The sequence below is a fragment of the Schistocerca serialis genome, chromosome 1 (assembly GCF_023864345.2).
Source record: "Schistocerca serialis cubense isolate TAMUIC-IGC-003099 chromosome 1, iqSchSeri2.2, whole genome shotgun sequence".
NCBI classification, from domain to species: Eukaryota; Metazoa; Arthropoda; class Insecta; order Orthoptera; family Acrididae; genus Schistocerca; species Schistocerca serialis.
Genome location: NC_064638.1, coordinates 1157736780 through 1157808868, shown reverse-complemented (window position 1 = coordinate 1157808868; position 72089 = coordinate 1157736780). Strand labels below are relative to the sequence as shown.

Below are 72089 nucleotides of genomic sequence, written 5' to 3'. Positions count from 1 at the left end.
ATTCCCCCCCCCCCCATTCTTTTGTCGTCCCTCAACTGCCTCGTGGCGCTACAGTCACCCTGACCTCACGCCATGTGTAGTTGGAAGAAAATAAGATGTTTCCACATTCTCAAAGAAGATAATCTTGTACGCCATGAATACACTTTCTTATCTCATTTAACTAATTTACTTTCTCGTGATTTAGATAGTTTTCTCAACTGCACTTTCTGTGCACAACTAGGAGAACTCTGGCAACATGCTCCCACATTTTTACAATTTACACCAAGTAGTTAATATGTTATGTTACTTTATATAGCTCATCGTTAAGTTTTACAGAACAGTGTATTTTCCATTTATGTCAAAGTCGTGGAAAATTGTGAATGACTGTGACGCCTAATCGAGAGTAACTGAATTTGGGGAAAACGAACATTTCATTGTACTATGTCACAAGTGATAAATTTTGCCTATGTTACAAAGATGTTTCTCAAGGGTACATCCTTAGATCTATACGAGCAGCACAATACATAGAAAAAATTTCCTGGTAGATTCAAACTGTATGCCAGTTCATGACTTGAACCTGGGACCTGTGCCTTTCATGGACGAGTACCCCACCAACTGACGTGCCCAAGCACGACTTAGAGCCTGTCCTCGCAGCTTTACTTCCCCAGTACCTCGCCTCCTACCTCCCAAACTTCACAGAAGTTCCCCTGCAATACTTATGGGACTGCGTGATGACAGGTTCTAAGTCATGCTTGGTTAGCTCAGGTGGTAGAGCACTTGCCCGCGAAAAACAACGGCCCTGAGTTCGAGTCCCGATTTGACACACAGTATTAATGTGTCACGAGGTTTCATATTAGAGTACACTCAACTGCAGAGTAAAAATTTACGCTGGACCTCAATATACAGGGTGACAATTATTGAACTACATAAAAAAACGTAAATTAGTTACAAACTACGGCATGCACACACTTTATTCAACATGTAAACGTCACAACAGATATTCGTATTTAGCTTATGACGTGTTCGATATGGCTGCCGTCATTGGCGATGATGTCGCGCAGACGAACAGCGAAATTCTGCACAACCCGCTGAAGTGTCGGAACATCGATGATGTCGACGACCACCTGAATGGCTATTTTCAGGTCTGGAATGATTTTGGGGTTATTGCTGTACACCTTGTCGTTAATATAACCCCACAAAAAGGAGTCGCATGTGTTCAGATCCGGAGAATATGGCGGCCAATCGATGTCCATGCCAGTGGCCTCTGGGTACCCTAGAACCAGAATGCGGTCCCCAAAGTGCTCCTCCAGGACATCAAACACTCTCTTGCTTCGGTGGGGTCGAGCTCTGTCTTGCATGAACCACATAGTATTGAAATCAGGGTCACTTTGGATAATGGGGATGAAATCATCTTCCAAAACCTTCACATACCGTTCTGTAGTCACTGTGCGATCAAGGAATACCACAGGATTATTCCATGACTGGATTTTTCACACCACTCAGTCACCCATTCAGGGTGAAGGGACTTCTTGATCGCGAAATGCGGATTCTCAGTCCCCTAAACGCGTCAATTTTGTTTATTGACGAACCCATAGAAATGAAAATTGGCTTCGTCACTAAACCAAACCTTATTAGCATCAACGTCCTGTTCGCCATTTCTGTGGACAATAATGTTGGCGAAACACAACCACTGTTCCATGGCCCTGGGGCTTAATGGCTGATGATTTGAATTTTGTATGGGAAGAGATGCAGGTCTTCAACAACAATTTGTCGCAGTGTCCCCTGGTTGATTCCCACCTGTTGTGCAGCTCATCTGATCGACTTCCTGGGGCTGGTGTGAAACACAGAGTGTGTCTTCTCTATGTTTTTAGGCGTTTTCACCCTCTTTGGATGACCAACATTGCCAACACTGTCATCACGAACCCTACATATTCTCTCAAACATGCGAATCAAATTCTTGGTTGTTAGTACACTTGGACTGGTTGTCTTCTACTTGAACTCGATCGCAAGCTTCCTTTGAGCCACAGTTGGGCTGTTATTGCTCACGTAGTAGGACTTCACAAACACTATACCCCCAGGTACGCTATACCATGACATTTTCACGTGCAAATGGCCGACAACAACATGGCATGTCCCCGCAGCCAACTGCGCAGTTTGAACATCCTAATGGAAACCGTTCAAAAGTTTTATTTCATATAGTTCAATAACTGTCACTCTGTAAGCACAATGAAGGTCAACATTATAAAGATGATACTGTCCTGTTGTGACTGGACATTATTTTTTAGTCAAACAATTAAGGCAAAGTGATCATTGAAGCCGCCAGTGCCCCATCATTTTCACTACAGTGCACTAACTTGATCAGTCGATGGCAAATGGCTACTGAAGATATTTGAAGACTTTTTATCAGCACCAGAGTTAGTCTTACACCTGCCAGAGATAGATACTTACATACAGAGACAGAGTTTAAACTAGAACGTTGAATATCTTGTAAATGGATACGTATGTTAAAGACTTCTTGGTTAAACATCCAGTTGCTTTTTATGTGATTGAGACAACAATATTATTTGTAACTACAGTTCTAATTCATTACAGATAAGATGACAGCAGAACTGAGATCATTAATTATGTTTCATCTGACAATGTACAACATAAGATGTAGTTTCTTTATCAAATAGATCTTCACTGGTAACGTAACTAAGTGTGATTTTTTAGGTGAAGTAGTGAATTAGTTAACAATAACAGATGAAAAATAGGAGTCAGGCAAAGACCTCTTGCTAGACAAAGTACAAAAAAGTATGAGTACGAATCACTTCTTATGTTAAAGAAACCTGCTGAGTGAGCCTGTAAAAGATGTGCCTCAAAATTACCTACTTTTTCTTTGCACGGTTAATTTTGGTCATAGCATACTCAACCACATAGAGTATAAGGGCCTAACACTATAATCAAATGCAGCATACATCGACAATTTGAAGAAATGCCCTTGAAACTGAATGATACCGATGTGTATTACTGGCCAGGAACGATCTACAGGAAGAAGATGTCTAATGTTTATTCAAGTCAGTGAGATGTATAGATCTCTTTAGTTACATAATGCTTCACAGTCCCCAAGCACTGACAGAAATCTGGGAAATCAAGAAAGTAGATAGATGTGTTTCTCATAACTTCACCAAACGAAACATAATTCATCACAAATGTAACGGTACTGTCCAAGACAGGAGCCCAATGCCATTTTCAGGGTATGAGCTGCAACCAGCAACGCAGCATTTCGCCATACTGACAGTTTCCTCAACAGCGGCCTAGTGTCTTGGACAATGACAGGCCTTCAGGAAGTTTTGATGGCAGTGAACTATGCAGTAGTACATGCCTTTCGCATTTACAGACCTGCTGTATATATATACCCATGGGCCAACTGAGCAGACCATCAGCATGGCCCGGCTGTAGATTGGTGCCTGCCATGTTGTCACTCTCTGTCATGGGATCGTTGAAACTCTCCTGAAGCAGCTATCATCAATGCAATAGGGTAATGAACTAAGACTGCTACTTGGTGGCCTTCACCGTCTGGCCAACAGCCCATCGCCATTGTCACCATTTGACCACCTGCAGGATCCGAGGTGTGACTGGTGAGCCTTCCTGAGACATTGCCAGCTGGTGTGACCATGCAGTTCTAGACGCTTCAGTCTGGAACTGCGTGACCGCTACAGTCGCGACCTGACATCTACTTCACGGTCCATCATGGCTCACCTGTAAATAAAAGAAAATACTTTTGTACACCAACTTATAGCTAAATGTTCCAAGTATGGTCGCAGGTTCGAATCCTGCGTCGGGCATGGATCTGTGTGATGTCCTTAGCTTAGTTAGGTTTAAGTAGTTCTGAGTTCTAGGGGACTGATGACCACAGATGTTAAGTCTGATAGTGCTCAGAGCCATTTGAACCATTTTGAACCTGAGACTTTGGAACTTGTTGATGCAAATCTCCAGACTCCAGTAACCAATTCAGGATCTGATGCTGGGCAACATCGCGTTTGCACCTCATAAGTTGAACTGCACAAGAATTCTGAGTCAGGAGATGAATGCAGATGTATTTCCATCCTATACAAATTACAAGTATTGTGCAAAAATCCGTTAAAGGCTAACATTTGATCCATTACAGATCCACTTTCAGATACATGCTCCCCAGAATCTCAGACATCCATTACATTAGAGGGAGACCTTCTTTGTGATATTATACAGGGTGTATCAAAAAGGACGGCGCAAACTTACACAGCTGAAAGTACACGTTAACAGAAGCATAAATGTCAAATAAACGTGGGCTCTGAAACGCATACCTTAAGACCTATGAGATATTCTTGATTTTCAATATTGTGAAACAAATCTCTTCTACTGCAAACTCTTTGCTTTCCATATTTTGAGAAGTGGTAGTATGGATCAAAACAAGAAAAAATGTCCAGTAAACATGTGCTCTAAAATGCATACCTTTAAAGTTATGAGAACTTGTTCATTAGAAGAGTTGTATTCCGAAGCACCAAAGATGAAAAGGTGCTCATAGATGTTAAGGTATGCATTTTAGAGCCCATGTTTACTTGACATGTGTGCTTCTATTATCGTGTAATTTCAGCTGTGTAAGTTTGAGCCATCCTTTTTGATACACCCTGTATACACTAAAGATCCAAGATGACGATGTTCCAGTTATGTAATTATGGCATCACTCCCGGTCACATATTGGACATTTGCTTGTAGGACGCAATCCATGGTAAACAGGTAGCCCAATTGCATATCTGGCGACAGTGCATGCTGACCATTGTTAGTGCCACTGGGCCGCAGCCTTAGCCTTCGTAACTCAATGCCTCTACCCCCTAAATCACTGTGAACATCTGCAACATTTGACCGTATACTTCATCTTCTACCTCCTGGTGGCTTTAGCCACCGATATTTCATTATCATAAATTTAATTATAACAAATCATATCAATACTGACGCGTTTTTGAGACATCCTCGATGTGCTGGTGTTCTGAAACAGCTTTTATTCATAGAGCATAAGTTATAATACAAAACCCACCAAATATGAACTTCAACAACGCAATCCAATTTGGTATCGCCAAAATTCTTCAGCCAGTGTACATCTCTGAAAGGAGTAGATTCATAGTACTTCTTGTAACACATACGTAAATGAAAACATGCGATTTTGCGACATCAGTGAAATATCGGTTTCTGATCGTCTTTTGTTCTGCACAAACGGACTCCAGGAATCAGCTGTTTGGGTTTCTGATATATAGTCAATTCACACTAGATGTGAATGAAATGGAACAGACTGTCAGGTGATGTCTCTGTCACTGAGTGTTCAAGCTAGACAGAATATTAAGACCATGTCAGTTCCCTTAGTCTAGTACTGAACAATGAAAGTGAGGTTAAAATATATAATATCTTCTACCATTTTTATTCGTTTCGAATTTATCATTAGTGAATAATTTAAGCAAAGCTACAGCTTTTGCAGTTTATAAACATTCAATGTAGTTCATTTTAAAAAATTAAGACATATGTTACTTAAAATTTCTAAATATGCCACGTCTATAAGACAATGAATATTTGGCTTTTGCGATTATCTGATTGTATTTACACTGATCAGCCAGATCATTATGACCATCTACCTAATAAGCAGTATGTCCAACTTTGGCATGGATAACAGTGGCAATGCGTCATGGCATGGAGGCAATGAGTCCTTGGTAGGTTGCTGGAGGGAGTTGGCACCACAGCTGCCTACATGTCACCTAATTCCCATAAATTCTGGGGAGGGAGCGATGAGATCTGATGCCACATTGAATCACATCCCAGATGTATTTGATTTGGTTCAGATCTGGTGAGTTGGAGGGCCAGCACATTGATTGGAACCCACCACTATGTTCCTCTAATTACTCCATTACACTCCTAGCCTTGTGACATGGCGCATTATCTTGTTGAAAAATGCCACTGCCTTCGAGAAACATTACCATCATCAAGGGGTGTATATGGTCCACAACAATTACATGATACTTCTTGAACATCATGAGCTCCACTGGACAAGTGGATGCCCACGTCAATGTTCCACAGGGCATAATGGAGCCGCCACCAGCTTGTCTCCATCCTGCAGTACAGGTCTCCTGGAAGACAACATATTCACACCCTCCCACAGGCATGATGAAGAAGGTATTGGGATTCATTAGACCATGCAATGCTCTGCCACTGCGCCAACATCCAATGCGGCCAGTCAGGTGCCCATTTTCCGTTTGTACAATAACTAAGTCCCATGAAAAATTACATAAATGATCTGTAGGCTACTATCTCAAATATATGGCCTTTTTGGTAACTCATGTAAACTGGAATATGCAGTTGCGGATGTCCTGGTGTTAACATTAGCAGGTGCATGGGTTGTCACCTGCAGAAGCCCATCATTAGGCGTGTACCGCACACTGTGTATTCAGATACACTTGTTCTGTCACAGTTAGCCATCTGTCCTGTTTTGCCAGTCTGCCCAACCTATGACATCTGTAATGAGAGGTGGCTGCTGAGCCCCGCAGTGTCTGGACATGGTTTCGCCACATGTTGAAGACACTCACCACAGCATCACTCCAACGCCTGACAATTTATGCAGTTTCGAAAATGCATGTGCTGAGCCTCAGGGCCTTCACAATCTCCACTCAGTCCAGTTTGCGCACTTTTCCCATCCTACAACAGACAGCACGCTCACTAATACTACATGTACCGTGCATATGTCTGACTAGCAGTCATTCCTCGCCAGGTGACACTGCTATCGCCTGGACGAGTTTATATCGATAGTAGGTCCGTGGTCATAATGTTCTGGCTGATCAGTGTATGAAGGAGTGGACCTATTATTGATACACTACAATTTTCCATTTACTGAATAAATAAGTTCCATGAAAAATTACATACTTGAACTGCTGCCTATTATCTGAAATACATGGCCTTTTTGGTAACTCATATAAAGCGAAATCTTACCTCAAGATTGATTCACAGAAATATGCACAACTACTATTATGTTGCACTCAAATTTAGGAAGATAGGAAGTTTTAGCGAATGCACCACTGTCTAAGGCAAATATTTGGAAAATGTGAATCACATCATTTGTAGCTGAAAATTCGGTAAAACCTTACTGAAAAGGAAGTGGGACTGCAAATTTTGGTAGTCTCAAGAAGTTGTTGTAAATCTTGGTTCGCTATAAAGATAACAATTGTGACACTAGAAGTCACCGTACAAAATCAGACTTAAGTACTAGCAAAGATAAAGTTAGTTAATAGTCAAAGAAAACTTCATAAGGGATATTCTTGATTAGTTTTATAGCTGCTGAGAAGTGAAGCAACATTTGAAAACGTTGGTATTTACTTGATAGCGAAAATCAATACATGCAGACACCTGAAACAATGAGATCACTCAGGTTTTCTCGACTCGATTAATTATTAATGTACTTCCAGGAACTCTACAAAATTTTTGTTTCTATTTTATGCATAAAATGTATTTTTCTCCACCAACAGAGTTGACTTTTTCGCTTAAAAACGCTTTTTCAATAAAAATAGCCTCAGCAATTTACATTATTTTTGTACAGGATGTAGGCATCAGACCCATTCAGTTACTGTAAAATCATATTGCGCCTTCAGATATCTGGCCCCTCTTGTGGAAGAACACTCAATGTAAAAAATATCGATGTCGTCATGGAACATATGCAATGTTTCACGAAAACAAAGCAAAATAGTAAAATAAAGACTAAATAGACGCTCCGACCATGAGTGAATGTGGCAAAAAAAATAGATGACGTTTTTCGTTAGCAGAAGACGACCGTTCCCCTAACGACGTCAAGTCAAAGTTTTCTTCCTGAGACACCTTGACCCTGACGTCGTGTTGTGCTGTGATCAGTTCCGCTTACAGCTTGTGTGAAAACCGCTATTTGAATGCTATGCTGAATGTTTGGCAAACCTTCCCGGGCTGTTATTTTCAGTCAAGTGTTAATGGACCATAAATCAGTACAATGGCATTTTTACTCAAATAAATATTGGAGGTAGCCGATTTCATGTTCGCTCTAATATTTCTACTTCTCCTTTACGGCACTGCACAGAATGTTACTCCTTTAACCTGTGAACATAAGCGCGTTTCGAAAATGGCTGTGCGTCTAAAAGGGAGTGAAAATCGATTGTGGAAGAAAACATCCAGGGGCCAGAACTGCGTTTTTCAAAATCGATATTGAAGTGTTTACATGGCATCCAGAAGAGGTATTGGAAAATCTATGTACGAAACCCAATTTTGGAAGCCTCATGTAAATGTATTGCTGGAGAAAACATTATTACGTTGAGTGTTTTGGTGTTAATCGATGATCTGGAAAGATTAAGAACGTAGCCAAGTTAAAACAATATTTAAACATTATATAAAATCTCACTTTTCAGGCCTCGTCAAATCGAAGTTGAAACTCGAGCTTTCGAAGATTACTACCATTTTTTTCAGAAGGTTTTAAGGGGGGACGTACATGAAAATGACCAAATTTGTGAAAAAAATTTTATTGGCTCTTCATTTACTACATGGTATTGAAATTTCAATTACCAAATATTACGTTCCAATTCCGCTTCTAAGGGGGAAAAAAATAATAATTTGTAATAGCTTGCACAGGGCGACGCCCCCCCATCTTGGTCTTCATCCTCTCGTATATCTATTTATACTGCGTTTTTTTCCAGTTTTGTGCAGTCACAATGCAGGGAACGTTTGTGTACTACATCAAGAAGGCTGTGGAATAATATCTCTGCCGCTGGTTTTATATTCTTTGATTTATAGCGTTTGTTTACGAGTGTTTGTTTGGAATACATTTTTACGAAAGTTGTAAGTAGACTTGTTATTATATTTTGCAGCATGCCGCGTTCTAGTAAGGTGTTTAAAAAGGTTAGAAAGTGTCAAGCTTCTCGATGTAGTAAAGACAACTTGAAAACCAGCCCCATAATAACAAATGGAAACGATACTTCAACCAAGAAAGCGAGTGCTTCGAGAAGGAAAATTGACAGCTGTCAATCACTTGATGATTGTGGCTCAGACACTCAAGCTACTAGTGGTTTTAGGCTTATTGATTTGAAAATACTATCTGATATTATATCATCTGCTTGTGTATGTGCTGACTGTGGTGCAAAAAGTTTGAGATTATATGACGAAGAAAACAGAATTGGAATAGTGTGTATGTTGCATCTTACTTGTGAAAGCTGTCATTCAGACACTGCTTTTAGAACTTCGGCATCAAGTAACCGGATATATGAAGCAAATATGCGTTTAATATATGGCATGAGATGTTTGGGCATAGGCAGGGAAGGTACCAGACTGTTTTGTGGGATCATGAACATGCCACAACCAAGTGCTAGGTACACCACTGGAAATAAAACACTGCTAAGTGCTCTTCAAGAGGAAGTGGAAGAAAACTTGAAGTCCTCTGCAAAGGAAGCTGTGAAGATGAATAGTGAACTAAAGACAGAAGCAGATAACACGCCAGACACCGATTTGTGTGTGTCATGTGATGGAACGTGGATGAAGCGTGGACATACATCACTGTATGGAGTATCATCTGTCATTAGTGTTGATACTGGAAAAATTCTTGACGTTCAGGTAATGAGCAAATATTGCTATAGCTGTGTACTCGGAAAGAGAGCTGGTGAAGTGGAAGAAAATAAGTGGCAGGTTGAACACAAGAAAGTGTGCTGTAGAAATTATTCTGGTTCTAGTGGTGGAATGGAACCTGCAGCTATGAAACTTATGTTCCATCGAAGTGTGGAAAAGTACGGTGTTAGATACACAAAATACCTTGGTGATGGTGACTCCAGCTCCTTCAAAACTGTTTTGGAAAGTGAACCTTATGGTCCCCATTGTGCTATAGAAAAGTTGGAATGTGTTGGACATGTGCAAAAACGAATGGGAGGCAGACTTTTAAAATTGAAACGTGAATTGAAGGGCAGGAAACTTGAGGATGGAAAACTTTTAGGTGGTCCCAACAGACTCACAGACAAAGAAATTCATTCTTTACAAGTGTACTATGGCAAGGCAATAAGGGACAACAGTGGAAATTTGAATAACATGCAGAAGGCTGTGTGGTCTATTTATTTTCATAAACTATCCACAGATGACAAACCTGTACATAATTTGTGTGACATATCGTGGTGCAAATTCAAGCAGGCTGAGCGTGATGGCATGAACTATTCACACAAGCACAGTTTACCTGTGGCTGTTTTAAGTGCTATAAAACCAACATTTAGGTGTTTAGCAGAGCCAGACCTCCTACGAAAGTGTGTGCATGGAAAGACACAAAACCCTAATGAAAGTTACAACTCACTGATTTGGAAACGTTGCCCAAAAACAACATTTGTTTCAACAATTATTGTTGAAATTGCTGCATATGATGCTTGTTTAGTTTTTAACAATGGTAATCTTGGAAGAATAAAAACTCTACAGAGGCTAGGATTTCATCCAGGAGCTTTCACCTATTCAATATTGAAGGACATCGATGACAAAAGAGTTGCTGCGGCTGATATTACAGCCAATAAAATTGAACAGCAGGTTAACCAAAGAAGACAAGCAAAGAAGAGACTGCTTGCAGATGAAGAGGAGTATGCATATGGCTTGCACTAGTTCACACAGAGACGGTAAGACCTAATACAAACACTATCAAATCATTGATTCAGTTTTCCCGTAACTTACATTTTTATAACTTTATGTACCTTTTTCTCAAAAACCACAAAAGGTAGAGAAGTGAAATTTGGTATATGACTAGTCAGTACTATAGTGAAAAATTCTGTGGAAGGAATTTTCATTTAATAAAATAGTAAGGTATTTATGGTAGAAAATATTCCTTAAATTTGATATATTATTTTTCAGGGAAATTGGGAGACCCGTAAAAACTGAACAAAAGAAGATATAAAAATTCTGCTCCACAGAGTTTTGTAATTATTTGGTATGAAAGTGTGTACAAAAATTCATTAACATTGCTCTCACAGTTTTCTCAAAAAAGGAACATTTGTAATTACATTGTTGAAAAAAAATTAATTGTTAATAATTAAAGATGTAAAAGGTCAATAAAAATGAAAATTTAGGTTCATATGCGCATAACATTTCTTAATAACTGTACCAAATTTGGATTGATTATCTTAAAAAATTAGAGTTTTATAAAATACTTTTAAAATTACTGCAGTTTCGTGTACGTCCCCCCTTAAGGTTTTTCACGAAGAAGCCGCCGCGGAAAAACTTCGATATCGTAACATTTAGTGTTTACGGACAGGGCAAATGGTTGTCACTCGAGTGACACCGGGTTTTAGGTGCTTACACATGCAACCAATTTAAATTTGTAGTTTTTGTAACTAATAACAGTAATACATGCTAACTACAAATATTGTCCTGTTTTTTGGAAGTGCTTTCATAGATATTTTCAGAAACTATCACCTTTCCGCAAAGTTTACACGCAATAAAGCAACTACCCGCTGAAGATGGCGCAATGGGTGTAGGAAAAATAAATGAATGCGTGAAGGCGGGATTGCTATAACAACTTTCCTTTGCGACTCCAAAAATCTAAAGAGGTTAGGTATAATGTGCTAGAAAATGATTGCTACGACTATTCTGAAACTCTGTTTTTCCTCTACAGTCATTAAATTCAAGCACTGTAACACGCTGAGGTGTAATGTCAGCCTATACCTAGGCGAAGACTATACGTGTATCGTACAGACATAGAATTAGAGAGGCGATAGTGACACAAGATGTGACGCTATGGAAGATTCGAACGCATCGTACGAGATGCCGATTCAAGGCAGTCGCCTGTTATTTTGTCGTCTGCTCGCTACGGAGATGGGGAGGGGCGGCTCTGCAGATAAAGGTCAGGCACAATCCAGCGAGAGCTCACTGTGTCGCAGAACTTCTGGAGTGCGTGAGTAGGTCTGTCAAACGAAATGGCATCACCAAAAGTCAAGAATGAGAAAATTGGGATCGTGGGAAGGTAGGTACAATATTTGTACGTAGAATTATACATTATCAACGCCTTCAAAGACGTTGCAGAAAACACAATTCTAATATCTAAGAAGTGTCAAGTCCGCACTGTGGCATAACGTGTAGTCACACACAGTGTGTTAAAAATTACTTTCAGCTCTGAGTTTTAACCTCACCGAAGTTCCCACCAAAGAAAATTGAATGTATATATTAACATAACCCCATGGACATCGGCATTTCTTAATTTACATCTTTCAAAGTAATTTACATTTCAGTTTTTTTTATTTTATGTATATAGCTGTAAATGAAATTAAGCGTATCTGTTTAAGATTTGATAGTGTTTACTGTTTCTGGGCAGTTGTCATTGTGTGCACAAAGCCCTGCTATCAGACGTTCCTTATTTCCTCAAAATTTCTCAACACTGTCACTGAAATATCGTCAGTAATTTTCCCATATTTCGTACTGTGCCATTGCCCATTTGCATTTACTGTGTGTTTATGCTATGTGGAACAAATGATACTTGTGTAGCAAAAGGAAACACTTGAGTTAGTTGCAAATCATATTGTTGTTTTAAAATCCCCCCTCACACTCCTCCCACTTTCCTATGATACGAAACTGAAAGTTCCTTTATGCTTGAGAATACATGCTATCAAGTAAGGTCTTCTTTTAGTCAAGTTGAAATTTTTCTTCCAAGTGTGGTACAGTGCCTTCTCATTAGTTACGCAGTCCATCATCAAATCTGCAGCATTGCATTGTAGCACCACATTTCAAAGGCACCCATACGATAGGCCTAGTTTGTAGGCAGAAAGTGGAGGGTTTATGGAGCATTTTCAATATTTTTGGAGACAAATGGCGACTTGTAAGATAGCCAAAAGTTCCAGTTCCAACCCGGTGAAAACCTGCATAATTCTGACTTCTGAAACTTTTCCTGAAAGAAATGCACCAGACTACACTATTTTTTTTTTTTTTTTTCTGTGTGCTAATTTGGGGGGGGGGGGGGAGGTGTGTGTGAAGAGCTTCTACTTACTTTTCTGAACTGCTTATCATCTACATGTCCCCTCCATACAAGTCTACATTCCAGACAAGTACCTTCAGAAAAAGGCTTGCATTTTATAGTCTCTCTACTTCAACCATCAGTAGGCCTATTTGCTACTGCAGTAGCAAAGCTCATCTACTGCTGTTAGTATCTTGTTTCCACATCACATTGTCAGTGTCACCTGATTTAGTTCAACTATACTCCATTTCCCTCGTTTTGCTTATGTTGATATTCATCTTACATTCTTCTCTCAAGACACTGCCCATTCTGTTCAGTTGCTTTTCCAAGTCCTTTTTTTGTCTCCGACCGAATTAGAATGTCATCAGCAAACTTCTCAGTTCTACTTCCTGAACTTTAATTCACATTCCAAATTTCTGTTTTTGTTTCTTTCACAGCTTGTTCAATGTACAAATTGAATAACATCAGGGATAGACTACAGACAAGGCTTGTGTCTGTATGTGTGGATGGATATGTGCGTGTGTGCGAGTGTATACCTGTCCTTTTTTCCCCCTAAGGTAAGTCTTTCCGCTCCCGGGATTGGAATGACTCCTTACCCTCTCCTTTAAAACCCACTTCCTTTCGTCTTCCCCTCTCCTTCCCTCTTTCCTGATGAGGCAACAGTTTGTTGCGAAAGCTTAAATTTTGTGTGTATGTTTGTGTTTGTTTGTGTGTCTATCGACCTGCCAGCGCTTTTGTTCGGTAAGTCACCTCATCTTTGTTTTTATATATGATAGTACAATAATATTCACATCTTTCAGCATCTGATTTCTTTGGAACTGAAATTATTACACTCTTTGTTGTTGTGTGTATAACAAAACTTGAATAACAATATCTGTTTCATGGACCTGCACTTTAATAAATGGTTGATGTTGCTCTTACGTTTGTAGTGTACTAGTGAAATTCTTTGACTCTTCTTTTACCCTCCATTTACGTAACCCTTATTTGACACAGTTCTGCGGAGTGATGTGCTTGACACACTGGAGTGGATTGCACCCCAGCAACAACAATTGTTATAACAAATAATCTATTGAATAGGCCCTATATGTTGTTGTTGTTGTGGTCTTAAGTCCAGAGACTGGTTTGATGCAGCTCTCCATGCTACTCTATCCTGTGAAAGCCTCTCCACCTCCCAGTAACTAGTGCAACTTGCATCCTTCTGAACCTGCTTAATTTATTCATCTCTTGGTCTCCCTCTACGATTTTTACCCTCTGTGCTTCCCTCCAAAACTAAATTCATGATGCCTTGATGCCTCAAAACATGTCCTACCAACTGATACCTTCTTCTAGTCAAGTTGTGCCACAAATTCCTCTTCTCCCCAATTCTGTTCAGTACTTCCTCATTAGTTATGCCCCATCTAATATTCAGCATTCTTCTGTAGCACCACATTTCAGAAGCTTCTATTCTATCCTTGTCTACACTGTTTATCATCCATGTTTCACTTCCATACATGGCTACACTCCATACAAGAGTTTCTGACACTTAAATCTATACTCGACGTTAACATATTTTTCTTCTTCAGAAATGCTGTTTTTGCCATAGCCACTGTACATTTTATATCCTCTCTACTTCTACCGTCGTCATCAGTTATTTTACTCCCCAAATAGCAAAAATCATTTACTACTTTAAGTGTCTCATTTCCTAATCTAAACCCTCAGCATCCCCTGATTTAATTCAACTACATTCCATTATCCTTAGTTAGCTTTTGTTGATGTTCATCTTACATCCTCCTTTCAAGACATTGTTCATTCCATTCAACTGTTCATACAAGTCCTTTGCTGTCTCTAACAGAATTGCAGTATCCTCGGCAAACGTCAAAGGTTTTATTTATTCTCCATGGATTTTAATTCCTACTTCAAGTTTTCTTTTGTTTACATTACTGCTTGCTTAATATGCAGATTGAATAACATTGGGGATAGGCTACAACTCTGTCTCACTCCCTTCCCAACCATTGCTTCCCTTTAATGCTCCTTGACTCTTATAATTGCCATCTGGTTTCTGTAGAAATTGTAAATAGCCTTTTGCTCCCTGTATTTTACACATGCCACCTTCAGAATTTGAAAGAGTGTGTTCCAGTCAACATTGTCAAAAGCTTTTTCTAAGTTTAGTAATGTAGATTTGCCTTTCCTTAACCTGTCTTCAGAGATAAGTTATAGGGTTAGTATTACCTTGTGTGTTCAACATTTCTAGGGAATCCAAACTGATCTTCCCCGAGGCTGGCTTCTACCAGTTTTTCCATTGAATAAATATAGTTCAAAAATTTTTTGTAACTTCTCAAAATCTCACCCTTTGAAGTTATGTAGGTCATGTAACCAAAAAATAACATTAAAAAATGCAGGCATTGGAGAAACTGAAAAACGTTACTGTTTCTATCTTTTTTAAAATTATATCTTTGTTTTCAAATAAGTAGCCAGAAATTTAACTCTTGTTTCCTCAATATATAGTACTACAAGAAAGATAGTAATGACTCTTCCTGAACTATCTAAAAAAGATATTCATTCTGGAAAATTGGAGGGAGGAACATTATGAAAAAGTGAAAATTCTGTTATCAAAATAAGCAAGTATTTTCAGTATCATTATCTGAACCCTCTTTTTCTCCTGTAATGCATGCAGAACCTTGTTCTTCACTTGGAAAATTCTCATCATCAATTCATTTAACAAATTCATCACGATTTTTGTCCACTTCAAGAAACTCCCCCTGTGTGTTGAGTTAGCAGATTATATGTCCTGCTATTATTTGAATAAAATGTTATCTAGATTACAAAAAATAGACATTATAAAACATAGCATACACACTTTATTTTTTATTCTGATGTTAAAATATACTTCAAAAAGAATGCTAGAGGGAAAAATTGTATCGCATACCATTATGGGTAAATTTGGAGAGGATATGGAGGCCAACAGGAACGGGAAACAACTCTTGGATTTCTGTACCAGTATGGGCTTAGTAATCACAAACTCCTTTTTTAAACATAAGAACATTCACCCGTATACTTGGGAAGGCAGGGGAACCAGATCTGTCATTGACTATATAATAACAGATCAGGAATTCAGGAAGGCTGTGAGGGACACATGTGTATTCAGGGGATTCTTTGATGACACTGATCATTATTTAATCTGCAGTGAAATAGGGATTGTGAGGCCGAAAGTGCAGGAGGTCAGGCCCATATGTAGGAGGATAAGAGTGGAGAAACTTCAGGATAAGGAAATCAGGCACAAGTACATAACAATGATCTCAGAAAGGTACCAGTTAGTTGAATGTAGTCAATTACAGTCATTGGAATAGGAATGGACAAGGTACAGGGACACGGTACTAGAAGTGGCTAAAGAATGTCTTGGAACAGTAGTGTGTAAAGGTAGGATGAAGCAAACAGCTTGGTGGAATGACACAGTCAAGGCAGCCTGTAAAAGGAAAAAGAAGGCGTATCAAAAATGGCTACATAATAGAACTCAGGTAGACAGAGAAAGTTATGTTGAAGAAAGAAACAAAGCCAAACAGATAATTGCAGCATCCAAGAAGAAATCTTGGGAAGACTTTGGAAACAGGTTGGAGACTTTGGGTCAAGCTGCTGGAAAACCATTCTGGAGTGTAATTAGCAGTCTTCGAAAGGGAGGTAAGAAGGAAATGGCAAGTATTTTGGACAGGTCAGGAAAACTGCTGGTGAATCCTGTGGTTTGCTTGGCCAGATGGAGGGAATCTTTTGAAGAGTTGCTCAATATAGGTGACAATACGATCAGTAATGTTTCAGATTTCGAGGTACAATGGGATAGGAATGATGATGGAAATAGGATCACATTTGAGGAAGTGGAGAAAATGGTCAATAGATTGCAGTGCAATAAAGCAGCTGGGGTGGATGAAATTAAGTCGGAACTCATCAAGTACAGTGGAATGTCGGGTCTTAAATGGTTACACAGGATAATTGAAGTGGCCTGGGAGTCGGGACAGGTTCCATCAGACTGGACAAAAGCAGTAATCACACCAATCTTTAAACATGGAAACAGAAAAGATTGTAACAACTACAGAGGTATCTCTTTAATCAGCGTTGTGGGTAAAATCTTTTCAGGTATTGTTGAAAGGAAAGTGCAAGTATTAGTTGAGGACCAATTGGATGAAAATCAGTGTGGGTTTAGGCCTCTTGGAGGTTGTCAGGACCAGATCTTTATCCTACGGCAAATAATGGAGAAGTTCTATGAGTGGAACAGGGAACTGTATCTATGCTTTATAGATCTAGAAAAGGCATATGACCGGGTTCCTAGGAGGAAGTTATTGTCTGTTCTACGAGATTATGGAGTAGGAGGCAAACTTTTGCAAGCAATTAAAGGTCTTTACATGGATAGTCAGGCAGCAGTTAGAGTTGATGGTAAATTGAGTTCATGGTTCAGAGTAGTTTCAGGGGTAAGACAAGGCTGCAACCTATCTCCACTGTTGTTCATATTATTTATGGATCATATGTTGAAAACAAGGGGTGGGTGAGATTAAGATATGTGAACACAAAATAAGTAGTCTTGCATATGCCGATGACTTAGTTGTGAAGGCAGATTCGATTGAAAGTTTGCAAAGTAATATTTCAGAGCTAGATCAGAAATGTAAGGACTATGGTATGAAGATTAGCGTCTCCAAAATGAAAGTAATGTCAGTGGGAAAGAGATATAAATGGATTGAGTGCAAAATAGGAGGAACAAAGCTAGAACATGTGGATGGTTTCAAGTACTTAGGATGCATATTCTCACAGGATGGCAACATAGTGAAAGAACTGGAAGCGAGGTGTAGCAAAGCTAATGCAGTGAGCGCTCAGCTACGATCTACTCTCTTCTGCATGAAGGAAGTCAGTACCGAGACTAAGTTATCTGTGCGCCGTTCAATCTTTCGACCAACTTTGTTGTATGGGAGCGAAAGCTGGGTGGATTCAGGTTACCTTATCAACAAGGTTGAGGTTACGGATATGAAAGTAGCTATGATGATTGCAGGTACTAGTGGATGGGAACAATGGCAGGAGGGTGTCCACAATGAGGAAATCAAAGAAAAACTGGGAATGAACTCTATAGATGCAGCAGTCAGGGCGAACAGGCTTAGATGATGGGGTCATGTTACACGCATGGGAGAAGCAAGGTTACCCAAGAGGCTCATGGGTTCAGCAGTAGATGGTAGGAGGAGTCGGGGCAGACCAAGGAGAAGGTACCTGGATTCGGTTAAGAATGATTTTAAGTAATAGGCTTAACATCAGAAGAGGCACCAATGTTAGCACTGAATAGAGGATCATGGAGGAATTTTATAAAGGGACTATGCTCCAGACTGAACACTGAAAGGCATAATCAGTCTTAAATGATGATGATGATGATGATGATTAATGAGAGCAAAAGAGTCACAGAGATGCTCAGCTGCCTCCAGCAGCAGGCTCTGCAAGAGAGGTGTTCTGCATTATGGAATACTCTGCTGTTAAAATTCCAAGAGCATACATTCCTAAAAGAGTCAACCAGTGTATTGCTTCCTTTTGTGTGTACCTCATGAAGATAAAATTGGAGAGATTTGAGCCTACACAGAGGCTTACAAGCAATCTTTCCTCCTAGAACCAGTTGGAACTGGAACAGGAAAAGCGCGAAGTGACACAAAATACTCTCCAGCACACACCATAAGGTGGTTTGTGAAGTTTATATGTTGAAAATATTTTGTCCAACTCTCAATTTATGACTACGTTTAAGTGCTGTATTTGTTGCTCCTTATGAAATGCCTGACATGTAATGTTGACTGATAAACAAAACCAGTTTTGTTAATTTGCCAGTTTAATCACCTTGTGGTTTTTCTTCCTTCCCCTCAGTGGTTTGATTGGCCGTAGCTGGGCAATGCTGTTCGCTGCTGCTGGGTATGAGGTTCATCTTTATGACATCTTGCCAGAGCAGGTCAGCTCAGCCCTGGACGATATTAAAAAACAACTGAAAACATTGGAAAAGGAAAAACTTCTACGTGGAAAACTGTCTGCAGACCAACAGATGTCTCTTATAAAGGGTGAGTTACTTTTCTTGAAACCCTTTAAGGATACAGGGTACTTTCTCGGCTCAATATTATGTAAAAGTGAGCACCTGTTTCTTTCAGGCACTGTTTATAATGTATATGTGTGAAAAATTTTGTGTTGGTATCAGGTAATGCAGCACACTTTCTAAATAAATTAGAAGTATTTTTAATATTTCTGAACCTGCTTAGGGTTATTAAAAAAAGTTACAAAGAAATAGATGCAATTTTTTTCCAAACTATTTAATTCAATTTTATACATTTGAAGGAGACCAAATTTTTACCAGATATGCATGACATGATGGCTGAGGAACTAGACCTATTTAATTCCACCTATTATGTGTATTACAAGCATATAAAATATCACATCTTACATTTCAATTTTTATAAATTTTTTCTTAATAAAAATGTTACTTTTTCTACAATTTAGTTGATTCTGCAATAAAGCTTAGGTCTACTACAAAAGTATGGACTGTTGCAAGTTACAGAAAAAATAGAGCAATGCTTTATAAACTTTAGGAAATATTTGTACCTGGATTCTGAAAAATACAACTTGGAAATGAATGCGTGAAGGCGGGATTGCTATAACAACTTTCCTTTGCGACTCCAGAAATCTAAAGAGGTTGGATATAATGTGCTAGAAAATGATTGCTACGACTATACTGAAACTCTGTTTTTCCTCTACAATCATTAAATTCAAATACAACTTGTGGGAAATTGGGAATGAAGATATGAGCCCAATTAAACTGTGTCTCAGAACATTCCTGAAGCATAGTCTTCACCCTGCAGCAATTCATCATCTTCAGGCTTCCTCTTGGCATTCCTTTTAGCACTTCTTGCTTCTTTGGCAACTCAAAGAGCGAATCTTTCAGCTTCATGCACCCGTTGTCTGTCACGTGCAAGCAATTGATCTTCCATATTAGAGCCACATTTTATGCCTAAATTTCTCAGGACTTCCAACCTTCCTATCAAGCCATGATTGAAACATATCACTGCACCCAGTACACCAACTTTTAATGTATTTAGTCCTGCATAAAAATTCTTGGGTGTTCTTTCCCATATGCAGAGGTAAAACACAGGGAGCGAAAGGCTATTTACAATTTGTGCAGAAACCAGATGGCAGTTATAAGAGTCGAGGGACATGAAAGGTAAGCAGTGGTTGGGAAGGGAGTAAGACAAGGTTATAGCCTCTCCCCGATGTTGTTCAATCTGTATATTGAGCAAGCAGTAAAGGAAACAAAAGAAAAATTCGGAGTAGGTATTAAAATTCATGGAGAAGAAATAAAAACTTTGAGGTTCGCCGATGACATTGTAATTCTGTCAGAGACAGCAAAGGACTTGGAAGAGCAGTTGAATGGAATGGACAGTGTCTTGAAAGGAGGATATGAGATGAACATCAACAAAAGCAAAACAAGGATAATGGAATGTAGTCGAATTAAGTCGGGTGATGCTGAGGGAATTAGATTGGGAAATGAGACACTTAAAGTAGTAAAGGAGTTTTGCTATTTGGAAAGCAAAATAACTGATGATGGTCGAAGTAGAGAGGATATAAAATGTAGACTGGCAATGGCAAGGAAAGCGTTTCTGAAGAAGAGAAATTTATTAACATTGAGTATAGATTTAAGTGTCAGGAAGTCATTTCTGAAAGTATTTGTATGGAGTGTAGCCATGTATGGAAGTGAAACATGGACGATAAATAGTTTGGACAAGAAGAGAATAGAAGCTTTTGAAATGTGGTGCTACAGAAGAATGCTGAAGATTAGATGGGTAGATCACATAACTAATGAGGAGGTATTGAATAGGATTGGGGAGAAGAGAAGTTTGTGGCACAACTTGACCAGAAGAAGGGATCGGTTGGTAGGACATGTTCTGAGGCATCAAGGGATCACCAATTTAGTATTAGAGGGCAGCGTGGAGTGTAAAAATCGTGGAGGGAGACCAAGAGATGAATGCACTAAGCAGATTCAGAAGGATGTAGGTTGCAGTAGGTACTGGGAGATGAAAAAGCTTGCGCAGGATAGAGTTGCATGGAGAGCTGCATCAAACCAGTCTCAGGACTGAAGACCACAACAACAACAACATGCAGTGGTTGAAACTTTCATTTGTATTCTGAGTGCCCCCAAGAAGACATTTGCTAAGCAAAACAGGGTCACTCAGGTCCCTAAAAAATGGTTTTATTTCATCCATAACAGTCTCAGGAAGAGAATGCTTTTGATGGTGTATTTGACCACTTTCATTTGCCTGTTGGTAACCACACCAAGGATCTGCTCCTTTAGGGTAAAGTCCGTAAACAGGGTGGTCATCTGTGGACAACTTACGAAAGTAGGTGGCCCATACAGCTTTTCTAATTGCTGTAACATCATTCAGTAGTGTGGTTCATCTAATGTCCAGTCCATAATAACTCTGAAGGAGGTCTATTTCAGTTTCTGTCAATCTGCCTCGATCAGACAGAGATTTTCCATCAGATAGCAAGTTTCATTTCTCTTTGTAGCTTCCTCAATCTAGCACCCATCCTCTTTTGCACATGTCCACAACACTCCAGTTTTGTTACTAAGGTATGACCATAAACATTGAACTCATTAATTTCATTGAAAGCTTTAGAGCCCCAATCACCTAGGTACTTTATATATCTAATGTTATAAACAGGCACCGACATCTGAAATATTTTTAGAGCTCCATCACACTCCATACCTCCACTGTAACCATCATAATTCTTAGAAAACTGATGTTCAATATGTCCTTCATTGTTACCATGGCAGGTGTGGCAGTACTTAGATAAGCACTCAACATCAACAACTTTACCATTCTCCAGAGAAGTAGCACTTACAACACCAATCAAGGAACGATGTCGATGCCGTTGCCATATCCCGTCAAGTGCAACAGCAATATCCCTGGTTTCACTAATATTTACAGTTTCTTCTACTGCATGTTTCATAGATGCTTTAGACACAACCGTCAAGGCACCTAAAAGTATTTTTATGTACTTGCTGAACGTACTGGGAGGAGGAGGAGGAGGTAGGTCGATCAAACCACAAAACATTTGAGCAGCCTTTTTTCCTTTCCTTTTTGCATGCATTGCATATAATAACTTCAAATTAACATCATATGAATTATGCACAATGTTTGAAGCCCTTTTCGAGGTCGATTTATTGCAGAATCTACACAGAACAACTAATTTTGATGCTAAACCCTTCCTGCTACTTTGTTGTTCAGTTATTTCTAGAAAGCCATACACCATCACATTGTTTGCATTTTGCCACTTCCTTTATCAAAGAAGATAAGATGCCCACATCAACAATAAATCCACTACAAACAGCATAATTGTGAACACAAAAATTTGAATCTCCTAGAGTTTCTTCCCAGAAAAACTGATACATAGGCTACTTTCAACAGTGTGGCATGCTTTGTTTGTGAACTGGTTACCACGGAATTTCCTTTTATTGAATTTCTTGATGCGTGGCATAGTTTGTATTTATTGCACACTAAAGGATATGTACTTCCACAAATATATATATCACTTGGTTACAAACATTCAGTAACAAGTGAACAAACTGCTTCAGTGAAACAAAAGTAAGTACTAGCAAAGATAATCATTTACAGACACTAGGAACCTGCACAATTACCAACATATACAATATATCATATGTGTTATCACTGGAAACAGGAAGTTCACAGTTCTTTCCGAAATAATACTAGTTTGTGAAACGAGGGTGTGGCAGCATACATGACTGTACCTTTAAAATTTGGTATATATAGGTCATCGTTCATTTGAAACCCTATAATGTATATATCAATGTAATCAGAAAAGCCAATAGAATTTAATAAAGTCATAAAAATTTGGATTTTTTTTCCCACCATTTATAAGTACCCTGTATCCTTAATTATCACATTTGTTATTGTTAATATTTGATCTGCCACGTAAGTTTGTTAATTAGAAGAGCTCTATCACGTACATTTCTCGTATGTAGCATTACAGTAAACAAGAATGTTCTGAGTTTTTTTTTGCTTTCTTTTTGCCAATATGATTTGGAGAAAAAATTCCCTAATGTAGAGAGTGAATGTCTATCTGCTGGCTCTGTCACTGATGGCCTTCTTCATCACCACCACTTATTAGAAAGAACTGTGGCTTCTTTTCTGCAGTGTGCAGACATCCACTTTGGTAATGCTTTAGAGCCTCAGAGACACAGGAGGGAGCAGTTTAATTTTGACAGCATAGAAGAATAGGAAATGAGCAAAAGTGACTTGTGTGGTGCTCCCTAGGAAGAGAAGGAAAAATAATAGGAGAACATGACCTAAGGGAGGAACGAATTAGAAGATGAATTTTGCATGTGGCACAGATTAATAATTGCAATCTCTTGGTTAAAGAGCCAAGAAAGAAGGCTGGTTGTATACATCAAAGATACCTGGAGACACTGGAATGTTTCAGATAGCTTATATAATGGCAAGACAGATCTTTAGAAACCATATTTTAAACTACGAAACACTTCCAGCAGCAAATGTGTATAGTGCTCCCAATTTACTGATTATGATTAAATATTAAGGAGATGGGCTCTAAATAACTTGAGTGAACCAAAGCTTGTTAGATTGACTGAATCAGGCGAAAGGAATGTAGTAGAAGTGGGCAAGCGAGAGATGGAGTAGTGAAGGTTGCAGAGGAACAATTAGGCAAAAAAAAAAAGGCAAGGTCCAGTACACATCCTTGAATAACACTAGAGGTAGTCAGTTTAACTGGCCAAATATAAACGAAATCAAGCCGACAATAGGGAGCACAGATGTCAAAAAAATCAGATTGACAGGAGGTGAAAAATGGTGAGGTGGGGGTTGCTAGAGAAGTGTCAAGAATATGAAAATAATGTAGATGCTGAATCGCAGGTAGCCACAACAAAAAGACTGTCACAAATAGTTTTTGGCCAGTAAGGCCTTTGTCAAAGATAGATGATTTTATATATATATATGGTTATAATAGAGGGAAACATTCCACGTAGGAAAAATATATCTAAAAACAAAGATGATGTGACTTACCAAATGAAAGTGCTGGCAGGTCGACAGACACACAAACATACACACAAAATTCAAGCTTTCGCAACAAACTGTTGCCTCATCAGGAAATACAGACGGACCTGCTTGTGTCTGTATATGTGTGGATGGATGTGTGCGCGTGTGCGTGTGGGCGTGTGCGCGCGAGTGTATACCTGTCCTTTTTTCCCCCCTAAGGTAAATCTTTCCGCTCCCGGGATTGGAATGACTCCTTACCCTCACCCTTAAAACCCACATCCTTTCGTCTTTCCCTCTCCTTCCCTCTTTCCTGATGAGGCAACAGTTTGTTGCGAAAGCTTGAATTTTGTGTGTATGTTTGTGTTTGTTTGTGTGTCTATCGACCTGCCAGCGCTTTCGTTTGGTAAATCACATCATCTTTGTTTTTAGATATATGGATGATATATACGCGCGCGCACACACACACACACACACACACACACACACACACACACACAAAAAAATGCAACTCACACACGCGACTGAATGTGCGTGCATGCGTGTCTGTGTGCATGTTGTCGTCTATGTTTGACAAAGGCCTTACTGGCCGAAAACTTTGTTTGTGACGGTCCTTTTGTTGGGCCTATCTGTGACTCAGCATCTCCGCTGTATGGTGAGTAGCAGCTTTCCTTCTCATAATATTGTTACATTTCATCCTGGATTTTCCATTGTTTAATACATATATAAGGGAAATATAAGTTCCATGTAAAGGAAAATTAAAGAAACCTTATAAGAAAAGACTTATTATTTTCGGACCGGTACAGTAATTTTAGTTGGTGTATTTAACTGTTTCTTTGTATAATACTACTGGGCTTTTTTTTATTTTTGTAGGCACATCAAACTTGTCAGAAGCCGTCAAGGGAGCAAAATTGGTACAGGAAAATGTACCAGAAAGACTGGATTTGAAATGTAAGGTGTATCAGGAGTTAGACAAAGTGGTGGATTCTAATACAATCCTCTCAAGTTCTACAAGTACATTCCTGCCTTCACTGTTCAGTAAGGACCTAAAACACAGGAGTCAAATTATTGTCTCACATCCAGTAAGTACAAAAATATTTGTATTTTTTTATATAGTTTTATGGTAGAAATACAAGAGGTGGTCAAGCACAGATAAGGAGAGAGTAACTAATCTTAATGCAGACATGTAAAGTGATACAGGCACTCTGCTGTTCCTAATCTATGAAAACAACTTAGGTGACAATCTGAACAGCCCTTTTATGGATGACACTGTTGTTTACCATGTAGTAAAGGCATTGGAAGATCTAAACAAATTGCAAAATGTTGCCGATGGTGTATCTTCATGGTGCAAAAAGTGGCAATTTACCCTAAACAATAAAAGGTGGCAGGTCCTCCAGATGAGTACTAAAAAAACGTGTGAAATTTCAGTTACACAATAAATCATATAAATTTAAAGGTTGCCAATTCAGTTCAGTACTTAGTGGTTGCAACTATGAATAACTTAAATTGGAAGCATCGCATAGAAAATGTGGAGACTGTGCTTTACTGCAGAACACTTGAACCATACAACAGATGTAATAAAGCAAATGTTTACACTATGCTTGCCTGGGGATCCTTACTGGATGAGATTAACAGAGGACATCAGAAAAGTTCAAAGATGGGCAGTTTGTTTTGTATTACTGTGAAATAGGGGAAAGTGTCTCTTGGATTAGAGGGGCAAGTCGGGGTGGCAATCATTAGAACAAAGGTATTTATTGTTGCTGTGAGCTCTCTTTACAAAATTTCAATCACCAACTTTCTGCACTGAGTGTGGAAATATTTTATTGATTCCCAGCTACATAGGAAGAAATGACTCTTGTAATAAAATAAGAGAAATCAGCTCTCGCATGGAAAGATTTAGATATTCATTTCTCCCAGGTGCTATTTGAGAGAGGAATGGTTGAGAAGTAGTCCAAAAGTTGTTCTCTGAACCATCTGCCCAAGAATTTGAGTGTGAATTTCTGAATAGTCTTGTAGATGTATATAGAAATTGGAAATTTGTGGTAAGGTCTTACGGGACCAAACTGCTGAGGTCATCGTTCCCTAAGCCTACACACTACTTAATCTAACTTAAATTAAACTTATGCTATGGACAAAAAACGTGCAAAACACACACACACTCACTCACACTCACACTCACACTCACACTCTCTCTCTCTCTCTCTCTCTCTCTCTCTCTCTCTCTCTCTCCAGGGAGGACTCGAACCTCCAACGGGAGCAGCCACACGGACGGTGACAAGGCGCCTCAGACTGTGTGGTTAGATGTATATAGAAAATAAGTAGAAATTTGTTCCTCAAAGTGATGTTCCAAGTCTACAAATGTATCGTGCTTATTTTCCTATCAGAACATGTTCAAACATGCATTGCTGCTGAGAGTTGCTGTCGGTGGATGTGACAGTGTTGGCTAGAAGAATAGTAACCAGTTCTGGGGAACAATTGTCCTTGTGGACTGCCACTCGTTTAGTGATTTGAGGAAATGTCTCCACTGCTTAGAGAAGGCTGTTCAGTGCTCTACCATGTGAAGGTACTTCAGAGTTTCTGTATAAAACAGAAAATTTGAGGACACTTCCGTTCAGAGTTGACTTCCTTAACCAACTGTTGGAGAGAATGTAGTCGAAATACATAAAGATTTCTGTGAATCACACTACTACATAACATCAGTCCCACAGCCTTTGTGTGTCTGCGTATTACATCATTCTTAAATATCATATTAAAGACAGAATGGTTTTTATTTCCTGTGTTGTATCACAAGTTTTGTCTGAGAAGCTAACAGTACATAGCTTGTTACAGTGCAAGAAATAGTGCAACAGATTTTGGTTATTGTTTGGATACTGTTATGTGTGATGAAATCTGAGATGTGGTTACAAAATGTGGGAAATTTAAAACAAGAAGTGAGGATGTAAGTTGAGGACATTAGTGTTGCCAAGGGGTTTGGAAGGAAAACTATAAGAACATGCTGTACAATAGGAAAGAAATTATTAAATTTGCTAGGAACAGAGTTAAAGAAAAACTCAGAAGTGCGAGTACTAGAAAGTTCAATGAAGACAGTGGACTGTAAGAGATGAGTCTTAAAAAATGTTAGCAGGGTCTTACGAACTTTTATATTGTATTCCCATGGTTATGGTATTCAGGCATTGGACCAATAAGGAGGAAGCAACAGTCCACATATGTTTCACACAACAATACTTAAAATTCTGAGAGTGATTTTCTGAGTGTATGAAAGTGAAATGAACTTACTGGGTAGCAACATTTCTTATTAATTAGTAGTAAGAAAGCAGAGTTATAAATTTCATAGTTGTAAAATAAGAATTATTGAACATGAAATTAAAAACTGAGCGGGTTTTACAAATGTATAGCACACGAAAAACTACAGTGTGTTCCATGATTAATGTTTAATTAGTTTAAAATCTTATAGTGTCCCTTGTTCATGAAAATTGTCGTAAGATGAGGTGTGCAGTATGTTGGCAACAGTTTCTTTACAAACAGAGGCATTGCTAAGTGTTTTGCCATGCTAGGACAGAACTGAAAAATAACACCCCTTCTTTTTTTACTATGATTGGTCTCCCCGATATCCATCCCCATTTCCACCACCAGCAACATCCAACGGCACAACAATGCAAAACTGTTGTTGTACTTTTAACCATTAAACTAAAGTGACCAGACATCTTAATTTCCTGGGGACAGTCCTCAGTTTTTATGCTCAGTTCATAGTTTCTTTAAAACAGTTTCAGCAATTATGTCCAACTGATAAAAAGTCATGAGTCTCTTCTTTTTATTATTTGCGCACATGTCAAAATTTAAGGAAATGACAGCTAATATGTTTAAGAAAAGACAATGTAGTTCATTTCTCATGCTGCAAGTCTCTGAGACAGATTTAACTGACACCAACTCATTTTTATGTATGATTATGATGAACTGCATTTACCTTTTACTCGTTTTAGATATGTTGAAAGAGAAGTACAAAACCTAGTTTGTGAATATGTGATCAATTATCCACAGAAAATAGTAGAACTAAAAACATCAACAGAACCAATGAATAGAACTGATACTTGACAAATGATCTGCAGAGACAAAAACAAAAAGGACTGAGGGAGTTGTGGTACCAGGTTGCAACTTGATTGCAAGCCAGCGCATGGACCTTGCTGCAATGCTCGACAGAGATGAATTGAGATTATCTTTGTTTCCATTTTGTACTCGGTAGCAGTTGCTTTAGTTTTGGGCTAGGTAGAGGCAATGTGTTTACTTTTGTCAAAGTTAGTAAAGACTTGTTATGTAATTGTTGTGAATGCTTTTGAAAACAGTTTGATGTTTTAGCTTTTCCTCTTTTTCATTTCTTCTCATGGTTTGCTCAATTTTTTCGCTGGCTGATTTGAAATTAATTTTTCCTTACCATGGGCCACCCTTAAAATTTTACCGCCCTATTTGTACCTGATGATAGCAACAGCCCTGTTTATGAAATTGTTGCATATGACCACCATTTATAGAGACTATCACAGGTGGCAGTTAATGGAAATTTTAAAATTGTGACATCTTGTTAAGACACAAAAAGTAATTTAGAAAAAGACACCATAAAAACCAACTACACTAGCGTTCCGAAATGACTAGAGATAGGACATTCATATTCAGAGGCTATATACATTAGTATGTTCTGCAGAAATGAGTAGCATTTGAAGCATGTTGCCCCATGGGTTCAGGGTCAACATGGATATCACAGTGGAATGTCAAGTACTGGGAAAGTGTGCCTGCGGCTCTCGTTGTCACTATAAACCAAACATAATGGATCAATGTGACTTAAGCAGACATACAGGATGCCTCGCAGACTTGCTTGGATGCTACTGTCAAATCAGAGAATTCAAAAGAGGGTGCATTATTGGCATGAGAGAATGTGGTGCATCCATCCAGGAAATTGCTGCTCATGTGGGCCGAAGTGTTTTGGCAGTGCAACGGGTGTCTACAGAATGATTCACAGAAGGCTGTAGAACATGACAACATGGGTCAGACCGCACTGCCCACCTAGAAGATCGACATCTCATCCGAATGGAATTGCAAGACAGATCTGCATCCTCGGCTCTAGCACAACAGCAGAACAGTATAACACATCGTACACTATCAGGGGTGCCAGTTCTTTTCCTTTTATTACGGCATTTGTTACGTTCGTGTCATCCACTTCTCGTACCTTTGGCGAATGTGCAGAAACGTGCTAGATGGCAGTAGTGTATGGAACAATGTCACTGGGGACAGGAGTGGCATCGGATAGTGTTTTCGGACAAATCCAGGATCTTTTTGTTTGAAAATTATGGCTGCACTTTGGTTCACCATACACAGTGTGAGTAGCATCACACTGACTGCATTCGCACAACTCGTGGCATTATGGTGTGGGCTGCTATTGGCTACAACCACAAATCGCAGTTGGTGTGTGACCAGTGTGACCTAAGTGAATGACATACTGCGACCCGTAACCATATCCTTTCTACACAACATCCCAGACGCCGTTTTTCAGCAACACAATGCATGACTACGTGTTGCTGTATGAACACGTGCCTTCTTGGTGTCACAGGATGTCACCCTTTGGCCCTAGCCCGCTAGATCACCAGACCCAGACATGTCACCAATCGAAAATGTGTGGGCTATAGTGAAACAACGGGTGCAGTTCTGTGACCCGATGCCAACCAGCACAAGTGAAATTTGAAATCAGCTGAATGCAGCATGGATGGCCATACTGCAGGACACCATTAGCACCCTATAAGCATCGATGGCATTGTGCACGGAACAAGTTATCATGGCCCATAGCGGATCCTGTGCCTACTAGGCAACAGGGCACCTGGTGAACCAAGATGACTGATATATAATAATTTCTGCAGAACATAATAACGCACAAGACCTGTGAAGATAAACATCCTATCTCTAGTTGTTAAAACTCCTATGTTTTTTCTCAAGATGAATGTATATTTGATTATGGAAATTCAATTAGCAAACAAAATATTACATAGTTAGCTTTATACAGATTAAAAAGAGCCATCATATTTATTGAAGGCAACTATTAATTGTCACAAGAATGTGTTTTATTAATGTTTTCTTTTAACTTTTCATGCAGTGCAAGAAACACAGATAATATTTGCACTTCCAGAAAAAACTATAATGTGATGTAGAAGTGTGATATTTGTTTAGTAGAATTTATTACTTTTTGGAAGCATGCAGAAATTGGTAGATCTTCACTAATTTCTCGGATCCTTTCTCTCTTAAATTATTTCATAATTATGATCAACCAAGTCCATAGATGGAGAAGATCCCCCAATGGATGCAGTACAGACAGGTCAAGGAATGAGGCACTAGTAAAGTAGTTGTAGTGTCTTGAATAAATTAAACATAGGAATTTAAATTGAACTATTTGTCAGTACAAGCAAAATCCTAAAAAACAATAAAAATCCATAAAAAACCATTTTACTCACTTGTTTATTTTTTTTAATACCAGGGCTTTTCTCAACTGTGGTATTTATGCCATAAGTGTTCCTGTTGGTTAGCGTTTCTGAACTGCATTCATGGAGTGTTCAACAAAATATGATGGACTCGTATTAAGATTTCTGATTTTTTATTTATATTTTACCTTAGTGTTAAACCCAGATTTCTGTTGTCAACTGCTTGCCTGTTTTCATACCTTAGTGTTAATGATGATAAAACATTTTTGCAGTTCAAAAAATTTTCCCTTGAACATTGTTCTCAATCTTTTCTCTGTCTCACAGCTATATGGTATTTCATTTTTTAAATTTTGTTCTTCTTACAGGTGAACCCCCCATATTATGTTCCTTTGGTTGAAATAGTACCAGCTCCCTGGACTGATCCAGCAATTATTCCTCGTACAAGGGCTATCATGGAAGAAATTGGCCAAGCTCCAGTTTGCCTTACAAAGGAAATTCCAGGCTTTGCACTGAATAGAATCCAGTAAGTACCCTCCTGCGCGCGCCCACACACACACACACACACACACACACACACACACACACACACACACACACACACAGAGAGAGAGAGAGAGAGAGAGAGAGAGAGAGAGAGCAATTATCAAGACACGTGAAGATTTGGATTAAAGAACCCTACGTACTGTAAACATCTTGTTTCATGTTTAAAGTTTGTTTCCTACCTTTTCCTTCTAATATAAAATTGTTACCGTTGTTGTAAAACCAATTACTTAAAACAAACCTCTCTTACTTCTGTTCTTCTAAGGCTTTTGTCATCAGTTGTACTTGTAAGAAAATTTTAAATTCTTTGATGGATACCTTGTTTTTGTAATGTGACACAACTGTGGAATGTAACTGCTAGGAATGTCTTTAGAAGTAGACAGCCCTTGAGACAAATGTTTTCATATGTCACTTTGTTATGAAGGCATGTGTGTGGTAAATATGAAACAATTAACAGGAAATAAGTCGTAGACAAATAGTAGCTTGCCATTATTCAGGTATTTGGTTTACATTAAGGATCAGTTATCTTTCCCAAAGCCTAAATTAAACCTGTGAACCCTAGACGGTTGGTTGGTTGATTTGGGGAAGGGGACCAAACAGAGAAGTCGTTGGTCTCATCGGATTAGGGAAGGATGGGGAAGGAAGTCAGCTGTACCCTTTCAAAGGAACCATTCTGGCATTTGCCTGAAGCAGTTTAGGAAATCATAGCAAAAACCTAAATCAGGATGGCCAGAAATAGGTTTGAAACAGTCATTCTCCTGAAGGTGAATCCAGTGTGCTAGCCACTGCACAACCTTGCTCAGTGTGAACCGTGAAGCTAGAGCTTTCCCTCTTAAATACAGGGTGATTCACGAAGGTATGCAAATTTTGTAATATGTTATTCTACTAGTAAAACTAAAGAAAAAAGTTCATATAAACATAGGTCTTAGTTACGGAGTTATGGCTAATAAGATTTTTTGCCTGAAATTTAGAAACTTCGCCAATATGAAGCCATTGCATAACTGTAAGAGGTTAAAGTAAAGCACAATTTCCATTTATTTTGTTATTGATCTGGTGAATCTAATAAAACATGTCCCAGACTTTTATCTGCCATAGTTTCCCAGAACATCCAGAGAAGCAAAGAAGTAATTTTATAAAATTTTTATATTATTAAATACTTTGCCCAATTTGTTTTTTAAATTCCATACCAATGCACAAAGTTTTCAACAGAAATGGTAGATGATTGAATTTTGGAAAAATGATGGTAACAACATTATCTGAAACTGTATGAATGTGTCAGATAATCCGCTTTTATTAATACCATTACACATGTTAATTCATGTTAAACCAGAAAAAACAAAGTTCAGTGTTACAGAAGTTTTGTAGTGTACATACAATTTCACAATATATTTACAATAAATGTTCGAAAATGTCTTCACAGAGTTCAATGAATTTAGCTGCACATGTAGGAACAGATGTTTTTGCTTGTTTCGGTTAGGTAGATAACCTGTCTCCCAGAATATTCAGAATCCTCAGAGTTGGATAATGTACACGATATTTGTTAACTGCAGCCATAGCATTACCATCACATTTGGCACAAATAAACACCATATCGACGTATTCCTCTGTTGTAAATTTGAAAGGCATCTCTATTTCATAAATAATCTACATACCACAACAGTTACTATCTGGTTTCACTTAAATTCACTGTTGTTATTATGTTCTTTCACTGAACAATACAGAAAACTAACTCGTTTCAAGGTTAGAAAACGAGTGACAGAACTCGCTAACAATTGCCAACAATTACATAAATGTTTCTACATTCTTAATGGAAAGTAAACAAATTTTCTTGTATAATAATCTTTGCTTCTTGGGATGTTCTGGAAAGCTACTGAGATACATGTCTGGGACATCTTATATTAGATTCACCAGACCAATAACAACAAAATAAATGGAAATCGTGCTTTATTTTAACCTCGTACAGATTTGTGATGGCTTCATATTAGCAAAGTTACTAAATTCCAGGTAAAATCTTTTGTTAGCCGTATCTCCATAACTAAACGTTTGTGGACCTTATTTTATATGAACTTTTTTCTTTAGTTTTACTTGTGGAATAACATATTGAAATACTTGCATATCTTTGTGAGTCACCTTGTATGTAAGAGGTCAGTCAAAAAAGATTGAAATGCAGGCAGTTGATTGGTATATTAACAAAATATACATCTCGACTGTTTCTGTCTGCCACAGGAATCCAAAATGGTTTTCTTAATCTAGATCAGTTATCTGCAAACCACTTGGCAGTGTACTTTCCATTGTACCAGCTATTAGGGCATCTTCCCATTTCACTGTATGGAGTGACCATTTAAAGCTGATTCTAGAAACTTTCTAATTACACTTTCCTGGGATAATTAGCATCTATCTTCAAGCGACTGCCAGTTCAGGTCTTTTAGCAACTCTGAGACACACTTCCATCGATGAAACAAATCTGTGACCATTTGTGCTGCACTTCTCTGCATATTTTCAGGGTGCCCTGGTAGTTCTGTTTGGTACTGGTCCCACGCACTTGAGTAATATTCTAGGGTAGTATTGGTCATGTGAGCATTTTCTAAGCTATCTCATTTGTAGACCGATTGGATATCCATAATACTCTAGCAATAAGGTGCAGCCTGCAACCTGCTTTTCTATGATTGAGCTTATATGAATGTTACATTTTGTATCCCTACAAATTGTTACATACAGGTATCTTCATGACTCGACTGATTACAACTCTCTCTCTCTCTCTCTCTCTCTCTCTCTCTCTCTCTCTCTCTCTCTCTCTCATTGATATTGCAGTCGTTTTTTTTTTTTTTAAGTATACAACTTCACATTTCTTAACATTTAATGTACATTGCCAGTCTTTACACCATTTTGAAACCTTATCAAGATCTGATTGAATATTTGTGCAGTTTTTTTCAGCCTGTATACTTTATTATAAGCAGAGCTGCATTATCTGTGTAAGGTCTGGGGTTAATATAAACATTGTCTGCAAGGTCAATGTACAACACAAGCAGCCATGGTCCCAGCACACTTCCCTGGTACACCCAAAGTTACTTCATCTTTAGATGACTCTCCATCCAAGATAACACACTGTGTCCTGTCTACTATGAAATTGCCAGTTGATTCCCAAATTTTGCTTGATACCTCATACAATCATACTTTTGATAATAAGTGTAAGTGTGTTACTGATAAGTGATAGGCCTCAGACACAGCCAAATGATTTGGCTCATATTTGGCAGGTCACTTGTTTACAACCTAAAATGAAAGACTCCTGGATATTTTTACTCGACACCCCTCTGGCTTTGAGAAACCAATCCTAAACTTCATGAAATGAAATGCTATCAAATCAGAACTGATTGTATCAATAGATAATTGAAAATTGAGCATTTTAATCGTCATATGTGGAGTCCACAGATGCTTATTTTCCTAGGAATTGAGAGAAGAAACTGTTAAGACTGCCACTTATATATGTATGACTTAAACCACTCGTATGCTGTTCCATTTATACCATAGAATTGTAATTTCTGGAACATAATGTTATGGTTCAAACAATCAAATGCTTTGGATAAGTCATAGAAAATTCGTATAGGTGACATTTTACTTTTTAATGTGGGCAGTGAAATTTTATATTGCTGTCTCAGTGGAAAAGCAATTTTGAAATCCGAACTGTGATTTACTAAGTATCCCATTACTGCTGAGATGTCTAACCACACTTGAGTACATTACTTTTTTGACAATTTTTGAAAATGCTGTAAGCAAGGATACTGGTCGATAATTATTGACATCTGTGGTTTCCTGTTCTTTGTAGAGAGCCTTGACAACAGCATGTTTTAACCTGTCCCGGAAAATACCTTGAGTTAATGATGGATTACATATGTGACTCAGAATATCAGCTGTAACTGCTCCACATTGTTTTAATATCTTGTTAGAGATGTCATCTCCTCCAACAAACCATTTATTTTTCAAAGATTTAATGATTTTCCTCATTTCACAAGAGGTTCTAAGGTGAAAATTAATCTGACTAGGATTTCTCAAAACTGACTTTTGCATGTACTGCTTGGCTTTTTCTTTTGAACTATTCTTACCAATTTTTTCACCTACACTAATAATTTAATAGTAATACTACCAACCCTAGTGTTACTATTCCTGTCTCCCTTCTTACAACATTCTGTATTGATTTGATTTTGTTGCCGAGTTGTTAATTTCAACTCTGATGTATATATTTCTTGATTTTCTGACAACTTCTCCCTGTATGTTACAATAATTTTTAAAGTGTAAAATTACTTCCGAGTCTTTACTAATTACTGCTGTCTCGTAGTTTTCTTTTTCTTTCTGAAGAAACTTGTAATACCTGTAGAAACCAAGGTTTCTTTGAAATGTGTTTGGTGTTACTTTTAGTAATTCTTTTGGGCAACAATGTTCACAAGGGATATAAATTTATCAAGAAATATTTTGCATTTATCATTATATACATCTCCACAAGTAACATTTCTTAAACTTTCTCTGAAGTATTCTGTAGATACCGGGTTGAGCAACCTTACACTTTCACTTAATGATTTCTGAACAGTACACCCTGCTAGGTTTAGTAAGTTAATAAATTGTGCATCATGATCTGATTATCCATTTATCACAGGGAAAGCTTACATCCTCTTGCCATGCAAATACATAATCTATTAGTGCTACTGTCTTGAGCTATAAGTTATGTCATTAATAACATTTCTAATTCACTTTTCCTATCAGAATTGCTTAGAAGATTTGCATTGAAATCACCACAGATTAACAACTTCTTCTTTTTGTCTGACAGACAGCATAATAAGGAAAGTGAAAGTAAAGAAATGTAAAACGCAAATTTGCACCTGTCGGCTACATCATGTAAAGTAGTCAGTGTTGTACTTCCACAACCCACTTTTCAGCCAGTGTAGCAACGCAGTACATCGACAAACGAAGAAATAAAGAAAGCAGGGAATGTCGCTATAAGTGTCACTTTACAAATTTTGACATTAGGAAAAGCAGTTGTAACTTTTGTATTTTTATTTATTTATTTATCCTGTGGATCACATATTGTACAAAGTACACATGATATAGGACAAGTCATTTTTCTTAACAAATATGTAGTTTGGAGAAGAAAAAAATAGGCAATGGACTGCCATTTAAAAAAATGTACACAAAATTGTTCATTGATGAATATAGTAACTTCACATACAGAGAATACAAACAATTTACATGGGGAACTAAGAAACATGTAGGCAATGTAGTGCTACTTTAAATTTACACAAATAATCACTGAGATTACAGAATAGTGAAAATGTCAACTGGAAACACAACAGAAGGACAATGCCATTTAAAAACTACATTAAACATGAAATTAACATTGAGATTTCACAGACAATTAAGTTTTAATACTAATAGAATGTGTACTTGTACATTCAAAAAGCGAGTTAAAAAATTTTGGGAAGTGAAACTGAAACATAGTTGTGTATAGTAGAAATTAGGTTATTATTTTGCCTACAGAATGTTTTACTCTAATCACAGTATTTTACAAAGGAACTTTATAATTTTTCATTTCCAGGAATTCTTGTACTGAATGGAGCAGTTTTTATTTGTTCTGGAATTTTATTGTGTAATACGACACCCAGATGAGTTATATATTTTTGGTATGATGATGTCCTTGAAAAAGTTTGATGGATATTAGATTGCCCTCTGGTATAATGAGCGTGTATATCATTGTTTTGGATTAATTTGCCTGTTCTTGAGAGGTATTCCCTGGTGAATAGGATTGTTTCTTGAATGAATAGGGATGGGATGCTTAGAACATTAAGTTTTATAAATTGACATTTACAGGATTCCAGCTTTTTGAGGCCACAGATTATCCTCAGTGCTCTTTTTTTGCAGTTTAAATATATTTGTGCTGTGAGTTGAATTTCCCCAAAAGATGATTCCTTAGCGTAGCAATGAGTGGAACTACGCATGGTATGCTTGCATTAGTGTGGATTTACTTGTAGTAGATTTTAGTATTCTTAGTCCATAGCACAATGATGAGAGTTTCTTTGATAAGTTGTTTATGTGTGTGTCCCATTTTAAATTTTGTTGGACCCATAGACCCGAAAATTTTGTTGCATTTACATTTTCAGTTTTATCATTATTTAACTTTACTTGGATAGTGTTTTGATTGGATGTAGGAATTAGATGGAAGTTGATACATGCAGTTTTCCCACTATTAACAATTAGGCCATTTTTGTTAAACCACTCAGAAAGTTTTTTCATAGAGTTATCAGATATTGTCTGAAGGGATTCAGGGCTAGATCCAGTCGACACTATGCTTGTATCATCAGCAAACAGGATAGTTTTTTGTGGGCTCATACGTTCAACAAGATCATCTATGTAAATGACGAAAAGTAATGGCCATAGAACAGAACCCTGGGGAACACCATATCTTATTGTTCTTTCCTCCGAGAGGAAAACTGTGTTATTTATTTTATTCTGTACATTAATATCGTATTGAAGTGATACCTTCTGTCTGCGGTTTTGTAGGTAAGAGCATAACCAGTTGTGAACCACACCTCTTATTCCTCTTCTTTCCAATTTAGCAAGCAGTATTTTATGATCTAGGACGTCAAAGGCTTTAGAGAGATCTAAGAAGATACCTGCAGCTATATTATGTTGGTCAATTGATTTCAGTATGTGGTCCAACAGTTCAAAAATTGCTGTCTGGGTGGATAAAGATTTACTAAAACCATGTTGTTGAATGCTGATTGGTGCGTGGTTTTTTTATGAAATTAGTAAGCCTGTCATAAAAAAGTTTTTCCAGGATTTTTGAAAAGATGCTTAATATGGATAATGGTCTATAATTGGATACTAAATCAGGGGAACCTTCCTTTAGTAATGGTGAGACTTTAGCTATTTTGAGAGCATCTGGAAAAATGCCAGTTTTTAATGATTGGTTGTAGATGGTTGATAATGGCTTTACTATATGGGGAGCACACACCTTTAATGTGAAGTCAGGTACTTCATCATAGCCACTAGAGATTTTATTGGGTAACAATTTTATTATGTTCCTAATTTCATCAGGGTTTGTTTCATAAACAAACATTAGTGCTGTTTGACGTATTGGTGGAATTGAAGAACGATACCTTGCAGTTTGCCTGAATGAGATCTTCTGCTAGTGAGGTGAAATATTAATTGAACTTGTTTACAACTGTTATGGATCTGTGACCTTAGTCATTAAGTGTTAGAGAAATGTTTCCCTTTTTAGGTGTTGAACTACAAGTTTCTTTTTTAATAACTTTACACATAGCTTTCATTTTGTTTGAAGAGTTTCTTATGAAATTGTCATTCCATAAAAGTTTTGCCTGTCTAATCACTCTAAGATAAGTTTTCTTGTAGGCTTTACAATAGTCAGAAAATTCTTCAGTGACTATGTATTTTTTGGAGCAATATTGGAGAAATCTGTTTCTCACTAGAAATTTTGATTCCTTTTGTTACCCACGACTTTCTATTTTGATTGCTTGAAGTTTTTGTTTCAAAAGGAAATGCTGTATTAAAGTAATAAAGGAAGGTCTTATGGAAGCTTAAGAACATATTATCAACAGTTGTTCGCATGTAAACACTGTCCCAATTTTTCTTAGCTAATAGGAAGTTAAAAATCCTAATATTGCCATCTGAAAAGTTTCTTCTTTGAAATACTTTTTTGGGGCTGATTGTACTATTTTCCATGTCAACGCTCAGTAGCTGAGCATCATGGTCACTGTATGCGATGCTCAGTACTTCTCCAGTGAATTTGTAACCAGTATCAGTTATGAAGATTTGATCAATTATTGAATCAGTATGCTCTGTTGATCTTGTTGGAGAGTGTATTGTGGGGATCATATTAAAGGATTTGGTCATGTTTAACAAATCAAGTTTAGCATTACTGTTTTTTGATAAATCAATGTTAAAATCGCCACAAAGTATTATTCTCATATTTAATGAGCTGACACTATTCAGCAGAACTTCTAATTTGGTCATAAAATTTGGAATATTACTACTTGGTGCTCTGTATACATTTATAATTATATAGTTTAGTTCAGGCAGCTTAACCATAGAAAGCTCAAATTCCTTATCTTCAGATAATGCAATCTGTTCATTTAGGCCTACCTCACTGAATTTTATCTGGTCCTTTACAAATATAGCAGTACCGCCATGTGTGGAGAAATTCCTACAATTAAAGCTTGTTAATGAGTACCTTGGAATAGAGGTTGACTGAATTTCTTCTTTAGACAGCCAGTGTTCGGTAATACATATTACATCTGGATTTATTTGAGACTGAAGTAACACTTCCAGCATTTGAATCTTATTTCTGAATGACTGGACATTATGGTGTAATACAAGAAATGATGGACTTTGTGACTTTTCAGTTAAGGGTTTAATTAATTTCTTTTCTAAAGGTATTTCTGACACAGCACTTGCCCTAAAAAATTGGCCGAGATTTTATTTTTGTGTGTGGCTTCTTGCACGCAATTTTCAGTAGCAGAGATGGTTTTGAGCGGTTGACACAGTTTTGCTTCCATCAAAGCTTCTGTTTTTGGCCTAAACCATTTTGTAATTTGTGGTTGTTTGGCGATCTTGATACTTGGGGCCGATTTCTTCAGGATATGATTTCGGAGTTTTTCTACTATTTGGTCTTTTCCTAACATATTTAAATGTAGTCCATGAGCTGTATGAAATCTTCTTCCTAAATTGTATGTATCAAATATCTCTACGTTATGAAATGTAGAACATATTTCTGATATCAGTTTGTTTGCAATGTAAATTTCTTGGTTGACACGGGACCAGGAAGGCAAATCGTAACGATGAGGAATGTTAACAACAAGTACATTTGTATGTAATAGGTTGTTTAAGCATTCCTTCATTTCTTTTGCAAACCCTTTTGTTTCATTCCTATATATATCGTTTGAACCACCTAGAAGCACGACAAAATCACAATTACTTAAGTGAGCTACATCAGTAGAGTTTGTTAGTTTATTTACCTCACAAAACTGCACTCCTGGCTTCACAAAACCTGTTACCATTAAATTACATTTATCTTTAAATAGTGCTGAAATTCCACGTCCATGACTGTCACCAAGCACACAAATTTTTTTGTTTATCACAGTTTTGGGGCTAGAAGGTTTTGAAACGTGTTTCGCTGTGTATATATATTCTGTTTTTGCACATTCGGTAACCTTTTTTGATAACTATGAACCTGTGTTAACTTTGCGGTCTTGGGAGCAAATTTATTGTAAGCAGCAGAAGTTTGTTTTTCACAATTACCATCATTTTGTAGTAGGATATCGAATTTGTTTTTTTTTGAGCGATTACTGAAGAAGAAACACTATTTACGATATCTGCACACTTTATTTTACACGGACTCTGTTGTGTAGGTTCCACATTTTGCTTAATAACAAGCTTTTCTTTCAGATGGTGCACGATTTGATCTTTTGTAGATAGGCCTACCGTTTTTTGGAGCACGGCAGGAGAATTTATTACTAAAGACGACGAAATGATTGCGCTATGGTTTGCGTTACCGGTACACCCAGAATGTGTTGGAAAACTTGAAATGGCGACGGAATCATCGGTTAATGTGCACACTTTATTTCTGTCAAATTCACTTACGCCCTGCTCGGCGGTTTTTAGTTTTCCATGATCATTTTCAAGACATTTGAGTCTATCAGCTAACACTCTGTTTTCTGCTGAGGATCTGCGCACAATTTCTTGCAACGAATTAATAGTTTCAACTAGTTTTGCTTTGTCAGGATGGACTTCACATGTTACACACTTACATTTTGATTTGGATGATTTTTCACTGCAGGTTTTTTGCGTGGCACTAGACTTGAAACTTTGCGGAGCACTTTTGTTGATCATCTTCTTGCTATTGATGCCGGATAACATTTGAAAATTCGAAATAACTGGAGGCACAAATTCTCTAAACTTCTCAATCGCCGCCATCTTGTTCCATGTCCTGAGAAATAATTGCTCGACGTGAAAAGTTAGATAACACTGATTTCTGTACTGAATAAAATTCAAAACTTGCAGTTTAATGTCGAATCTATCTGTTATGTGGATGTCTTCTTCTTCTCCTTTTTTCCATAAAACTGTATGATACATGTTTAAAATTGTATTACTTTTCTGCAGGTACTGCATATTGAATGAAGTGCTCCGCTTGGTTGCTGATGGAGTTTTAAATGTTAGTGACATTGATAAGGTGATGTCAGAGGGTCTAGGAATGCGTTATGCTTTCTTGGGTCCTCTTGAAACTGCTCATTTAAATGCCGAAGGTATGTATTCAGTTTGTCATTATATGCTTACAACATGCCAGTTAGCAATACACCAGTACACCGCTGATTATTTAAAGATTTGAACTGTTTTGTATAAAATGGCTTCAAATGTCTAATTTCTTTGCAAATGACTTAATATGTTAAGTATTTGCCTTTAAGCATGTAACTGAGAAAAGGTTTAGGAAAGATTTGAAATTATGCTTAATATCTGTTGGAAGCTGCTGAATTATCTCATTAGGAAAGACTGGATGAATACAGTGTGGGTAATTTCCACTCCATTTTAAGGAAGAGCTAGTTTTTCACACATCTAAATGTATGACGTATCTCCTGAAATATGTGGCATCCAATGATATAATTATGCAGGTACCGTTTGCGAAGTGTGTTATGAAGAGAGTTAGTAGTAAAGAAATAACAAAAGGTTATTAAAGAAGTAGAAAATTAAAAGGTCATGCCTGATGCTAAAGTCTGACTGCATGAACAGTGAAAATATAATAAGTATTAAACTTTTTCCTTTAATAATTTTGTTGAAGGTGTCAGTGAGGGAAGTTGTGAAAGGTTGGAAATTATGTCTAAAGCTTACCTGAAGTCGCTAAGTTCTCTCATTCTCAAATACTGAATATATAAAATCCATGTATTTGGATGCCATAAGCTACATTGCCTCAAGACAAACACACAGTTTCTACCTGTAATACTTGTCTTATTTTGCTAAGCTTTTAATATAAGGTTATTCCTCTTAATGTGTAGATTATAACAGCATTTAAAATTTTTAAAGTCAGTCAATTATGGGAAATATGGAAAATTGAAGTTTTGTTGCCCCTACACTGCGACTGGTACCAGATTCTGGGATAACGTTTTAGTAATACAGGTGCTGAGAAAGGCAAGTTTGCTCGTTTGACTGTTAGTAGCCAAATTCTTTTCAGGTGATTCTTTTGTATGCCATCGTACAAATGTTGTTTGTGTCTGAAGTGTCGCTGATAATCTCCTCTCCAGTTATTATTTATTGTCATATTCATTTGAATGAAGATAAGACTCTTGCATCCTTAACAGTTAAGAATGATGTATTTTATCTTTATTTGGATGCTAAGCAATTTATTTGTAGATGAAATTTGCTTTTCATAACTGACTGAACTCAAGTTGATCAGTGATTTTTAAATATTACTGCTTGTTATCATTAGGACTGAAAATAATGAAGATATCATGTAGTTGTCAACAACAACAATAAAAATAATAGTAATAATAATAATAATAACAGTTTGCAAAATAAAGTAAACTGTCCAGGGAACAGCTAGTTCTCAAAATTTTTATAACAGTACCTAAAAGGACATTTATCATGTATAAAACTAAGTATCTGAGCAATAAATGTTTTGAACTTTACCTTTTTTTGTATTGCCTTCTATTCAAAAATGTCTAATGTTTTGATTGATGTAAATGGATATTTGTTTGATCAGATATTTTTGTCATTCAAGACTAAATAATAATTTTTATCTGTATTGTTTGAATAAATTCTGCCCAGCTATGTTTCTTAATATATTCTGAGAGTTATAAGTGAGTAGCAACTATCCTTTACATAGGATTGCTAAGGTAATAACTACATTGGAGATTCTATTTTTGGGCAGTGTTTTGACGAGTGATTCAGCCATCTTTAAGTGCTGTAAGTGAAGGTCTTACATACTGGTATGCTTACTGTTTGCACTCAATAGGCACTGTGAAGAATTGTTGCCAAAGTGTAACTACTTCAAAATAGTTTACTACCTGGCACTCTCTCTGTCTGTTGAGCATTTTGTTTTGCAGTGTTCATTACAGCATATGTTCTGTGTGTGATTTCATCCTTGCCGCTACAGTCTGGAACCGCCTGACCGCTACGGTCGCAGGTTCGAATCCTGCCTCGGGCATGGATGTGTGTGATGTCCTTAGGTTAGTTAGGTTTAAGTAGTTCTACGTTCTAGGGGACTGATGACCACAGTAGTTAGGTCCCGTAGTGCTCAGAGCCATTTCATTTCCATTTCATCCTTGCAAGATCAAATGGTTAGTGAAATAACAGAATGTTGGATCCCAAGCCTTGCCGAAATTGAAATTTCCATTCCTGTTTATTGGGTTTTCCTAACCCCTGTATAAACATTTAACTGAATTATTCAGTCCCAGAAGCTTGGGGACTGCCCCACAATACTAGTCTTGTCTTGTCCCTTCATAATGATATTCCACAAAAGTTAATTTGCTTATCTGCTTCAATAAGGTGTGTGTGGTTGAAGTGCCTGGTAGGTCATTAACTGTCCCCACGTGCAACATACCAAGTTTGCAAGGTTTTGAGTATGTACTAATTTTTTTGGAGACATTAAGTGCCTTTAACAGTACATGGTGACGAGAATGAAATGCAGGGTGTTTCAGAAATAATTTACATATTGCAAAGTATTGTTGTTGTTGTTGTTGTTGTTGTTGTGGTCTTCAGTCCTGAAACTGGTTTGATGCAGCTCTCCATGCTAATCTATCCTGTGCAAGCTCCTTCATCTCCCAGTACCTACTGCAACCTACATCCTTCTGAATCTGCTTAGTGTATTCATTTCTTGGTCTCCCTCTACAATTTTTACCCTCCACTCTGCCCTCCAATACTAAATTGGTGATTCCTTAATGCCTCAGGACATGTCCTACCAACCGATCCCTTCTGCTAGTCAAGTTGTGCCACAAACTTCTCTTCTCCCCAATCCTATTCAATACCTCCTCATTAGTTACGTGATCTACCCACCTAATCTTCAACATTTTTCTGTAGCACCACATTTCGAAAGCTTCTATTCTCTTCTTGTCCAAACTATTTATTGTCCATGTTTAACTTCCATACATGGCTACACTCCCTACAAATACTTTCAGAAACGAATTCCTGACACTTAAATCTATACTCGATGTTAACAAATTTCTCTTCTTCAGAAACGATTTCCTTGCCATTGCCAGTCTACATTTTACATCCTCTCTACTTTGACCATCATCAGTTATTTTGCTCCCCAGATAGCAAAACTCCTTTACTACTTTAAGTGTCTCATTTCCTAATCTAATTCCCTCAGCATCACCCGACTTAATTCAACTACATTCCATTATCCTTGTTTTACTTTTTGTTGATGTTCATCTTATATCCTCCTTTCAAGACACTTTCCATTCCATTCAACTGCTCTTCCAAGTCCTTTGCTCCCTCTGACGGAATTACAATGTCTTCGGCAAACCTCAAAGTTTTTATTTCTTCTCCATGGATTTTAATACCTGCTCCAAATTTTTCTTTTGTTTCCTGTACTGTTTGCTCAATATACAGATTGAATAACATCGGGGAGAGGGTACAACCCTGTCTCACTCCCTTCCCAACCACTGCTTCCCTTTCATGCTCCTTGACTCTTATAACTGCCATCTGGTTTCTGTACAAATTGTAAATAGCCTTTCGATCCCTGGATTTTACCCCTGCCACCTTTAGAATTTGAAAGAGAGTATTCCAGTCAACATTGTAAAAAGCTTTCTCTGAGTCTACAAATGCTAGAAACGTAGGTTTGCCTTTCCTTAATCTTTCTTCTAAGATAAGTTATAGGGTCAGTATTGCCTCACGTGTTCAAACATTTCTACAGAATCCAAACTGATCTTCCCTGAGGTCAGCTTCTACCAGTTTTTCCATTCGTCTGTAAATAATTCGCGTTAGTATTTTGCAGCTGTGACTTATTAAACTGATAGTTCCGTAATTTTCGCATCTGTCAACACCTGCTTTCTTTGGGATTGGAATTATTATATTCTTCTTGAAGTCTGAGGGTATTTCGCCTGCCTCATACAACTTGCTCACCAGATGGTGGAGTTTTGTCAGGACTGGCTCTCCCAAGGCCGTCAGTAGTTCTAATGGAATGTTGTCTACTCCCAGGGCCTTGTTTCGACTCAGGTCTTTCAGTGCTCTGTCAAACTCTTCACGCAGTATCGTATCTCCCATTTCATCTTCATCTACATCCTCTTCCATTTCCATAATATTGTCCTCAAGTACATTGCCCTTGTATAGACCCTCTATATACTCCTTCCACCTTTCTGCTTTCCCTTCTTTGCTTAGAACTGGGTTTCCATCTGAGCTCTTGATATTCATACAAGTGGCTCTCTTTTCTCCAAAGGTCTCTTTAATTTTCCTGTAGGCTGTATCTATCTTACCCCTAGTGAGATAAGCCTCTACATCCTTACATTTGTCCTCTAGCTATGCCTGCTTAGCCATTTTGCACTTCCTGTTGATCTCATTTTTGAGACGTTTGTATTCCTTTTTGCCTGCTTCAGTCACTGCGTTTTTATATGTTCTCCTTTCATCAGTTAAATTGAATATTTCTTCTGTTACCCAAGGATTTGTACTAGCCCTCGTCTTTTTACCTACTTGATCCTCTGCTGCCTTCACTACTTCATCCCTCAGAGCTACCCATTCGTCTTCTACTGTATTTCTTTCCCCCATTCCTGTCAATTGTTCCCTTATGCTGTCCCTGAAACTCTGTACAACCTCTGGTTTAGTCAGTTTATCCAGGTCCCATCTCCTTAAATTCCCACCTTTTCGCAATTTCTTCAGTTTTAATCAACAGTTCATAACCAATTGACTGTGGTCAGAGTCCACATCTGCCTCTGGAAATGTCTTACAATTTAAAACCTGGTTCCTAAATCTCTGTCTTACCATTATGTAATCTATCTGATACCTTTTAGCATCTCCAGGATTCTTCCAGGTATACAATCTTCTTTCATGATTCTTAAACCAAGTGTTAGCTATGATTAAGTTATGCTCTGTGCAAAATTCTACCAGACGGCTTCCTCTTTCATTTCTTAGCCCCAATCCATATTCACCTACTATGTTTTCTTCTCTCCCTTTTCCTACTGTCGAATTCCAGTCACCCATGAGTATTAAATTTTCGTCTCCCTTCACTACCTGAATAATTTCTTTTATCTCGTCATACATTTCATCAATTTCTTCATCATCTGCAGAGCTAGTTGGCATATAAACTTGTACTACTGTAGTAGGCATGGGCTTCGTGTCTATCTTAGCCACTATAATACGTTCACTATGCTGTTTGTAGTAGCTTACCTGCACTCCTATTTTTTTTATTCATTATTAAGCCTACTCCTGCATTACCCCTATTTGATTTTGTATTTATAACCCTGTATTCACCTGACCAGAAGTCTTGTTCCTCCTGCCACTGAAGTTCATTAATTCCCACTATATCTAACTTTAACCTATCCATTTCTCTTTTTAAATTTTCTAACCTACCTGCCCGATGAAGGGATCTGATATTCCATGCTCCGATCCGTAGAATGCCATTTTTCTTTCTCCTGATAACGACGTCCTCTTGAGTAGTCCCCGCCCGGAGATGCGAATGGGGGACTATTTTACCTCACCCAAGAGGACGCCATCATCATTTAACCATACAGTAAAGCTGCATGCCCTCGGGAAAAACTACGGCTGTAGTTTCCCCTTGCTTTCAGCCGTTCGCAGTACCACAACAGCAAGGCCGTTTTGGTTAGTGTTACAAGGCCAGATCAGTCAATCATCCAGACTGTTGCTCCTGCAACTACTGAAAAGGCTGCTGCCCCTCTTCAGGAACCACACGTTTGTCTGGCCTCTCAACAGATGGAGTGTAATTCCGTGATTACAGTGCAAAGATGTTTCAGATTGAGGTATCAAATTGACCCTCCAAATGCATGAAACATTTGCAGATGGTCTCAGTAGTTTGTATCTAAAGAAATGTCACACACACAAATTCAGACCGCTTTCCAACATAGCCCAACAAAATAAACTTATCATGCCAATCGGGGGTTACAGATATGTACAACAAGAATGTAGCCTGTTTTGAGACATTGATTGGTTATGAAGCTGTTACAAGCTATAGCTGTTACAGGCTCTAAGTCATGACGAGAAATGCAAATTTGTGGCACTTTCTGACTAGCTACAGAGTGCTGTTGGCAGTGACAGCACTTTCACACAGTGCATCGTGTTAAGTGATGAAGTGACTTTCCATGTAAAACACAGTGTTAGAATTTGTGTCCTACAGACCCCACATCCACCCAGTTCAGCCGAAGTCAATTATGTTTTGTGTGATATCCCACTGGTCTGTTTAACAATATCTTGCTTTGTTACGAAACTTTTTTTTTTTTTCTTTTAAGGCTGAATTACATTTTTCAGTAAGATGGGGAAACCATAGGCAACCTTACGGCTACATTCTTTATTTGAATCGGATGCAATGTCATTTATTCTAAGTATAATGTATATATACTTTGAAAGCAAGGAGCATAAATTCTTAAGCTAAATGAACAACAAAGTTTAAAATCTTGTTCCTGTTTCAGGTATGGAAAATTACTGTGATAGGTATGGTCAGACAATATATGATGTGTCCATGACAATGGGACCCACACCAAAATTTGAAGGTCCAGTGGTGAAAGAACTTCATAAACAACTGTGTGAGATGACTCCTCTAGAGAAACTTCCAGAACGAAGGGCATGGCGTGACTTGTGCCTCACACATCTCTCTACTCTGAAGAAGAAAATGTCTAATACTGAATGAAACAACAATGTGCAATAATATGTAAATAATTAACTATATGAACTATATTTTGCCAGTTCCAAAACATTTTTCCTTCTGTTCATTGTATGCCTCTGCCACCCCACCACACACACACACACACACACACACACACACACACACACACACACACACACACACGCGCACGCACGCACACAGAGAGAGAGAGAGAGAGAGAGAGAGAGAGAGAGAGAGAGAACGAACCATTACAACACTAATGGTTGGTACATATGTCTTTCTCCAGTAGGAAAATGAGTAAAGACCAATGCAGAAATTGGGCAGGTCGTACACCTGCCCATTGGGAGTCTCTCTCTGAGTGTGTGTGTGTGTGTGTGTGTGTGTGTGTGTGTGTGTGTTTTATACAAGTGGAGCAGTCAGGAAGTGATTGCCTTGGAGCTGGCTCAGGGCCTATATCTCCTCCTTCCCCCCCCCCCCCCCCTTCCCCCCTCCCTTTGGCCCAGTACTCTGTATGCAGTCTCCGCCGAGGTGGTGGCAAGCATGCCTCATCTCCTCCCCTCCTCCTCCACTCCCCTCCTCCTCCTCCTCCTCCTCCTCCTCCCACTGACACATTGCTCTGTCAGAGGTTCACACCCCTTCTGGTGGCATATCCACTGTTGCTGCTCCACCTGTCCCTGAAGCGAGTTCATTGTGGGATATCTCCTTCCTCTTCTTAATAAAACTAAGTGCAGGTTCCCAGGTGTTTGTAAGGAGGTAACCTCTGTCATATGGCCACTTGGAAGAATGAAGCAGAATGATTTCCTCGTACATCTCAGTTCGATACCCCAGAAATCAATATTGCCATGGAAGTCCATGTGAACATGGAGTGCACCCTTTTCTGCATGTCATGTTAAAATAAGAGAAGGCAGCACATTGGACCACAGTGTATACTGTAAGAACACACACACAGTTATACTTGCACATTGACTGCTATCACCACCTAGCACAGAGGAACAGGGAGCTCAAAACATTTTTACATAGGACTTGCACCTCCTGTCCAACAGTGAGGTCTCAACCAAGAAGATGAACACATGAGGATGGTTTTCAGAAGAATGGCTACACAGTGGCAAATTCAGAGGCCCCGATGTCCTCCACTGACTGTGCAACTGGCAGAAACAGACGAGGACCTCAGGAGGATGAAGCCATTGTGTTTATTCCATTTTGTCACATTATCTGGAAAGATGAGACAAATTCTTTGGAAACACCAAGGGAAGGCTGATGTTAAGTGTTTTCTTCACCCCCCCCCCCCCCCCCCCCGCCCTATCACTGCACCATTGTAGTGATTGGGTTCTGGTACATAGTTACCTAATTAATTAGTACAATTTACAAGCACTAAGTCCATTACCGATGTCGGAGCCATAGTGCAGAGTGTATACTCCCTGGGAATTTTTGTATCCGGGCGAAAACCGGGAATTTTTCGGGATCTGGGAATTTTGCCTGGTTTTAATTTTCAGTTAAATTTGACTGATAAAAACTGACACTCTAATAAAAAACATTGTATCTCTCAACTGCAAAACAATACTGCAGCAATAAAACATAAATGAGAGAAAAAAAACAATATAAAACTTTAATTGCAAAGGAAATGTGCCCTTTACAACAACAACAACAACAAAGCACCGTGCACACACAAGTGTCTGCCAATAGCAAAATACGTCAAAGGCCTTAGGGCAAAGACTATGCAATACTTCGTCACAACGAACTGCTTCCGATGGGCATGACGTCAATCTGTTAACATTAGGTTCGTTTGAGCAGATGCCAGCGGGCTCATGTGCATGCGCACTTCAGTCCCACGTGAGCGGTACCTTCTTCCGCTTCTGGCTACTTGAAGCCAGGTGCTAACTGGAAAAAATTTTCTGGAGCTAAAAAGTTAAGTAAAATACATTCACATAGTTACAGAAGGCTGAAATATATTGTCAGTTTGTTTCCTGATTTTATTTCCACATTTTTGGCAGTCAAGCAATAATGACCTTACAGAACAACAAAGTTATTTTTGTTGTTTACTAAAGAAATTTGGCTTTTGTTAGTATTTTCCACTGAGGCAATCAATTTATTTGAAAGGAAGTGTTTCATTCCACAATATAGGCTAGTTCCAGATGTTCGCTGAATTTCCGCGTTTTCATCTTCTAGCGTGTTCAGCATTTTGCCATAATAAAGAACCAAACATGAGATAGTACAGTTCTGGTGCTCCAAGAAATTTACATCCCAAAAAGCTTAATATGAGGTTGGGACCTACTCCATTCTGAATGTGGACACGCGAATGTGCACTTCAAGCCGAATTAACTATTTTAGTATGGTTTACGAAATTCCGAAGCTCTTGGAATATCCTCTGATGTTCTGTTTCTTTTATGACGTAATGTAATATCCTCTTAATGCTTTATATGTTTGAACATACGGGTTTCCTATGCTGTTGTAGCTGTGCACACGCAGTAATGCTTGTTCTCTGGCTCTTTCTGGCAACAACCTAAACAAACCTATTTCTGACAGGTGTTGGGAAAATATAGCAAATGGTGATTTGAATAGCGTTACTTTCAAAGTAAATTTCCTTATACGCAAGATGAATTATGTTAAGTGTACGAACGTGTAATGAATTTTTTAAATTACAGATTGTTTGTCTCTCGTTTGAAACTTAAGACTTTGAAGACCAGCCACTTCAAACAATATCAAGCCTAGAAGCCTTAGACATTTAAATTTTACTGGCACATTTGTGTGTAACATGTGCAAAAAAAGACCAATATCACATGTTAAATAGCTTCTGTTGTAGCTTATTAATCCTAGAGATCAATATTATATGTGAAAGCTTAGCTGTTCTTGTAGCCACAGTAAGTGAATTAATTTAAGCCATTCACTTTTCTCATTTGTGTGTCAGCTCTACTTAAGTCATGATCCTGTAGTGGCTGCGGTAGCTGACATCGTCATGAACTGTTCGCTATAGATTTCTGAGTCCAGACTGGCAGCTGCTTACTCTCTTCAGACATCTACTAGCACTTGCATGTTACCTTTCCATAAAATAAAATAATTATCCTTTTCAGATCGAGCTGCATATGAAAGTCTCATCTTTTCCTAGAGTGTGTTCCAGGTAGCTGTTAAATAAATAAATAAAAAAAAAAAAAAAACAACCAAATCCCAATATGATGATCATTCATTGCTGTAATAATCGTGATGCATGTTTGAACTTCATCACTAATGGTGCAGGTTCAGCTGTACAATGAAAATGGAATTTTAAACAAGTTGGCAAATCGGGTGCCACATCAGTCCTCCGTGTCTTCTCGACAATTGATCTAAAAAGTAATCTGAAACTGACAATTTAATACTACAAAATTAGGGACAGAATGATTGGATCGGCACTGTAATGAGCAGTAAAAATTATCTTCAAATATTATTTTTAATCATGAAGTCACAACAGTACAAGAAAGAAATGCTTACAAGTGGTTGGTCTGATGCAGAAGAGGACGGATAACAAGCACGTCTTGCTGCCTCCCTAAGCATGTGAAGACGGCACCTTCTTGTATTTTTTAAGATACAAATTAAATCTTTGACATTCATTTTACAAATGTTTTAAATTATAAAAAAAAGTTTTTTTAAAGGAGGTCTCTCACACTGACTCCACACGAAACACTCAGATGCTGTATACGAATTGCCGCTAACTTGCTGCGTTAAGAGTTAAACTGCGACGCAGGTTAATACTGGGAATCTGCACCATTGGCTGTGGCTGCCAGATGATAACATGCGTCCTGTTTGTTGGCTTCCAAGGCAGTGAGATATCGTCCTATGCCTGGGTGGTGAATGTAATGAGGCTTGCAGAAGTAGTACAGTGTCTGTGAAGACCACTGAAGTGCTTGCTGCGCTGGCTTCCTGATACATACTGGGCCCAAATGCCATCTTGACAGAAGGGTGTACTACCCACAAGGGGTAGTGGCATGGGAAACAACAAAGATGGTCTGCCTGCCAGCTAAAACACTGGCACTGCTTGAAAGAGTCAAGGATGATCTCGGACTACAGAAGTCCGGGATCTATCAGATTCCCTGCCAGTGTGGCATGACGTGCATAGGTCAGTGCGTACTGTTGAAGATCGTTGTTGTCAAGAACACCAATGGCACGCCGTCTGGAGCAGCCTAACAAGACTTGAGTCATGGAGCATTGTCTATTGGAATTACATGGATTGGATTATGATCAAATGAAGGTTCTAACATAGATTCTTTAATGGCACAGTCTCAGAAGTTAGATGTCTATCAGGATTTAAGTAAAAGAACCACTGATCAATTGTGATAGGGGCTGTATACTTAGTAAAGTCTGATTACAAGGGGGAAGGAAACATCCCACAATGAACTGACTCGAGGGCAGGTGGACCACCGACAGCAGCAGAGACATGGCCAGTGCATGTCCATGGGTGTCAACCTTGGACAAAGCAACATTTTGGGGGAGGAGATTCTGTTTATGTACCCATGCCTAAGAGCAGACAGTGTGCGGAGTGCCAGGTTGAAAGGAAGGGGAGAGGAGATAAAACCGTTCATCAGTTCCTAGACAATCACTTAATTGGTGCACCTTCTGATGGCAATGTAGTCGCTTGCCAAAATATTATGCCTGTTGAATACTGACCTATTTTGTGATGTCAACTTCATTCAAGAGTCATCTGCATTGTTTACAACTTAAGATTTGACAAATTACATGTATTTAAATGTGCGGCTAATACAGTACCTAATTTAGTGATTTCTGCTGCATCTCATATTATTCTTTTGCTCGGCAGCTGAAAGCAGACTCAATTTTCTGATCAGCCTGTCACTGTCTATATCACATGACATTTTTGAAATTATGTAGTCGAATCATAATGCTTGTTTTTACTTATTTTTAAATAGTTCACCTTGTTCTCAATAAATCTGGAACACATGGTGTGATAGACTCCTTGGGGCACAGAATCAAAATTTTTCTTTTGCTTTCTAGTCAGTGGCACTTTGTGGCTGCTGTATTGTAGCTGGGCAAGACATGAAGTATGAAGATGTTTAACCCATACACAGTGACAGTTGGAGTTGTACATCCAGTCTAGAGATCACAGTTTGAAACTCTTTGAGTACAGAATAGCTTCTGTTGCATAATGAAGCACTGTGAAAGGAAAGATGTAATTACAATATTCTCCATTTACTTTCCTTGTCAGTTTTCTGATGTGATATTTGTGTAGGGATCCAAGATGTTGACTTGTATTGAGGGCTAAGGCAAAAATGATCTAGTCCTATATATCACTTGACATCTATGTTTTACAATTAATCACAGGTTATGGCATGATGGTGACAAAGTAAAAAATCTGACGATATGGACTGTGATACATAGGCTGTCATATTTCCACTTCTGGCACAGTTGTGCAAAGATAAGATTCAAAGAAAACAATTTGTTTAATGACTAAAATTAATATATGTAGGGTCTTGGCCATAGGAATAATCTATGCATTTACAGTAAGTCAACTAACAGGCCATACCTTTGTCACAGTCTCCATTCGAAGGTTTCTTTAGGGAGTCACTAGCGATACACCTTTGCCCCGACTTACTTGAAAGTTCTAAAGCAATATAAATACTTTGTCTTGATTACATCAGAGGAATGAAAAATTCAATGGACTTCCATCCATTCATAGCCTATCCCTTCAAAACAAGCTGGGTGCTTCCCTTGCTGGATATGCTTGTGGGTAACAACATTCAACCTTCAAACATGAAGCAAATTGTCAACTATTAATTAATATTTGAGTAAGACTCCTCTAGCTACTTTAAACTGTCAATCTTGTGCAATACAGAGCTTCCTTTGACCACCAATTTAAAAAGTCTGATCTGTGAAGATGGCAAGTGAAATTAAAATATCTAAAACAAGCATTCAAAAATCAAACAATGGAAATTTGTGACAGTCTTTTTGTTATGGCTACCTGTGACTCACTATCTCTGCTATATTGCAACAAGTATTCAAAAATAATTTGGAAGTACTGGTAATATTAACAATACTGATATAAAAAAACCTGGATGGTTGATATGATTGACTGTGTTTTGTTGTTTACCACTTTCAACCATTCTTCCCACTCATGCATGGTCTTTATGTCCAAATGAGACGGTAGTGTGCAGGATGTAATATTACAAGATGTGGGAGGAAATTGACCATGCTGTTTCAATGGAACCATCCCAGCATTTACCTAGAGCAATTCAGTGAAATCACGGAAAATCGGAACATGAATGGCAGGACAAGGATTTGAACTGTTGACCTCCTGAATCCAAGTCCAATGCAGTAACAACTGCATCCTCTCACTCTGTACTAAATAGTCAAGAAGGGTAACAGAGTAATCTTTGATAGAAATGGAGCAAAAATAGTTAAACATGAAGAAATTATAGCTACAATGAGAAATGAAAGGGGAATTTTCAAGTTAGAGAACACAAAAGATGCAGATAAAAATGTAAACTATCCAAAAAGGTAACCTACGGCATAGAAGACTTGAATGCATAAACAGAAAATATATGTCAGTATTAAAGAATATGGTAACAGAAATGGAAAATTGCAGTAAATACAAGGAATCTTGTGAAATACTTATACAAAAGAAAATGGACTAGATTATTCTACAAACCCAGTAAAAGCAAAATCAGAGAGTCTTGCAGTTAAAACATATGGATGTCTATGAGCTGATGGAATAATTGTCTACAGAAGGAAGCTGTTAATTTCTTTCCTTTATAGACGAGTACACAAGATGTAACTGTTTATTTTTTTAAGTTCCAACAATCAAGTGAGTTATATTTTATGGAACTTTCACAATATTGTTGGGAGCAAAATGGGAAAGAAGATTAAAATTGTAAGATTTGATAATGGGACAAAGTAAAGCAATCAAAACCTCAGGAAATGTTTAAAGGAAGTAGGAATTAAACACCAAACCACATCTCAGAATGGAGTTACAGAGAGAGAGCACATACAACTATTGTTGAAAAAGCAAAAAGGATGTTACCTGACATGAATTTCCTAAATGTTACTGGGCAGAGGCATCGTTAACAGTTTGTGTACGAAGTGCGGACAGGGAAGAAGCCAAACCTAAGTAACTACAAAGTTTATGGATGCAAGGCAATGGTAGAGATCCTAAAACAATTGAGGGCAAAATAGGAGTCCAAGTCTAAGAAATATACCTTCGTAGGCTATTGCGAGGACTTAAAGGATTGCTGTCTCATCAATCCTACAAAAAGAAGGTAGTAACTAGTAGACATTTTGTATTCCTTGAAACTGATAAAAATGAAATAAGTCATCGAGAGAGTGCAGCCACTTAATTAACATTGCTAAGTTTAAGAAATACTAATTCCGGAAACAAAAGTAGAAGACAGGAGGAGGAGGAGGAGGAAGAAGAAGAAGAAGAAGAAGAAGATGATGATGATGATGATAGGGAGTATTAAATTCTAAAACATGGAAGAAAATATTTTAAGACATTCTTCTCTTGTACATAAACCTAACGATTACCCTGGTTATGAAATGCATGTAGCCCAGTATTTTACAGATGAACCTATAAAAGCTGAAGGGGCTACAAGTGATCGAAATTCTCAACAATGGAGAGTAACTGTGAAAAGAAATTATAGTCATTTTATCAAAATGAAACTTTCAGATGGATTGAAATACCAGAATGGTAAACACTGTTAAAGGATTGATGGGTGTTTAAACGTAAAAAATTCTGAGAGTGCAGTACCAAACTAAGAAAGCATGACCTGTAGTTAAGATATATTCACAAAAAGAAGGGACAAGCAGCAGCAGCACCAGGGATAGGCCCAGGTCCAACAGTTTTCTTGGCCCACCCAAATGAGACTGACAAAGTTCAGAATCAAACTTTATTTTATTAAATTGGCAAACTACTCTGTTAATTTGTTGAACTATTTTGTATTGTCCAATATTAAAGTCGAAAATGTAACAAATACATTTGAAGTGTATTTTATGAGGAAGTTAGCATCGACCTATCCATTGATCCACAAATGTTGAACAACAAGCAAATGAACTTGTCGAGTGATCGGTCTATCGAATGGACCCTTCATCCCCAGTTTCTGCTTTGTGTTTTTCTGTGTGTTTTACAGTTTGCATTTACAATAAAAGCATATTTGGTGTGATTGTGGTCTGTGTTTTGTTTTTTTGTGGTGAATTATGTGTGTCATTAGAAGTGAATGTACTAACATGGCAAAACGGCCTAAAGTCAGCAACAAAAAGTTGTTAACCCAAATGAAGACATTGAAATATCTCTGTATGTAACTACAGAGATTGGTTTTCACAATCCACAAAGCAAAAATAAAAAATTGTGTTTTATGATGAAACTGAAGTAGGAAAAGAATTGAAACAGCTGGAAAATGAAAAAGTCAGTGAAAATAACTGTAATTTTTTTTCTATTCCTAGCAGTAGCACCAGCAGCACTAATCTGTCTGCTTCAGTTTATGATATACCTACAAAATCTACTGATGAAACAAATCAGCCTCTATTCAGGAATTTTCCTTTTTGCTAGTTTGGAGACAATAAACAAATAAGTAAATAACTCTGCCACTGCCGGCCCAAGCTTGGGAGGATGGGGAAGATGAACACCAGTTTTTTTTTTTTTTTTTTTTTTTTTTTTTTTAAAAAAGGGGGGGGGGGAGGAGGATCCATGTGGCTCCAGATGGTATCACCCCATGGGGGACCCTGCACAGGTGACACCCAGTCTCAGTGGCAGAAGAGGAATTCTAGCTCCCAACTGCAGGAAGAGCGAAAGAACCTAATGGAGCAAACTATGAAGAATAATCATTTCAGACTAACAGTCCGGTCTTATCTTGGAATTTATTTCCTACCATGTACAGTGTACAGTTTCCATTGTATAATGGATGCAGGTGGTAACTTGAAAGAAGAATTCACCATTACTTTATGAAATGAAATGCATTGGGATCTAGCATTCTAAGGAATTCCAACATTTGCAGTGAGGATGAGTAAGAAAACCCTTGGTATCCTTCCAAACTCAAGCTCAAAAGGAAATTCTTTGCAGAGTCCTTGAATGTAAACTCATTACTAAAAATTGGTAAACAGAAAGAACTTGAAATTCTCTTAGACAAGCATGCAATAAAAGTTTTAACAGTACAAGGGACAAGAGTTTTGACAAAAACGTAAAAACAGAATTTTTAAAGGTAAACCAGTAATAAAAATTATGGAAGGCAAGCAACTACTTGGTACCACCTTCTAAATCCATAAAAATTTAGTAGATAACATTACAGAATTCAAATCCAGTTCAGAAAGCCTCTCTCTTATCAAAGTGAAATGTAAAAATAGTGTACCATTGGTAATTGCTGTGTTACAGTTAATGATGATAAAAATCCGAGTAAAGTAGAAGCATTGTGGGAACATTCGGTAGATGAAATTTAAAAAAAATTTCGAAATCAAATGATGTGATATTACTGGAGGATTTTAAATACAAATAGATAGGGAAGAAACTTTTCGAAAAATAGTAGGAGAATATCAAATTCATAAAAGAATGAACAGAAATGACACAAGACTAAAATCTTAGTAAAATGTTTCAGTTGAAGGTAATGCCAACTTCCTTCAAAAAATTGCCAGAAAAGCAAAAACAAGGCTACCTCCAAATACAACACTAGGGGAGTTCCAGTTAGACCACGTGGCTATTTCTCTAAGCAATATTAAAGAAATCATGAATGAAAAATTTTCTGTATAATAAAGAGTACTTAAAATGAAGAGATCATACAGTATAACCAGGAACATTTACAACAAAAGGTCTCCGTCTAAAAATTTGAAAATACTGCACTACAACACAGAAGTAAAACCAGAATGCAAGTGAATGTTTAGTATTAAATTACACAGACTTGAAGTTCAAGAAAGAAGAATCATTTGAAAAATACTTGGTCTGCTAAGAAATACAGAGGTATGGAAATTAAAGAAGTAATGAAGAAGTATTTAGTAACATAGAAAACTCCGCTGCAACACTGGGGGAGGAGAGACTTATTTTTTGGACATTCAGAATGAACAGCAACAGGTTAACCAAACATTTTTAATTATCTTTGGGACAAGAAGTCAACAATAGCCTGGATTCAAGAAGTTAGAAAAGATCTGGAAAGAAACAACACAAGTGAAAAAGATGGAACAGAAAGAGAGATTTTTAAGAAGAACGTGTCAAAAATGGAAGGATTCCAGGACAGGTGGGAGAAGAAGGCAGAGTCAAAATGATCTGAACAGAGAAAAAGGTTACATAGTGAGAAGATGAAAGGAAGAAGAAAGAACAACAAAGGAGGAAGCATTTAAATTGGTGTGTGCTCCTTAGTTAATTCAAATCGAAAAAGAAGTAGTAAGGAAATTTCCAGCCAGGTTTCTACAAAATTCATCCATGGCTGGAATATAGTATCATAATAGATGCTGTATTTTGAATCGTGTGTTGATTTTTCCCCATTCCCAAACTCAATGCACAAAAAGCAAATTGCTTAGTTTTGTAAATGAGGGTTTCATTATTTGGAAATTAGCAACAATCTGATTCTGACTTTATGCAGAATGAGAATAGCTTCACACACAATAACTCTGTATTTGCTTGGAAGTCTTCCAAAATTTTAAAAAGTTAGTTAAGACAAATGCATCAGTTGCTGCTCTGCTGGATGATACATATGCTCTAAAAGTTGAAGGAAACAGAGGATGCATACGAACAGTTGCTAATATTCTTCAATACACAGGCCTTCAACAAATAACTCAAAAGAGGTCATAATGAATCAACAGGTATGGCAAATAAGGCAAATTTTTAGAGTTAATGGGACTTATTGGGAATAAAGATAAAGTGTTAGAAAAAACACTTGCATTTAAAAGGGAAAAATTCACACATCATGATACACAAAATTAAATACGTAGTAGCATGAGCAATATCATTCTATAACATCTTACATGAAGTGGAAGAAGCCCAATATTTTCCTCTAATTGTCAATGAAAAATTGGATGCTTCCTCTGTGTCAAGCCTGGGCAAAAAAAAAGTTAAGGCTGCAATTATGAATTGTTACTGAGCAATTGCTCAAGCTCTGTTAAGCAGGGAATTCCCACAAGCTATCTACATGCTTTATGAATCGTAAGTTGAATCTTCTCATATCAGCAACATGCATGGGATCAAACCGGCTATAGATTTTTTTACGGCACTCCAAGGTCTCCACGTTTTTATAAGTGGTTTGGCAGTGTTAAAATAAATATGAAGATTGGAAAAGTGGAATTAAAAAAAGGTTAGGTGATACTAGCTGGGTCTGTCAGTATGCTTCATATCTGGCTGTGAAGGAGACATTTGAGTTATCATTGTAACCCTAGTAAACCCTCAGACAGAAGTTCAGAGTGAGATTCAGAAGCATCAGGATTTAGTACAAAGTTGAACTTTTATTTTTGATTTATGTTCACGTGTTTGAACAATGCATGTGACTTTCTGATTTCCTTCGGGGATGAGGCTTAATTGTTGCAATCAACTTATTAGAAGCTACAAGTGATCATTTCAGCCAAATGCATGGATCAGACTCAGGTTTCCCTTATGTAATGAAAGCAAGTGTAGATATGGCAACAAAAATAGCTGCTGATATTCTCACAGATTCCTCTTGTCTTGGCATAATTTGACAGTTGGCAAAAACATCTTGGGGAATATGGATGTGATTTGCCAAATAAAGACATCGTAGAACCTGTACAACCAACTGGCTTCAAATCTTAAGTATTTGAAATTACAGTGAAATCCATACTTTTGTAGCTCTTACAGGCATTGATAAATATCAATGGGGACAGTTGAAAATGTGTGCCTCTACCAGGAATCAAACCTGGGACGATCTGCTCCTCTATCCGACTGAGCCATGGAGGACACAGAGGATTAGATTAGATTAGTTTTCATTCCATAGATCCATGCTGAGGAGATCCTCGTGGATGTGGAACATGTCTTTTTTTTAAAAAAAAAAAAAAAAAAAAAAGTTGAAGTAACAATACTAGTAGTATGAATATATACAATACATCATTTGTTTCTACTAAAAAATTCGTCAATGGAGTAGAAGGAGTTGGCCACTAGTAAGTCTTTCAGGCTCCTTTTAAACTGATCTTTATTTGTAACTAAATTTTTTATGTCTACTGGCAAATTATTGAAGATGAGTGTTCCTGAGTAGTGGACCCCTTTTTGAACTAAAGTAAGTGCTTTTAAGTCCTGGTGCATATCATTTTTGTTCCTGGTATTGTATGTATGAACTGAGCTGTTTGTTGGAAAAAGAGATAAATTATTTAGGACAAATTTCATTAATGAGTAAATATACTGAGAGGCAGTAGTTAGTATACCCAGTTCTTTGAAGAGGTTTCTACAGGACGTCCGTGAATTTACTCCACAAATAATACGTATTACACGCTTTTGGACTCTGAAAACTTTTGTTTGACTTGAAGAGTTATCCCAAAATATTATACCATATGACATTATGGAATGAAAGTAGGCAAAGTATGCAAGCTTTTTCATTTTTATGTCGCCTATGTCTGCTAACACTCGAATTGCAAATACAGATATGTTAAGGCGTTTCTGCAGTTCTGTGGTGTGCTCTTCCCAACTGAATTTATTATCAAGTTGTAATCCCAGGAATTTAAGACTGTCAACCTCTTCTATCTGCCCTTCTTCATATTTTATGCATATACTGGGTGGAAACCTCTTACAGGTTCTGAATTGCATATAATGAGTCTTTTCGAAGTATTAGTCAGTGAGTAGGCTTTAAACCATTTATTAATATCCATGAAAATATCATTAGCAGATCTTTCTAGAACTACACTTGACATACTATTTATTGCAATACTTGTGTCATCTGCAAACAAAACGAGCTCTGCTTCTGGCAGTGCAACTGATGAGAGATCATTAATGTACACAAGGAAAAGCAATGGCCCTAAGATGGATCCTTGTGGGACACCACATGCAATTTCTTCCCATTCTGATGATGACTGATGACTTAATTCACTAGTCCCTTGCACTAACACCCTTTGTTTCCTGTTAGTGAGGTATGACTTGAACCATTTTGCAGCACTGCCCGTGACATCATAGAATTCTAATTTACTTAAAAGGATGTTGTGGTTCACACAATCAAATGCCTTTGACAAATCACAGAAAATACCTGCTGCTTGTAATTTGTTATTTAATGAATTAAGTACATTTTCACTGTAGGTGTAAATAGCCTTCTCGATATCAGAACCCTTCAGAAATCCAAACTGTGTTATTTGTGGTCAGATGGTTGAGCAGCTGCCTGTACATTACTTTTTCTAAAATTTTTGAGAATGCTGGCAAAAGTGAAATCGGTCAGTAGTTTGATGGTATCTCTTTATCCCCTTTCTTGAATAGAGGCTTAACATCTGCATATTTTAGCCAGTCAGGAAATGTCCCAGTTATAATTGACTGGTTACACAAGTAACTTAGAATTGTACTAAACTCACAAGAACATGCCTTAATTAACTTTGTTGATATTTCATCATACCCACTAGAATGCTTTGTTTTTAAAGATTTTATTATGGACGTTATTTCTTTTGGTGAAGTGAGTAATATATTCATGTACTTGAAGCTATTTGTGAAGGCTAGTTTCAGATATTCAAGGGCATTATTTACTGATCCTGAAAGTCCCATTCTATCAGTAACGGATATAAAGTGCTTGTTAAATAGATTTGCCACACTATGCCCATCAGTTAATAGTGTGTCATCTACCCTTAGTGCTATTTGCTCCTGTTCCTTTCTGGTTCTACTAGTCTGCTCTTTCACTATATCCCATATTGTTTTTATTTTGTTCCCTGACATTGCTATCTTCTTCTCGTAGTGCATTTGTTTAGACGTCTGAATTACTTTTTTTAATGTTTTACAGTATTCCTTGTATTTAGCTAAATCATCAACATTGGAGCTATTCTTGGTCAACAGATACATTTTCCTTTTTGTCTTACAGGAAATATTTATTCCTTGTGGATAGTGTGAGGGACTTATCTTTGGCACGCTCCCTGTGAGACTCATATTTCCAACTTATTGTCCACACTATCCTGTGTGTCCCAGTTGCTCTGCTCAACATTGACGAGCATTGATAGCATGTCGGCCAAGGTCTTATTAAGGCGTTCAGTAAGCCCGTTAGTTTGCAGATGGTCGGCAGTCGTCATGTGATTAGTAATGTTGCACCAACGGTTTATCTCTGTCATGAGATTCAATTGAAAAACTTTCCCTCGATCCATAATTAACTACCTTGGGGCACTGTGTTTTAATACAATTTCTTCCATGATGAATTTTCCTACCTCGGATGCTTCAGCTGTTTTCACGGCTTTTGTAGTGGCGTAGCACGTCAGATAATCACTGCAAACAATAATCCATCTATTGCCACTAGCAGACGTTGGAAATCGTCCGAGGAGGTCAATCCCAACAACGCCTCAAAGGCGTTTTGGCTGGTGGAATTGGATGAGTCGGCCAGGTGGTTTCTGAGGAACTGCCTTTCTCCTCGGGCACTCTTGGCAGTGCGACACATAGTGATGGACACTCCTAAATAAACCTGGCCAGAAAAATCTCTTGCGGATTCTGTCGTAGGTCTTAATAAATCCTAAATGTCCGGTCTCAGTTGTGTCATGGAATTTCTGTAGAACATCTAAGCGCATGTGTTAGGAATCACTGGTAGCCACCTCTTTCCAAACGGATCAAAGTTATTCTTGCAAAGTAATCCATTAACTACCTTAAATTTTCCTTTCACATCCTCTGACCGATTTGAGGAAAGTATAATTTGAGATATCTTGGCGTCCTCCTCCTACTCAGCAGAGAAATCCTGGAGTGCAACGAGACAGTCTCTATCTTCATCAAAGTCTTGATGGTCTTGCACAGGGTTTCTTGAGACACAGTCGGCATCTTTGTGTTTTCTTCCACTTTTATATACTATGGTAATGTTATACTCTTGAAGACGTAGTGCCCACCTGGTGAGTCATCCTGTTGGATCCTTAAGACCTGTCAGCCAACAAAGTGAATGATGGTCAGTAAAAACTGTGAATGGCCTTCCATAGAGATACTGTCGAAATTTGCACATGGCCCAGGTCATGGCAAGACATTCTCTTTCTGTAGTAGAGTAGTTTCTCTTGGCTTTTTTTAAGTGTCCTAGAAGCATAGGCTGTAACCTCCTCTTTTCCATCCGAAATTTGCACCGATCCCATACCCACTGGCATCTGTGTGTAGTTCTGTAGGTAGCTCTCTCATCATACTGACCAAGTAAAAGTAAAGGGTTAGTCGTCAGAGCTTTTCGCAGCACATCAAAAGAATCTTGTTGAGTACCACCCCAGATAAATTTAGCATCAGCTTTTAACAACTCTTGGAGTGGCCTGGCTTTGATACAAAAATCTTTGATAAAACGACAGTAATAAGAACATAATCCAAGGAAGCTTCGCACACACCTAATACTTTAAGGAATATGAAATTCCATTATAGATCTCACCTGTTCTGGGTCTGGCCACACACCTTCATTTGACACAAGGTGTCCAAGCATTTTGATCTCTTTTGCTCCAAAGACACACTTTCTTGGATTAAGTTTAAGTCCATCTTGTTGGAGACACTTAAGAACGGCCCTCAGTCTTTTTATATGTTCATCAAATGTCTCTGAGAACCCTATAATGCCATATAAATAACAAAGACACATCATCCGCTTCAGGTGACATAGAAGATGATCTGTCATACATTCAAAAGTTGATGGTGCATTACACAAACCAAACGGCATTACCTTAAACTCATACAGGCCCTCAGGGGTGATGATGCAGTTTTCTCACAATCACCCTTATCTACTTCGATTTGCCAGTATCCCAAGTACATGTCCATGGTTGGGAAAAACTTAGCCCCCTTCAGATAATCTAGTGTATCGTCAATTCATTGAAGAGGGTAAACGCCCGTTTTAGTTATCTTATTAAGCTTCCTGTAATCAAAACAAAAGGGCCAACTGCCATCCTTCTTCCTGACGAGGACCACTGGTGATGACCATGGGCTCTGCAAAGGTTAAATGTTGTCATTCTTCATCATTTTCTCTACCTCATCACGAATTATTCGAAGTTCCGTTGCTGACACACAGTATGCTCTCTGGCTTATTGGTTGATGGTCTCCAGTGCTAATCCGGTGCTTCAACATCAATTTGCCTAATTTGCTCTTTACCTGTGGATTGAAGCATTCTGAGAACTCTTGAAGAATGGCAAGTAGCTTCTTCTGTTGTTTCTTAGTGTGATCTGGTGATAGTTGAGCTAGAAGATCTTGTCTCATAGTGGTAGCACTAATTTCACCCACAGACTCGTCACAGGAAGTTTCTATGACGCTAAGCTGTTCTTCAATTAACAGCTCAGCGTTTGCTATGCACATGCGTCTTGGAAGGATCTGCAGTTCTTGGCGACAGTTAACTATCCACAATTCACCGAATCCATTCTTAAACGAGATGACAGAGGCTGGGACGACCAAGTTATTCTTCAGTGGTATGTTTCTCTCACATTTCACTACAAGATCCATGGGTTGATGCGTGGCATGACATGTGACAGTTACCTTTCTAGTGCTGACTGCTGGAATGATCACTTCATCCAGCACACACTCGTATGTGCATCTTCCTGTCCACAGTGTCTCATCTCGCCTAGCATAATCTTCGGGCAACTACAATCTATAATTGCCTGAGCAGCTTTCAAAAAGTCCCAGCCGAGAATGTCATGACTACTTTCTTGTAAGACAATGAATTCTAAGGGCTGTGTATGACCACACCCACACAAATGACCTGTAGGTTTTACATATTTCCCATTAGCCACGTTCAGCAGAGATGTTCTGTTGTCAATGAATACGGTTTTCTGCAACTAGCAACAGTACTTTTCGGAAATGACTGAATATGATGCACCAGAGTCCACAAGAGCTTGGGCTGGTCAGCCATCCCTGAAGATATCAACGTAGTTTCCTATAATTTTTGTAGTGGTCGACGGCGGAGGATTCTTTTCTTCAGCGGCCTCACCCTTTAGTTTACCAGGTTGCGGGGGCTAGCTGATTGGCTGGAGCTTCTAAACAGCGACGGAGACGTTGATCGGTGTGTTGGGGAGCGTCCTCTCCAGCGGCTAGCTTGCAGCGATTGTGACCTACGTCATCCTGCACCCACATCATCTTGTTCATCTTCCGTCATCCCGGAGTTGGGGTCGGCTAAGATCGGTCTGCTGTCTTCTGACGCAGGCATCATCAAATATCCGCCGCCTTTCTCGACAATAGCGCACCACATGATCCAGTCATCCGCAGTGGAAACATACAGGTTGATTATCCTGGGTCCTCCAGATGTCAGTCTTCCTTGGTGCCCAAACAGGTTCCTCATGCAGCATTGTGGGAACGTAACTCAGCCTGGGTCTTAATTTTTTCACTATTTTAAAAGGGAAATGAAGTACGAGAGATTTGGTTCAATGTCTATTCCACTTCCTGCCTTAAGACCTATGGAAGCATCTCGATTTTTTGCTCACTGTGCAATCCAAGTGTCTTCTGAACTTCCTCCCTCACTATCTAATGAACACTTGTGAAATCGGTTGCTTCCTCCATCACAGGCATCGATATGACATTTGGAAGCCGTTCAAACTTCTTGCGCGTAATTCTTTTTTGATGCATTGTCTCGATATACTGGCACTATTTTATGAAGTCGTCTGCTGTCGAAACCTCCTTCAGGAGTAGGGCTTGATACATGTCCTCAGCAACACCCTCTATGAGATGCGCAACCTCATCTTCCTCCTCCATTCTAGGATCCACTATTTTACACAGCTCCGAAACGTCGTTAATGTAGGATGCTGTAGTTTCTCCTGGACGCTGTGCCCTGCGCTTTAATTTATCTGTTTTGGTTGGCAGGAGAGCCAACACCGTGTTACTAGGAGGAGGCCGAAAGGCACGCGTTTTAGCTCACGCAGGCTGGCGTGAGGTCTGGAACAGGACAAGGAAATTAGAATTTAGAAAAACGGACGTAGCTGGTGGAATACTTAATTTTAATCCGTTAATGAAGAACGTCGGTCTTGACGGTACATGAATCAGTATCAATAGTAACTGATAATGGCGCCTTGCTAGGTCGTAGCAAATGACGTAGCTGAAGGCTATACTAAACTATCGTCTCGGCAAATGAGAGCGTATTTTGTCAGTGAACCATCGCTAGCAAAGTCGGTTGTACAACTGGGCGAGTGCTAGGGTGTCTCTCTAGACCTGCCGTGTGGCGGCGCTCGGTCGGCAATCACTGATAGTGGCGACACGCGGGTCTGACGTATACTAACGGACTGCGGCCGATTTAAAGGCTACCACCTAGCAAGTGTGGTGTCTGGTGGTGACACCACATTATCTTCAGCCTTGCACGTCTGTTCTCGAGTGTGGGCAAAGTACTTGCGCAGTTCCGCCTGGAATACTTCCCAGCTAGTGAACTTCTCCTCGTTGTTCTCATACCATTGCTTGACAGCACGGGGTCATTCCATTTGCTAAATTTGGCTATACGCACATATACCTTCAGCCACTTGTTTGGATCTTGGCCATTGTCACCAGAGAACTGAGAAGGATGCCTCACATGGTGGCACACAGTTGCTGTCATTTGTAACGTCGTCGTCTTCTGTCTCCGGTACATTGCGACCTGTTGAATATGGCTCGAACTATTGTTTCTCGCCACGTAAACGCACCTGTCATGGCCTGATGGGAGCCACCGTGTTGTCGATTATGTGCACTACCACAAGTTCAAATACCCAGCGTCGCCATCAGAATAATGTCACATAGAAGGTGTAATTAGATGAATGAGAAACACTAACTTAACGAAGGTTTATTCAGCACTTGCACATACAAGAGCGCGAAGCGAAGTGCCGTCGACCAGAACACATACAGTATATACAGGGTTATTACAAATGATTGAAGCGATTTCACAGCTCTACAATAACTTTATTATTTGAGATATTTTCACAATGCTTTGCACACACTTACAAAAACTCAAAAAGTTTTTTTAGGCATTTACAAATGTTCGATTTGTGCCTCTTTAGTGATTTGGCAGACATCAAGCCGATAATCAAGTTCCTCCCACACTCGGCGCAGCATGTCCCCATCAATGAGTGTGAAAGCATCATTGATGCGAGCTCGCAGTTCTGGCACGTTTCTTGGTAGAGGAGGTTTAAACACTGAATCTTTCACATAACCCCACAGAAAGAAATCGCATGGGGTTAAGTCGGGAGAGCATGGAGGCCATGACATGAATTGCTGATCATGATCTCCACCACGACCGATCCATTGGTTTTCCAATCTCCTGTTTAAGAAATGCCGAACATCATGATGGAAGTGCGGTGGAGCACCATCCTGTTGAAAGATAAAGTCGGCGCTGTCGGTCTCCAGTTGTGGCATGAGCCAATTTTCCAGCATGTCCAGATACATGTGTCCTGTAACGTTTTTTTCGCAGAAGAAAAAGGGGCCGGAAACTTTAAACCGTGAGATTGCACAAAACACGTTAACTTTTGGTGAACTGCGAATTTGCTGCACGAATGCGTGAGAATTCTCTACTGCCCAGATTTGCACATTGTGTCTGTTCACTTCACCATTAAGAAAAAAAGGTTGCTTCATCACTGAAAACAATTTTCGCACTGAACGCATCCTCTTCCATGAGCTGTTGCAACCGCGCCGAAAATTCAAAGCGTTTGACTTTGTCATCGGGTGTCAGGGCTTGTAGCAATTGTAAATGGTAAGGCTTCTGCTTTAGCCTTTTCCGTAAGATTTTCCAAACAGTCGGCTGTGGTACGTTTAGCTCCCTGCTTGCTTTATTCGTCAACTTCCGTGGGCTATGCGTGAAACTTGCCCGCACGCGTTCAACCATTTTGGTATTTTTAACCCCTTGTAGAAAAACTATTAGTTGCTGCCACTGAACACAGAAATCAACACGCTAAGCACGGGACTACGGCGCTCCTGAGCTCACAGTATTCTTGATGTTGCTTATCTTGCACATGGACTACTCAGTTTGTATATTTTGCTTATTTTTTTCATAGTTCCACACAACTTCTTCCTGTTTTCTCGATTGATGTGTGTTCAGTTTTTCAAGGCCTATCCACTGTGCCAACTTATAACTAAATCTGAGGGGGGTGCGATGGGGAGGTTCCCTTGTTAGCAACATTTGTAATTTTTCCTTTAGGAAGGGTCAGTTTCCTATCCAGCAGTAAACCTGCTTTATAAAAAGGATAAAGGAATAGTGCAGACAATTTTAGACCTATTTCTATGCCATGTGTTTCCTAAAGTTTTTGAAAAGGCTGTGTATATAAGGATAATTGATCATTTTATATCACATAATTTTCTATCAAATGTACAGTTCGGCTTTAGAAGTCATTTAACAAGTGAAAATGCTATATTCTTTTCTCTCTGTGAGGTACTGGATGGGTTAAACAAAAGGTTTCAAACACTTGGCATATTTTTTGATTTGACAAAGGCGTTCAATTGTGTTGACAACAAAATATTGCTCCAGAAGTTGGACCATATGGAATACGGGAGTAGCTCACAATTTCTTCACCTTTTACTTTAACATCAGACAGCAAAAGTCATTACTCGCAGTGCTGAGAATGGCTGTGATGTGGGATCTGAGGGGGGTGGGGGGGGGGGGGGGGGGTGGGGGGGGGGGGGGATATGCCCCAGGGATCAGTGTTGGGGCCACTCCTGTTCCTTATTTATATAAATGATATGCCCTCTAGTATTACAGGTAACTAAAATATTTGTGTTTGCTGATGACACTAACTGGGTAGTAAAGGATGCTGTGCACAACATTGGCTCACCATCAAACAGTACATGGCACACAATTCAACAAAACCTGATGTTTTAATTTCACAGAATGGGCTTATTATTAGTGAAACTGAACAGTTCAAATTTCTAGGTGTTCACATAGATAATAAACTGTCATGGAAAGCCCATGTTCAGGATCTTGTTCAAGGACATAATGCTGCCGTTTTTACCATTTGAACGGTACCTGAAGTGAGTGATCGTTCCGATATGAAAATTAGTCTACTTTGATTATATTCGTTCGCTTATGTCGTATGGATGGTATTATATTTTGAGGTAACTCTTCCCATTCTAAAAGGACATTTTTTGCTCAGAAACAGGCAGTTCAGGCAATAAAGTGGTTTAAGTTCACAAACCTCCCGTCGACCCCAGTTCACAATCTGGGTATTTTGTCACTGGCCTATATAACCTACATTTGGATCAGAGTTCCTTAGCTCTTGTGCAGAAAGGTGTGCTGCATACTGCTGCTTCCATTTTCAATAAGATACCACAAGAATTCATAAATCTTAGCAACATCACCAAAAAAATCCATAAGATTATCTCCGAAATTTGGATCACAGAGAAAGTGCCAGAGGAATGGAAATGTGCATTGATCCATCCGTTACATAAAAAGGGTGATAAGTCAGATCCAAACAATTACAGAGGCATTTCGCTAGTACCAGTTACATACAAAATTTTCTCTAAGGTGCTATTAAACAGACTAGAACCACAAGCAGATCTGCAAATTGAGGAATACCAGGCAGGCTTCAGAAAAGGGAGATCATGCATCGAACAGATCTGGAACTTGAGAACACTTTTGAAAGTCAGACAGGCAAGAAACACTGTAGTTACCTTTGTGGACTTTAAAAAAGCATATGATTCCATAGACAGACAGACACTCTTTGACGTACTGGAAGAATATGGTATCGACAGAAAAACCAGGGCACTTATACAACAGACGCTTACAGACACTACCTCCAAGATTAAGTTCATGGGAGAAATTTCGGAACCCTTCCACATACACACAGGTGTCCGACAAGGAGACGGGCTCTCACCAGTCCTGTTCAACATGGTGTTAGACAAAATTATCAAGCAGTGGGAGGAACAAGTTAAAGGAATACAGCTGGGAAGAACACGTGAAACCAAAACAATCATAAAATGTCTGGCATTTGCAGATGATATAGCCATACTCAGCAATAATACACAGGAGGCAAAGGAAGCACTGGAATGCTTGCATGAAATAGCTGCCAAAACAGGTCTGCAGGTATCTTACGAGAAGACACAATATATGGAACGACAGACCAACAATGTACACACCATGCATACGGTATATGGATCCGTAGAAAGAGTCGAAAAATTTAAGTATTTAGGGGAGTACATACAAATGGGAGGATCAAACAAGGCAGCTAACATGGAACGAACGAAGAAACTCCAGAAGGCATACAAACTCACATGGTCACATTATAATAAGAAAAGCATATCGAGGCAGGCCAAACTTAGGCACTACAAAACAGTTGTATTACCAGAAGCACTGTACGCGTCAGAAACAACCACATTGGAGCATCAGGCATCATAGACACAGAAAAAATAGAACGCGAAATTCTCAGAAAAATATTTGGACCAATTCACAGAGATGGCATATGGATGAAGCGACCTACCAAAGAGCTGTATCAGCACACTGACAGACTAACAGACGCGATCAGAAAACGCAGATTAACTTTCTATGGGCACATACAGAGAATGGACAACAACCGACTTACAAAGAAAATTTTTGATGTAGTAAACAGCTCAAGCAAGAAAACAAATTGGTATCATGAAATAGACGAAGACTTAAGGCAGTTAGGGATCAACAGGCAAATGATAGGAGACAGGAAATACTTCAGAAACAAAGTTAGGAGTGCAAAATTTATTGTAAAGGAGAGAAAGAAGAAAGGAACATTATGGACAGAGCAAAGGAAACAGGAGCACAGCCAAAGGATGAAGAGATTTTGGGAAGAGAAGAGAAAGAAAGGAAAGAAGTGAAAATTGTGTCATCATGTGATTTTCGAGTTCAAACACTGTCCATAAGGGCAACAATGAAATGAATGAATGAATGAAATCTTAGCAATAATCCATGCGCATTCAAATCGAAACTGAAGAGCTTCTTAATGGGTCACTCTATTCTGCTGAGGAGTTCCTTGAAAAATTAAGCTGATTCTTATGCAATATTGTTGGCTGCATTTACTGAAACTTATGGCAATAGTTTTTTTGGGTTCATAAACATTTTATTTTTATCTTTTATTACTTTTATGTTGTAATTTCACGAACTGGCACATTCCATGACCTTGGAGATTTGGTCTTACGGAACTTGACGTGGAGGGAGAGAGAGAGAGAGAGAGAGAGAGAGAGAGAGAGAGAGAGAGAGAGACGGTGGTGTGTTGGGGCTTTTGGGCGCTCAACAGAGAGAGAGAGAGAGAGAGATATAGAGAGAGAGAGAGAGAGAGAGAGAGAGAGAGAGATGGATATGGAGATGGGACAGTAGGGAAAAACCTTTGTTACTTCCTCCATAACTGTAACACCTACTCCCAAGTCCTCTTCAACTGGTACTCCTTAACTCAACAAGCCACCTCCCTAGATGTTTATCTCCACATCTCAGATGGGTCCATAAATATGTCCGTTAATATAAAGTGCACCTACAGTCCCTCCCAATTGCCAGCTGTCACCCATTCCATGTAGCCTCCACAACCATGGATGCTGTATCTCCAGTGCAAGGCAGGAATTGTCGAAATATACAGTTATCTTATTACCTTACCGGAGCCTTTACTGACAGACAATACCCTACTAGCTCATCCATATACAGATCTTCCATGTAATCTCCTCTGACTCCAGGAAACCTGTTAAGTAGCCTTCGACCAGCACTTCTCTAATCGCCCTCTATCACCATGACCTTGAGAAGCTCAACCACATCCATCAGGACTTTGTGACTACTTCAAGTTGTGCCCCAAGATGAACGATGTCCTAACCACATCAGCCGAAGTAGTGTTCCACCACCCACCCAACCAACCTACCTACAGAATACCTTTGCCCATCCCTTCTCCAACCATGGCTCACTCCCTTGTTGTTGACACAGGTGTAAGACCTGTCCTATGCATCAACCCACCATCATCCAGTGCAGTCCAGTTCATCTCCTACCCAATAAAAGTCCGGACCACATGTGAAAGCAGTCATGCTATGTATCAGCTTTGCTGCAACTACTGTACAGAATTCTGTGAGAACATGAAAGTAACTAACTGTCCACTCACATACATGGCCACTACCAAACTGTGGTACACCATCAACTTCACCACACAGTTGCTGAATATGCTGCACATCATGCTAATAGACTTCAACAGATGACGGACTACATGGACCATTTGAATACTCCCTTCCAACCAAGTGTGTCAAAAACTATACTGGTGGGAACTGCCTCTCCAGTGTATCATCTGCTCTCACAATCCCCCCTGGCTTAAACCTTCGCTAACTTACACATTCTTAGGAG

General features: G+C 38.5%; 1 protein-coding gene across 1 annotated transcript; it reads left to right on the top strand.

Annotated features, from left to right (window-relative positions):
- The first annotated feature begins 11812 nt into the window (after window positions 1-11812).
- On the top strand, window positions 11813-47899 carry LOC126418018 (lambda-crystallin). Its single transcript, XM_050085161.1, has 6 exons — window positions 11813-11971; window positions 18812-18999; window positions 24868-25076; window positions 30815-30972; window positions 41154-41296; window positions 47618-47899. The coding sequence occupies exons 1-6, from the start codon at window positions 11925-11927 to the stop codon at window positions 47833-47835; spliced, it is 963 nt and encodes a 320-aa protein (XP_049941118.1). The 5' UTR covers window positions 11813-11924; the 3' UTR covers window positions 47836-47899.
- Window positions 47900-72089: the final 24190 nt, after the last annotated feature.

What these genes read in the sequence shown, in the direction of transcription:
- LOC126418018 (XM_050085161.1), top strand. Translation starts at nt 11,925, where the DNA reads ATGGCATCACCAAAAGTCAAGAATGAGAAAATTGGGATCGTGGGAAG. An exon ending in AAAATTGGGATCGTGGGAAG is followed by an intron (nt 11,972 to 18,811) that starts GTAGGTACAATA and finishes CCTTCCCCTCAG; the next exon opens with TGGTTTGATTGGCCGTAGCT. An exon ending in TGCTCATTTAAATGCCGAAG is followed by an intron (nt 41,297 to 47,617) that starts GTATGTATTCAG and finishes TTCCTGTTTCAG; the next exon opens with GTATGGAAAATTACTGTGAT.